Source organism: Maylandia zebra, linkage group LG11 (assembly GCF_041146795.1).
Source record: "Maylandia zebra isolate NMK-2024a linkage group LG11, Mzebra_GT3a, whole genome shotgun sequence".
Lineage (NCBI taxonomy): Eukaryota > Metazoa > Chordata > Actinopteri > Cichliformes > Cichlidae > Maylandia > Maylandia zebra.
In genome coordinates this window covers 18,290,167-18,360,559 of record NC_135177.1, presented here as the reverse complement: position 1 = coordinate 18,360,559, position 70,393 = coordinate 18,290,167, and the positions used below count along the sequence as shown (strand labels likewise).

Sequence of the window (70,393 nt, the reverse complement as noted above, 5' to 3'; positions counted from 1 at the left end):
ATCTTAGATGTTTCCTGGAGCAGACCATGATGGTATGTTATGTTGCATTTTAAAGGCTTGTTGTGATCAGAGCGGTTTGGGTGAAAGGTCAGAGTAGATGTTGAATTCCACTGGCCTTCATGAAGCTGCTGTGTTTGATCATGCTGCTCTCCAGAGTGACTCCAGATGAAAGAAGGTGGATATGTGGGGCAGGAGTGAAACACGGAGCAGGATGCAGACACATTCTCACCCTCCTTTATCTCCTCTTGCACAGATAAATTAGGTTGACCTGTGTTAACAAAAAAGATTATGATCATAAACCCAAACTCCATCATGATGGTAAGTATACTGTAATGGAAATACAAGTCCACTTAAACAGTATAGCTGCTGATGAGTTTTTTGTTTTCATTTTTGCCCATTCTCTTCCATACAGAGACACTTAACATCTAAATCCAAATCACCCAGTTTGACAAAAAATTTGCTATGCAAGGTTTTACATTAAACTTAAAGTAAGTCATAGCAACAAACAGGGTTAAATAATACTGATTAAAAAAAGTGCTCTTGCCATTAAATCAATTAGCAATTAAAAAAACTGCGTTATTAAATCTTAGCTTTGAAGGAATAATTCAGTAAATTAAGAAAAGGCTGAGAAACAAAAATAAAGAAAACTGTTCTAGAGCATTGCACATTCACACTAAAATATTTATTCAGCACTTATCAATATAATGAAACATCACGGTAAAAACACTGGAAACAAAGAGATAGTTACAAGAAGTAGAAAATGTGGTGGTATTGTTAATAGTACTTACTCAATGAAATAGAGACTTTATCATTGATGTAGGAATACTGGTTGTAGTCTTTAATTTCAATCCGGAAATAAAAAGGCCATCCGTCACTTTGTTGAAGATTTTCAATCATCAGAGAACAATTCTTCTTGCTGAGATCTCCCAGTAGTTTTGTCCGATTCAGAAACGGATCCAAAATTTGCGATGCATTGGAATGACAGATGACTTGATCATTGTCATTGTACCAAATCCCTGTGAACTCGCTGACCTTATTTTGTGGACTAGGGAAGTCATAAGAACAGGGGATCACCACACATAATCCAAGGTGACCTTTCACTGAGGATGGCACCTTTACAGTCCAAGATGAAGCTTCCATTGGAGAAACTGTAATAAAATCCACAGTAAAATTTGATGAAGTTTGCTTCATCAAAGTACAGGAATAAGACAACCAGTGAAAGAAGGAGAGATTAAATGCATGGGAAAATACAGAAAAGATCATTTAATACTCACAAAATACTGGACAAAAAAGCAAAGCCATATGAAAAAAAAAAACTGTTTAAGTCTACATCTTGTGAGAAATAAAGATTACAGATAAATTATCCATACCTTTAAAGCAAATGCACATTAGGAACAAAGACAAAGACCACCGTAATGTCATCTTTTCTTGTCACTGTTACACACTCACATTTGTTGTTACTTTCATTTCCTTCAGAAGTGTGACTTCTGAGTCTCCAGTCTGCTTTTAATACCCTCTACATACACTTTATCATGCACAAAACTTTTTTTCACCCTCATATACCATATGGTTGGGACAGTTTTGTCTTATCTTTCTTTTTTGAAGTAAATTCACAGTTGTTGTTTTTGTTGACATGACAGCTTGATCAACATGCCTTCCTTCTACTTTTGATTCCTTCTTGTGTCTCCTAAAAAAACACCAGTTTGACATGTACACACACACACACACACACACACACACACACACACACACACACACACACACACACACACACACACACACACACACACCAGCTTTAAGGCCTTTTCCGATAGCTTAAGGTATTGTCTAGATATGCAATGTAGTCTCAATTCTTTGGTTGTAAACCTTCTTTAATTGCTTATGTCTAATTCTCTGAAGTGTGTTTCTGTAGGGTACAGTCCCAATCAAAAGTAATTTGCATTCTTTGTGTATCTTGGCTCGAAAATTGTTGTCTCCTTGTTGCTTTTCCTTAGTAATGGCTTCTCAACAGCTATTTGACCATAAAGGCCTGATTCACCCAGTCTCATCTGAACAGTTGATATAGACATGTGTCTGCTACTGGAACTCTGTGTGGCATTTATCTGGGCTCTAATCTGAGATGCTGTTAACTTGCAGTTTCTGAGGCTGGTGACTTGGATGAATTTATCCTCAGCAGCAGAGGTGACTCTTGGTCTTCCTTCCTTTCTTCATGTGAGCCAGTTTCATTGTAGCACTTGATGGTTTTGCGACTGCTCTTGTGGACACTTTCAAAGTTTTAGCAATTTTCCAGACTGATTGACTTTCAGTTCTTAAAGTAATAATGGAGTGTCATTTCTCTTTACTTAGCTAATTAGTTCTTGCAATAATATGAATTCTAACAGTTGTTGAAATGGACTGTCAGCTGTGTACCAACCTCACGTCTGCACAATACAACTGATGGTCCCAACCCCATTAAGAAGGCAAGAAATTCCACAAATGAACCCAGACAAGGCACACCTGTGAGGTGAAAACCATTTCAGGTGACTACATCATGAAGCTGATCAAAAGAATTTTGATATCTTCAGTATGTATCTACAATGTAGAAAGTAGCAAAAACAAAGAAAAATCATGAACAGTGAGTTACACTTGACAGCACTTTACAGCCCTAAAGTGACCCTGACAACAGTGCAGCAACCCACTTCACTCTTAGTGTTAATGCTTTACTAATTTTAGATGAGCTCAAATAAAACATGATGTGAGAGGCTGAGTGGTAAACATAATTAAAAAAGCAGAACAAATTGATTTGAACAAATTCATATGAACATGTGAATTTTAGCTGATGTGCAAAATCTTTGCAACAAAAAGACACTAAAGATGATGTTAATTAATTTTTTTTGTTTGGTTTTACTGGTTAATGTTTGTGGATTTGCTGTTTTAGTGCATGCTATGTGAACTGAGGATTAAAACTTTAAGAGACAGCTGCTGCAGAAAACAATCACAATCCCCACAGGCTGTGATTGGCAGATATCCCATATGGAAAAGATATATATAAATCTTATAAAGTATCTGTCTTGTGTGAAACTTGTATGAAAAGCATATAAGAGTGAAAACAGATATAAGATCCCTTGAAAAATTATACAATGAAACTTGTATGTTTTGGATACTTACTAAAACAATGTATGAAAGTAATGAGAAAGTGGCCACTTTCATGAGTAAATCATGTAAGCCTTATATGATTTACTCATGAAAGTGGCCACTTTCATGAGTAATCACATATAAGTTTTTACTATTTCTTTTCCATATGGGATGATGAGATGAGATGAGATGAGATAGCCTTTATTTGTCAGTTGCAGGTCTTTTGCCCACAACCGAGATGACAGACCTTGCCGACCATACATACAATACACAAACATTACATTGGGGAGACAGCGAGGAAAAAAACATCAAAATGTGTAACACAAAAGGATAATACAGGAATGCACAGATATCAACACATCATAGTACAATAAACACAGACAAGCAACATGGGAAAGAGTTCCAGTGTGTACATCTGATCTGGGACCGCCGCAATCTTTCGACTGCGCCTCCAACTCACCCGATGTCCACATCAGAGGGGAGGTAAGCGTTGGAGGTGGCGTTGGATCCGGGGTAGGGAGGGTGATGCGTCAGTGAGTGCTTATCAGTATCAGTATATGTATGTGTGTGCGTGTCCATAGTTCAGCTGAGACAGTGTCCTTCGCCCTGCCAGGCTAAGTAAACAGTCTTCCAGCCAACCCAGGTGGCCTTGCATGGAATGGGAAGGAACAGACTCAACACAGTCGTTATCAGGGAGTTTTTGTTCGGCTCCACCCTTGAGCCCACAGCTGGCGCCGAAGGGGTAGCCGGATTATGATGGTAATTTGTCTTTTGCAACAACTCATGAGAATTTCAAAGCTGTTCTTTAACATTCCAACACTGGTCTCTCAATCTCCCGTTGGAGAACTGCAAGCTTCCCCATGATGGTGTCAAACTTACGTTCAGTGTTCTTTTGCTCAGAGAGCCGATTCTGAGAACTCATGACTGCAGTTAGTTGTTCCACGATGTAATCCAACTTTCGCTCAAAGGTGTTATTCTGAGCAGGCCTCTCCTTGATGTAACCCAATATACGCTCAGAAGTGTTATTCTGAGTATTCACGGCAGCTGTAAGCGTCTCCAAGGTCTTAACCATGCTGCTCTCCATGAGCCCGTTCTGAGAAGTCGCGCCTCGTCCCATCGTTTCAATCCCAGCGGGCAGCCTTGGGGGGGTTTGAACAGCCAGTTCTGCTTTCTTAATTCTCCGATAAGCCAGGGCCAAGCCAGCTCCGATCAGCAAGAACCCTGTTATCATGGTTCCGAATAGGTAGATATCTTCAGCGTCCTCGATCGACAGTCCCGCCAGACCCTCCATTCCTGCCACCCGTCCATCGTGTATCCGGCAGGGAAAGTCCCTCCAGGGCACTCGGGCTCTCCCAAGCCCAGACTTCTCGTTGAGAAAAGGGTGTCAAAAGGCATTCAGAGACCAGTTGATCAAATCCATAATTCTCTTTAGGTTTTAGAAACAGACTGTGAGAGTGTTATGATCCTGGGCCATGTTGGCCCAGCATTCTTGTTTTCATGTATTCTTGTATTTTGTTCTTTATTTAGGCCATGGTTCCTGGGTTGCTCTGTTAAGTTGTTCCTTATTTGATTTCCCCTTGTGACTTTTACCCCCTGTGTGCCCCTCTGTGTATCTGTGAGCCCTCGTCTCCCCTCCTCATTCAATGTTTTCCCCAGCCCGTTATGTCTGTGCTCTCTCCTCCTGTCTGAACTTCTGTGTACTTCCTGTTTTACTTTGACAGTCTCTCGTCAGTATGCGTCATGTTGTGCTTACTCCTGCCCTGTCTCGTTACGATTATCTGTGTCAGCTGTGTTCCCCGTGTGCTCCCACTTCCCTCGTTAACCCTGTCACGTTCTCCCTCATGCTTTCTGTTATTCTCCCCGTGTCTCCTAGTCTGCATTATAATTAGCTTTTCCCAGTTTAGTTTTATATTGTTTGTGATCTGTTTTCCAGCAATAAAGCTGTGCTTTTGAGTTCAAGTTCTGTCTCCGGGAGTTTGCGTTTGGGTCCAATTCCTGCCTGCCACACAGCCGAAACATGACAGACAGTGTGTTCCAGGGAAAGTAATACAAAAAAACACGAGACTAGACAAGGACATAAGAACTAAGCAGGGAAGATAAGGGAGAGAGGAGAGGAGAAAAAGTGTGTCTGCCTCCTCCGAGAGCCAAAAGGAAAATATGTTCTTAGTACTCACAGAGGACTGGTGCAAAGGGATCAGGCAGGAGGACAATGTGCAGAAGAGATGGGAAACAGCCAAATGGACATTACGCATGTTGGACTGAAGGATAGAATGGCGATTTAACGGAAGGCCAAGGTCAAGGTTAAGTTTATTTATATAGCATATTTCCAACAGCTCATGCTGCACAAGTGCTTTACAAACTGAAATGCAACTAAAATAAGTAAAATGCACAACAATGATGCAATAAAATGTAAAAGAAAGAAATAATACAATAAGACAAAAAAAACAACTAAAATAACAACAACTAAGGCTATTAAAACAAAAATATTTGGGTCAACGTGTGCAAAAAGCCATTCCATAAAAATGTGTCTCCAATAAAGATTTAAAATGTTTCAGCGTTTGTGCAGATCTAATAATTAGAGGAAGACTAATCCAGAGTCTGGGACCTGCCACAGCGAAGGCTCTGTCACCATGAGATTTAAGTTTAGGCCATGGGATGGATAATATTTGTTTTGAGCTGAACCTCATGGTTCTTTCTGGAGCATAACAGGAGCTCAGACAGGTAAGAAGGGGTTCAGCCATTTAGTGATTTAAAAACGAGTAAAATTTTAAATTGGATCCTGTTAGGAACAGAAAGCTGGTGCAGAGAGGTCAACACTGAGGTTATATACTCCTTCCATAATTACAGTTCCTCTTCTGTGTCATGGAGAGAGCAACATCTTTGCAGATGAAGACTATCTACAAAGATGAAGATCTTCTAAATTAGTGAGACGTTCTTTCCTCTGAAGCTTAAGTCGTTATCTGCTTTAGGGTGTGCATTTAAGAGTAATACCATGGAGTCAAGTACTTTTTATATTTCTCTGGCTTCGTCAGAGTAGCCACAGTATTCAGAGTTGTATGTGGTGAGTTGTTAGACTCTTAATGACATATTTGACCTCTGTGGGAGTACAGTTTAGGTAGCTGCTTTGCACTGTGTTGGCACGTGGCATTGAAGAAGATAACATTTTATCCTTAAACTTATTTAGAGCACTTTAAGAAAGAAATTAACTTTAATGAAAAATATTCCCAAGTGCCGTGTAGAACATCCATTCATTCTCTTCCACATATACAATTTAGGGCCACGTGCTGTATAATCCATTATTGTAAATTCAAATATTATTAGGAAATGATCAGACAAAAGAGGGTTTTTAGGAAAAAAAACGTTAAATGTTCTGTTACTATGCCACATGTCAGAAAAAGATTTAGTGTGATTAAAGTGGTAAGGTGGTAGGGATGGGAATTGATAAGAATTTAGTGATTCCGATTCCATTATCGAGGCATTTCCTGTCTTTATTCTGATCAGTGTTGGGGTCATTACATTACAAAGTTCTGCTTTCTCTGCTTAGAGATCAGTCACCATCTACACATTTGTGGGAACAGAACATTCTGTGATTCATCATTTTAGCAGATACATTTTCTGTTACCAACTGAGTGTACAACATTTAAATAGGTGTTTTACTAATACACCCAATCCCACTGTGGATATATACAGTTGACAATAAGATGCTGTGATCAAATATAGTTAATTTACTTTTTAAAATCAAGGTATAAGCCTGTTTTTCCGAGGGTTAACGGTCTCCGTTTACCTCCATCCATCCATCCATCTTCATCCACTTTATCCGGGGCCGGGTCGCGGGGGCAGCAGCAAAAAGGCCCAGACCTCCCTCTCCCCAGCCACCTCCTCCAGCTTATCCGGGGGAATACCAAGGCGTTCCCAGGCCAGCTGAGAGATATAATCTCTCCGTTTACCTTTCTGTAAAAATTAAAGTTCTATAGTCTTTGTCACAAATGAAACTTTTTCACAAAAGATTCACTAAAGAAGATTGGCCAAGGTCATGTCATGCATATTTCAGAGCACTCTTCTCAACACAGTGTAGAAATCTTTGTAACAAGTGGCCTCATTTTTCAAAAACTATATTAGAATACCAATGGGGGGGGGAGAAGCTTGAGCAGTGTGTGACATGGTTAACTGTCAATATCTACACTGAGTAAAAATATTAATGAAAGGTGGAGTGTTGTCAAAACGGCTGGTTAAAAAAATTTCATTTAAACATTTTCAGATATGCTAATTTGTCTGGAGCTCCTCAACTTACCTATTTTATTAGATGGGACATGATCAGAACTGCTGGGCCCTCTCTATCATTGTCACAGCTTTCCTTATTATTAACAACTTTCTCAAACTCAATCTCCTCGAGATCCGACATATACGGTGTACATTTTAGGACATCCTCAGGTCTCAGGAAAAAAGCCATCAGGTTCACAAAGGGTGGTTTGCAAGAGAAAACTCATCTTTTAGAATGCTAAATCACTAAAGATCAACTACGTGCAGTGTTTTCAGAGGAATCACATGTTACAATGGATGTCAGAGCAGTGAAATCAGAGCCAATAGCAGCTTGCCTTGCACTCTGGTCTCCCATCTGTTTACTGTCAAAGAGCAGCAACTTATCTACAATGTGCATGCCCATGCCAGCAGAAAAAAGCTGCTGGCCAGTCAGCTTGTAAAACTGAGAGAGCTGCAGACTGAAAGAAGTGCAACTTTCAGCGACAATAGCAAACTGCGGCCACAAGATGACAGCAATGTCAAGGCTACATGCACATATTAATTGACAGGTGCTTTATGACAGCATTGTCTGAGGTTAAAGGTGTTTCTACTTTACGTCTACTTTCAGGTTTATGAAATGCCAATGAGGCACCATAACTGTCCTAATATGACAGCCCAGTGATCCCAGTGCATGACATGACCAATAAATAACTTCTATCTCTACACTTTAAATTAACTGATGTTATGTGTATAAGATATACATGAGCATCTTTACCTCTGGGATTAAGAGCTGAATATTAAATGTAATATAAGAGATGAATCTTATCCCGCTGTAGTATGATAACAAAGAGATACAGTTAGACGTGTATACAGTTGGGTACAGTTGCACATGTGGGGTTTTTTTTTGGCCATCTTTGTGTCTAATTTGTGTAGATTGTAATATATATATATATATATTGCTGTGTATCCTGGTGGTGTGGATTCACTGATCCACACCACCAGGATATACAGCAATGACATCGGAATGTCGTTCGGGCTGGAGAAGTGTAGTCGGATGATAACAAAGAGAGGGAAGGTAGCCAGAACTGAGGTGATCAAACTACCAGAAGGCAACATTGCAGACATAGAGGACAGTTACAAGTACCTGGGGATCCCACAGGCGAATAGGAACCATGAAGAGGCCGCTAGGAAAGCTGCAATCAACAGGTACCTGCAGAGGGTCAGGCAAGTCCTGAGGAGTCAGCTGAACGGTAAGAACAAGATCCGGACTATCAACACCTACGCCCTGCCCGTGATCAGGTACCCTGCTGGGGTAATAGGCTGGCCAAAGGAGGAGATAGAAGCCACTGACATAAAGACAAGAAAGCTCCTTACCATGCATGGAGGGTTTCACCCCAAGTCCAGCACCCTGAGGCTGTATGCTAAGCGGAAGGAAGGGGGCCGGGGACTGGTGAGTGTCAGCACGACAATCCAGGATGAGACAACGAACATCCAAGAATACATTGGGAAGATGGCCCCAACTGACAGCGTGCTCAGTGAATACCTCAGGCAGCAGAAACCCAAGAAAGTGGAGGAAGGCGAGGAACCATCATGGAAGGACAGGCCCCTGCACGGTATGTACCACCGGCAGATAGAGGAGGTGGCTGATATCCAGAAATCCTACCAGTGGCTGGACAAAGCTGGACTGAATGACAGCACAGGAACAAGCACTAAGCACAAGATCCATTGAGGCTGGGGTCTATCACACCAGGCAAGACCCCAGGTGCAGGCTGTGTAAAGATGCCCCAGAGACAATCCAGCACATAACAGCAGGGTGCAAGATGCTAGCAGGCAGGGCATACATGGAACGCCATAACCAAGTGGCCGGCATAGTGTACAGGAACATCTGTGCCGAGTATAACCTAGAAGTCCCAAGGTCAAAATTGGAGATGCCCCCAAGGCTGATGGAGAATGACCGAGCTAAGATCCTGTGGGACTTCCAGATACAGACGGACAAAACGGTGGTGGCTAACCAACCGGACATAGTGGTGGTAGACAAACAGAAGAAGACGGCCGTAGTGATCGATGTAGTGGTTCCGAATGACAGCAATATCAGGAAGAAGGAACACGAGAAGCTCGCGAAATACCAAGGGCTCAGAGAAGAGCTCGAGAGGATGTGGAGGGTGAAGGTGACGGTGGTCCCAGTGGTAATTCAACCAGCAGATCCCGGGAACAACATCGGAGATCTCTGTCCAGAAGAGCGCAGTCCTAGGAACAGCTAAGATACTGCGCGGGACCCTTTTTCTTGACATTTTTGTAGCAACACACTACTTTCTGCAGTGCAACAGTGCTCAACTGATGCTCACGAGGTCATGGTACCACAGTGTGTTCCAACACTGCTCTTATGCAGACAGAGCAGGTTGTAAGTAATTCAAAAATGTTGGAACACCTGTAGCAATTAGTAGTACCAGCTTTCAAGGCTTCACAACCTCCATTGCTGCAGAACTGTGAGGTGATACCCACCATGAGACCCACACAAAGACAAGCAAACTTAAAATAGAAGAGCGACACAGAAAGTGAGATAGGCACTAAGGAGTGTGCTAAAGACAGAACACAGAGACCAAGACTATAATGGACAGGACATGACAACACGACTGACAAACAAAGGAAATACTGTGGACAACACACAAGGAAAACACTATGGGAACTAAACCAGAACCACTAGAGATAAACAACAAGAAAAACTAAACTAGGAAGTATGAGTCAGTCTAGAAACACCATAATGATTTGTCAAGAAGTCCATAAACATCAAGCACTGGATCAACGACCCAGGACCATGACACTGCTACAATCAGCTGGTTTCAGTCCAGGTGTGGGAGAAATAAATGGTGGAAGAAATGCAGCTTTTGAGGAGCATCATTATTGTTGAGAATATTATTGTTAGTTGTTTTTTTTTTCAAGGTAAAGAATAAGATCACAGTGCAAATGACCGTTCACTGAATGTGAAACTGATGTTTTCGGCTCTCCCCTAGCACAGGGTGAGGAGTGGAGTCATTTGGAAAGTCCTCAGAGTAGAGCCACTATTCCTCCAAATCGAAAGAAGCCAGCTGAGGTAAGGTGTTCTTGCCAGCCATGCCCTACCAGGAGGGAACCCCAGTGATAGACCCAGGACATGCAAGGGAGATTATATCTCTCAGGAGTCCTATGAATGCCTCTGTTGGGTCTGTCTAGCACAGGACCACCGCTGGAACGAGACAATTAAAAAACACAGCTAAAGCATTGAACACCAAGTAGGCAAAGTTCTTCTTGTTACTCATGCATGAGGGAGACCTGCCTGGAGCCAAGTGTCGTTCCACCACTTGACCTCCGTCAGACTTTCAGCCAGATTCCCCATAGCACTCCTTTTATTGTGGTTACATGAATATGCATAGGGTCATTAACATATAACATCTTACATAGGTATACATGTGTATGAGAATACTGTGTGTGTGTGTGTGGGGGGGGGGTGGGGGGGGGGGGTCAGAGTGTGACCCCATAAAGACTTCCCTAAACCTGCTCGTCTGGAAGTCCAGCAGTTCATCTAAACAAAAGTCACTTAGACTAAAACAGATATAGCTACGTTTATCCTACCATAAAACAATAAAACCAGGTACGACCTCTTCCCATGCTCCCAGGATGGAATGCACACCAAGCCTTTGTAGCCTGCTAAAGATCACACATCCTATCACTACACAATTAATTATACACCTCTAAGCATATATGGTTAAATATTTCTAAGCATAAATGACAATCAACAATACAAAACCTTATTTTTATCATTAACTCTGTTTTCCTGGGTCTTTTCACGTGTGTTATGAATAAATCGTCTTTTTTTCGGTAAATAAAAAATGGACCCTTAGGCCCCCTCCTTGATTCAAAGATGGTCTTTCTCTTTTCACATAAGTGGCCACCTTGACTCCGCGCTCAAACCAGCTTTCCTCCCTGCCCAGGATGTGTACATCCTCATCATTGAAAGAGTGTCCACTGGCCTGTAGGTGTGAATAGATTCCAGAGTCCTGGCCTGACGAGGTAGCTCTTCTGTGTTGTGCCATCCGCTTTGCCAGAGGCTGTTTGGTTTGCCCGATGTATAAATCGGGGAGTCACTTGGATGAGTGATGAAACGTTTCTCCCACTGAAAATGTTACACCCAGATGAACAGAATCAACTTTTGGAGATTTACTTTCCTGGATGATTGAGCATGCATCAAGAAATTGATAGTTTTGTTAATCATTTATGTGATATTGTTTTGTCAAGAGGAATCAATCAAGCAATATTAGGTTGATGTTACAGGAGAATGTACTATCTCTCCTAACACTGAAAGCAACAATATGCAATATCTATAGAACTCAATGAGAATGAAAATGTGCAGTTATAGTTTTTGTTGTGTCTTATGAAGGATCATGACAGTACCTTAACCTTCATGTTGTGTTCCAGTCAAATTGGAGAACTTTAAAAGTTTTATCAATGAAAAATGTTGTTAATTTGATCAGATTAACATGAGATTCATGAAATTCTCTTTTCTCGCTGTACACAGATCTCCACTGCCCTTAGTTTTGACTGAATTCGCAGATTCACAAATTAAACTTGAGCAGTTGTCATGGCCCCTCTGTTCTTGCTGGCTTGACCTGCCATTTCTGTTTCTGTTTCCTTGAACCTACTGATAATCACACTCACCTGCAGCTGATGAACTCATCCCTGGGCACTATTTAACAAAGTGGCTGATCTTCAGTTGTTGTTGGAACATTGATTGACAATAGTTAATGAAACCTTTGCTTTAGCAAAAGGTGATCTTATCATGTCTTGTCTTGGTAAAGAAAACTAACTTCTGTCTCCTTGTGTGCCCATGAAAACTGTGGAATTTTGGAGAGAACTCTTAGTTTTTGTAAATATTTCTGAGGGGACTGTGGAGAGCACGTGTGAAAGAAGCCGGCACGATCATTATGGAGGGAATCACGTTTTGCTGGACTGTTTTCACTTTGGTTTTACACTGTAAATAAACTCACGGTCCCTGTTGTGGAAGTCATGGTTTTGGGTCCTGTTTTTCCACCAGTCAGCAAAACTGATGAAGAAATCCAGTCATTAATGGACCCAGCAGATTCCTGTCCTGTTCCAGCAACTAGTTAGCGGGTTCTCCTCGGGAGTTTGGAGGACCTGACTTGGAGGAGCACAGCCCAGGGAGAAGCGAGCCTACAAATGCCGAAGCGCAGCCCATGCAGCTTGGTGGGCTTGCCTCTGACCCTCAGTAAGGAGAAGGTGGCTGATGGTCAGTGAGTATTTATGGTGGCAGAAAGGGGCACGTCATTACCACCTGTCCCTTGTGGCCAGAAGATTTTGCTTACCAGTAATTGTAGAGATACTAGCGGGCAAAATAAATGAAGCTTCCCTACCACAACCTAGGTGCCTGGTCGAACTCACCTTTAACACTCACACTCACTTTTGTCATGCCCTGATTGCTCTGGAGCTGAACAAAGGTTCCTTGATCAATCATTAGCAAAAGAGCCCAGCATTCTTCTAATCACCTTGGCTGAATCATTGCAAGTCTCTGCTCTGAATGACACGAGTCACCTGTACAAAACTCATAGAATCGGTCTGGGTGGACTCTTTCGTGTCACAAAAACTGCCTGTGGTCAGCTGCCTCCTGTGTCTCGCCAAGTGCTCCATCTGTGCTGCTAGCACATATGTTACCTTTGTTTAATATTTACATTTGTTTGATCTGAAACATCTAAGTGTGGAAAACTCACAAAAAATAGGAAATCGGGAAGGGAGCAAAGATGTTTTCGAACCGCTGTAAATTATGAGTTTGATTTAAAAAAGATGTAACATTTTAAACACATTTTAAATACTTTTTCTGTTTGTTTTTTTGTTGTTTTATTTTTTTAAGCAGAATGACTGTACCTCAAGTTATAGTCAATACAGGGTTTCCTGTATTTAGTTGATGCCTAAAGATATTAGACACCAAGAATACCAATCACACTCATACACTACAGTGTGCTTTTCTGCATTCTGTGTTGAAGTTGGTACACAATCCCAGAAAGACAAATTGCTTTAATTTCACAACCACTAAACACTCCCTATTTAAAAAGAGAGTGGAAATGAGACAGACAGACAAATAGACAGAATCGACTACATACTCTCTTCCCTTTGCGGGGAGACTGATGATAAAACACTTAATGAACAACTGGAATAACATATGTGATATAAGATGAAAATAGCATAAGGATTTTTTTTAACATTTTCCTTGACTTCCATCTGAAGACACAAACATGGACTGCAGCTGGTCTTTCACAGATGTTACACATTGGCGTATACTGATTCATCCAAGTCGGTCTGCATAGAAAAATAAGTTTAATTCATTCCATTGTTTGATGCAGGCACATAACAAATGAAGAAAACCTAACTCACCCCTACGTTGCCATATACATGAAAATTGGTGTAAATGTCATTGCAATGGGCATCCTCATAGTTCTCTTTCCTGCAGAAACAATAAAGAAAAGCACACAAGATTTTTTTCTTATCTACATGAAAATGAAGTTCAGTCACTCCTTCTTAGGTTACATTTAATCAAAAGTTTTGTTTGTTTGCTAATTAAGGTGAAGAATGTATACCTCCTTGCTGGGGCATAATGAGGGATCTCTACAGGTCTCTCTGACTTCATTGTGCTCAGGTCAGATGGTGGTGTCTCTCCTGATCTCCGCGTGCTAGCAGAAATATGTTTGGGTGTTTTTGTTTGAGTTTTTTGGCATTACCTTTAATGATATTACAATAATTTGTTTAATGACTCACCATTTTTTAACTCCGACAGCAGTAGCTATCAAAATAATGAGCAAAATGACACCTGTTCCAGAGGCAATAAAGATATATTGCATGTTGTCTGAAGAAAGAAAATCATACTGTGTTTTTTGTCATGGAAATGTTGAATAAAAAGAATTTATGTTCTATTTTTGACATTTTTACTTACCATTAACAGGTAAAGAGAGTGTGAGGTTAGCATTTCCCAGCGTGTTGTTTGCCAGACAGTGAACAAACCTAAAGGACCTAAAGTCTGTCTGCAGAGTCCCAGTAGTAACAGAGCCATTTGTCTCTACTGTGGTGCTTGGCAGGACTCTGTCACCAAGAACAAAATGGACCATGCTGGGGGGCCTGGACTGTACAATGCAATCACACTTTACTATGCCGTTATATGAGGAGCACTTAGAGTAAGTCTCAATGTCAGGGCCATCTGTAAGAACAGCAAATGTAATTAGAAACATATATCCATGCATTCATCTTTTGTTGTTATATTTGTTCTATTATTTACTTACATAACACATTGAGCTTCAGGGTGCTTGACTTGACTCGTCCTTCTTCATTAACAGCAGTGCAGTACACGGGCTCTGAGTGTCTGGAGACATTTGACATTGTGTAGGTTTGCCCCTTATTCAGCAGAACACCAGTTTCACTGTGCCACTCATAGCTGCTGACAGGGTTTGCATCACTGGAGCACTTCAGGTGTGCAGTCTCTCCCTCATTCACATCTGACTGGTACTCGACCTTCACATTCACTGGAGCATCTGCATAGAAACATTTAACCCTTACTCTGCAGCATTTTGTATCATTTTACACAGTGAGGTAAAAGCTGAGTTTCATTAAGCATTTTGACATAATGGTAGTACTAGAGTAAATTTTCAAGCAGTTGCCAAAGTCAGCAAGGTTCTGATTGGACAAATATATCGACGATAGGCTGAGCCCATCGGCGATAGGCAATTTATTTATTTATTTGCCAATGAGTAAGTTTGCTAAGAATGATGGAGCTAATAGAAGCAGTCAACAGAAAGAAACAGCGCTGTTTTAACAGTGAGCAAATGCACCCTCCTCAGAGTGCGCCGAAATGCTTGTTGATGGAGCTGCAGAAGCTGGTGACAGCCAAGTATACTCAGCCGGATGGTGGACACGTACATGCTCATGCAGGTTAGTCGTGTTTAAGTACTTTGCTCACACTATATGTCTGCACAAGTGGCACACCACTTTGGTTACATCCTTAGGTTTACCCCCTTCATGTGGTTTAAAGCCTTTATATATTTCTTTGTGCTGTAAGCGTTAACGTGCCATCATCATGATAAAAGCGAATAACAATTAACCCATCCAGATGGGTTTAGTGCATTAAAAATTTTAACCTCGTTAATCGTGATGACCGCTTTAACGCTCTAAATTTTTTGGGAAATTAGTTTGTCCATGCTTGAACTTCTTTTATGTTGTAAACGCGCAAATCAGTCCGTGCATGATTACATGGCTCCACCCATCAAAAATGGGTGACTCGCCCATTGTCGATTATTGGACTGACGATTGTCGGTTGGAAAATTTTTACATATCGCCCAACCCTACCATGAACTAACAAAATATCCAAGTAGTCCATCTAATATTTGATATATTTCGGTCAATGGAGACCAGACAGACTGCTAAACTAACATCACCATTGACTAAGAAACGCTAAAGAAAAAAAGAATAAAATTACGACTTAAAAAAAAAATATGAGTCAATTTAATGATTATAAAGTCATAACTGATAAACGGAGACACAGACAGAATTTGCTCTTCTTTCTGTCACATGTCCATCCAGTGAAAATACCAGACATCTTATTGCTGACTGTGGTTGGAATCTATATGAGTCATGATGACTGCGAATCCTGTGACTCTGACTGAAGCTAGATGCAGAAGCTGCTAAATGAAACATCAAAAAGTACTGCACAAATTTTAGTTTTTAAAATGCTTGAGGAATTTGTCTTTTATCATCAACACATATTTAGAAATGCACACTTACATTTTACTTTAAGGGTCTTGGATGTTTCTTGGTGCTTTCCTCCGTGGTATGTTACCCTGCATTGTAACAGTTTGTTGTGATCAGTGCGGTTTGAGCGAAACATTAAAATTGATGTTGCCTTCCACTGGCCATCATGAAGCTTCTGTGCTTGAAAATGCTGCTCTCCAGAGTGACTCCAGTGAAAAGCTGGTGGATATGTGGGGCAGGAGTGAAACACAGAGCAGGATGCAGACACAGGTTGACCCTCCTTTATGTCCTCATGCGCAGAAAAATCAATGGCATTTGGTTCACCTGTGTTAACAAGAAAGATCATGAATAATCAAATTTTCTGAGAGAACACTTAATGTACTCGGCAGTTGATACTGTATTTTATAAAGCTTTGACTTATGAACTTGCCTTCCTTATATTAATTAAATTTGTTGATACTGTATTTTTCAGACCATAATGTGAACCGGATTATAAGATGCACTGTCGATGAACGGGTCTGTTTTCATACATAATTACATATTACATTACATTAAGCAAATGTTAAACTTAATTGTTACACCTGGTAAAGCAGCAACGCAGATCATTTTATTAAAGATGAAACAATTCTTTAACTCAGGTATTAACTCTCAGTGATGCCGCAGTGATTGTTTGACTTTGGGACCTGAAGCAGAGTTTGGACCTAGATTACACCGCGAGGCTCCTGAGTATGGTAGCTGTAATTCTCTGACAACCCATCATGCTTCGTACTAAAGCACTTTTTGACAGATTTTTGAGCGTACCACATGAAATCAGTTCGAGGTCAGTAAGCACAACCAAAATTCACACATAAGGTGCACCGGATTATAAGGCGCACTCTTGATTTTTGAGAAAATTCAAGGATTTTAAGTGTGACTTATAGTGCAGAAAATACGTTAAACATGAATAAAGTGTTGAAAATCACCACCAGAGTCTAGTGAGGTTATTAATGCATAACACAGATATATTACTAACACATATTACAAGGAAGTATGGGGGGAAAGAATAGGAAGAAAGATATTTCCTGTTTTGTTTGAGTTGCTGTTCATGAAAAAAAGAATCAGCTCTGGTTGGAAAATATAACAGGAAAAGAGTGGTGGCTTCATTTGGAATTATTTAATCTTTCCATGTCTGCATGTTTCCAAACCGATGCAAGATGTACTTTCAGTCTGATTTCAAGCTTGAGAATGTAGGAAAACAAAGAACTGGATGCAACATCACACATAAACTGAAAGATAAAATGAATTAGCCTGATTTAATAGCACAAATGATGAACATGAAAACAGAAATATTAAAGAAAAAAAAACCTCTAAACCAAATCAATTTGTATTAACCGCAAAACCTGTCTTTCAGGGTTCTAAGTAATTAGTTACATTGGGCTTTCAGAAGCAAAATGTGAGGAAAAAAGCCACAGACACTGAACACACTGCTGGATAATATTAATAATAAAGTGCTATTATAGGTTGATTTGCTGGTTCATAAATGCATTGTCAGAGCTTAGGTTTGAATCAGTTAGGTAACAAAGCAAAAGTGTATCTGTTATTAGTACAAATGAATCAGCTCAGACCAAAAAACTAGCAACAACACTGAATAAACAGACAATACTAAGCTTGGAAAATGCGATTTTATTATTGGCAATATTAATGAACATTTTACTTACGAATCATTGAAATGGAGACTTTCTTATTTAAGTAGGAAAAACTGTTATAGCCTCCAAGTTCAATCCTGAAGTGAAAAGGCCCTCCATCATTTTGTTGAAGATTTTCAATCATCAGAGAACAGTTACTCTTGCTGACGTCTCCAAGAAGTTTTGTTCGTCTCCTATACTGCTCCAGCATTTTAGACTCAGTTGGATGATAGATGACTTGATTCCCATCATTGGTCCAAATCCCTGTGAATGTTTGGACCTTTGCATTTGGGTAGTTATAAGAGCAAGGGATCACCACACATGACCCAAGGAGACCTTTTACTGAGGATGGGACAGCAATAGTCCAAGATGACGCTTCTGTTTGAGTAACTGTAATAAAATGCACAAAGTGTGAAGAAATGAAGCACAGAAACAGGTTGATCAACAAGAGACAGGAATCTTAAATGTATGAAACAAAATGCTGATTCCCTAAAAACTGCCTGGACAACAAAAGATGCATTATAAGACACAACTGACTGTTCAGTTCTGTAACTGGCAAATAAGTAAGTAAACATTACCTCTATTCATACACATTGTGCAAAATGTATCATACCTTTGACGCAAATGCATATGAAAAACAAAAGCCACTGCCAAACATCCATCTCTTCTTCTTATTTCCACATCTAAATAAAATAACAAATGTGTGTATGTGTGGGTGCTTTTATTTCCTCTATGGACAAGTGATGTCAAGTTTCCGTTCTGCTTTTAATACTCACTTGATCCACTTTGCCACAATTTCTGTGAATTTACAAAGTGTAGAATGGGGAAGCAGGTCATATGTATCAATATTTATCCTTTTTGAATGATTTGCCAAGATTTTATCAAAGGGGTGTTAAGAAGATTTATAAGATTATAAAATAACACATTTTATTTTTCACAAGTTGAATTTCAGATTTCATATGTAACGTAATAATAATAATAATGATAATAATAATAATAATGATGTACGAGGTATTTGTCGTCTCTTTAAGCGTATGTTGTATCTTGCCTCGCATCTTCCATTGAGCACAAATATCTGTGCTTATTCTAGCCTGGCTCTGCCAGATGTCCTTTGCTCTTTATTGCAGTGATATTAATAGAGGTCAACTACAACTCATTCATCTCTTAGTGCTTCTACAGAGCTTGTAAAAGTTCATCTTGAGTTGAATAAAAGAGAACACATTTGAAATGAAAGGAAAAAAGCAGTTATGCTGTAGTATATGTGAGTGAGGTCATTCATTTAGTATTTTAAAAAAGTTTAGCTTTTTAGATGCACAACCTAGTCTTCAATGGGAGGCTGATTGTACCTCAGCACATTCACATTTTAGTTATAAACTATTATGACACCTCCCCTAATATGTGTAGAAGTTCTAGTGAAACAATATGAGATCTATGTTGTAGAGTGACAGACTATCTCATACTACATCTAGTATCCATTCAAATAACATCAAAATTAGCACATGGATCCAAAGTAATAAAAATGCTCAGTTATATCAACAACTGCATCAATGAGGAGTTTAGTTAACAAAGAGGAAAGACATTTTCATGTTTTTTTCTAATTTGAGAAGAATGACTGTACCTTTTACTTATTCGCCTCATTGTCTTAAGTTGTACCTGGAGATTGTTGGTGCAGAGCTGTCACCACAGGATTTCATTTACTTAGTTGATACCTTTCGGCATTTACATGACATGTTGTCTTGTACGATTTATGCTTAAGCTCTTACTATCTCACAACTTCACAACCTACTTCATTACTAAGACACCAAACTAATGCAATAAAAAAAAGATTTGTTTAAATTGTTACACAATGTCAAAAAAATAAACTATTTTAAATTTTCACAAAAAGGGACCCAGTCTTTTTTAAATTGGTATTGTTTCCCCTTTATGAGCTCATACTTCAGCAAAAAGGTCTCCATCCTGTCCAGCTCATACAAATGCATCAGTATTATCTTCAGACAACAATGAAATAATTTTAATAAAAAAATCGTCCTTGTGTCATGTCTCCGTATTTATATAAATAATGAGCCAACATTTTCCTCATGACACCATTGGTGGACCTACCCTACCCTACCTACCTACATACATCCTGCTCGCCTGTTAGCTGTTTAACAGCTGCTGCTGATTCAGGAAACATGCCCACGTTACCTGGTGATAGTCACAGTTTAAGATAAGATAAGATAAGATGACCTTTATTAGTCCCACTCGTGGGAAATTTGTTTTGTTACAGCAAAAGTGCAAAGTTATGTAGCAGAAATTAGAAAACACTGGAATGCAATAAAATAAAATACTATATACAATAGAATAAAATAGAATAGAATAATATATACAATAGAATAAAATAGAAATACAAATGCTATATACAACTGAGTAAGAAAATACAAAAATACAACTTCGTCAGAAGAAGAATTGTACAAGAATTGCACATATAGCAGTCTTATTGCACGTGTAAGGGTTTGATCAGCTGCAAAAATCTTTGTTGTGGAGTCTGACAGCAGTGGGGAGGAAAGACCTGTGAAATCTCTCCATCCGGTGTGGGATGGTGCCGCAGTCTCCCACTGAAGGAGTTGCTCAGTGCTGTCAGAGTCTCTTGCATGGGGTGGGAGATGTTGTCCAACAGGGATGACAGCTTAGCCGCCATTCTACTGTCACTCACCACCTCCATTGGGTCCAGAGGGCATCCTAGAACAGAGCTGGCCCTTCAGATCAGCCTGTTCAGTCTCGTTCTGTCCCCAGCAGAGATGCTGCCGCCCCAGCAGACTACACCATAGAAGATGGCTGAGGCCACCACAGAGTCATAGAAGAGCTTCAGGAGTGGGCCCTCTACTCCAAACGACCTGAGTCTCCACAGCAGGTACAGCCTGCTCTGCCCTTTCCTGTAGAGGGCATCTGAATTATGAGTCCAGTCCAGTTTGTTGTTCAGATGAACACCAAGGTACCTGTAGCTGTCCACAGCCTCAATGTCCATACCTTGGATGTTCAGTGGTTGCAGTGGAGGATGCTTGTGCCTGCGGAAGTCTACCACCAGCTCCTTGGTTTTACTGGCATTGATCTGGAGGTAGTTCAGCTGGCACCAGTCCACAAAGTCCTGAGTCAGTCCTCTGTACTCCTTGTCGTCTCCATCAGTGATGAGGCCGACTATTGCAGAGTCATCAGAGAACTTTTGCAGGAAGCACTGGGTGGAGTTGTGGGAGAAGTCTGCAGTGTAGATGGTGGAGAGGAACGGAGCCAGATCCGTTCCCTGTGGGGCCCCCGTACTGCAGACGACCCTGTCCGACACACAGCCCTGAGTCCTCACATACTGTGGTCGGTTGGTGAGGTAGTCCAAAATCCAGCTAGTGAGGTGATGGTCCACTCCAGAGTTCTCCAGCTTGTCCTTCAGAACCGAGGGAAAAATAGTGTTGAAGGCACTGGAGAAATCAAAGAACATGATTCTCACAGTGCTCTCAGGAGTCTCCAGGTGAGCGAGGGAATGATGTAGGAGGTGGATGATGGCATCATCCACTCCAATGCCAGGTTGGTAGGCAAACTGAAGTGGGTCCAGTGATGAGCTCACCAGGCGCCGAAGCTGAGCCAGGACCAACCGCTCCAGGGTCTTCATCAGGTGGGATGTCAGAGCCATCGGCCTGTAGCTGTTGAGGTCCTTGGGGCGTGAAGTCTTTGGCACTGGTACAACACAGGTGGTTTTCCAGAGCTGTGGGACTCTTCCCAACCTCAGGCTCAGGTTGAAGAGGTGCTCTATCACTCCATCACCGTGGGCAGCTGCAGCTCCATGTAACGTAATGTCGGCGCAATACTGTGCACAAGACAAAAAAATGTAGTTTGTTTCCTGGGTGCAAAGGTGCTTGAGCTTGTGTTTCCTTTTTAGTTACTGGCCGGGGACACAGAAGAAGTATGTTGCTCTCCTGAACAGGTAATTCAGCAAAAGGGTAGTTGTGAGCGAGATCAATCTCCTCCATACTTAAGCTGTGTGTTCCTGTAACACTCCAGAGAACATCGTCACGATTTACCAATAAGTCCTGCATCCTGACTGTGTCCCCTTTCTGGCTTCCCCAGGACAGTTTCTTGGGAATGCTGAAGCCAGTGGTTGCTGAATTACCCATGATACCAAGGAGAAAATTTGTAAATTAAAAAGAAACCCTGCATCAATCAAGTGAAGAATATTAAATTAAGTGTAATTTATATAGCGCCAAATCACAACAAAAGTCACCTCAAGATGCTTTTTCTCTTTGTTGCAATTACTAAACTATTTTTTATAAACTATTATTTTTTTAGCTGTTGTTACATCTGTTATTAATTATTTTTTTTAAAATTATCATTATTTTTATACATATACATGAATGAAATGAAATAAGTTTTCAGTGATATTTAATGATGAGTAGTTTGATTTCCACAGCAAAGGGAAAAAAATTGATTTCCACAGCAAAGGAACAAGAAGGTGAAACATCTTTAATACTACTAATCACTCACCACTTGTTCACGTTGTACATCATCTTTGTTGATGTATTTGATCACCACCTACAGGCCAGTCAGTAGTATTTTGGTTATTACAGGCAATGGTAAGAGAGATATATCATTAAGATTTGTACTCACTGGTAAATCATCTGTTTTTCTTCTCCCAGCATAAACAGAACCAAAGCCTCCTTCCCCGAGCATTTCAAGCGCTTCGTATTTGGCCTCAAAGAAGGCTAAACACAGACAGAGAGAGAAACATATTTTTGCATATGAACTTCGGATAATGTGGGATAAATGGAACAAATATCTTATTGTTTTCTCATGTGTAGCACAACGTAGGAAATAGTAAAATTAGAAATGTTTCCACTACTAGAAATATTCAATTTGGTTTGTTTAGCTGAAGCAGGTAACTGGAAAGAGTGTAGAAGGAAGCTCAACGGGTCAAGTATTAGCATTTCAGAGTATTTACTTTGTTGCTGTAAGAAGTAGGGTAGGGCAGGGCAATATGGCCAAATATATTTATCACGATATATATTTGAAAATTTGCGATAACGATATAACTGACGATATAATTGGTGCGAGACAAAATACTTTACAACTCCACAACTTTATTAGTGCAAAAAAACCCCATCAATTTATTTTCACTCAAACAAGCAGCTGTTTTTTATGTGCATTAAAGCTATATAAAAATTTAATAGTGCAAATGCAAATTCCTTTCCACCATGTGTGTATGAAAACAAAGGCACCGCGCATGTGCGTTTATTCTATCGCGATATTTCATTTTCTAATCATTAACTAATATTGTATTGGTATTACTGTAAACGGAATAATATGACATGCTACTTTTGATTAGGGCTCATTTACTTTAAATCTGTTATTGTTAACAAAACATTTCTTAAACAAAAGAGAAAATTGCACATCCTCTCACAATATTTCGACTCCTCAGTACATAGCTGCATCATGGAGTTTAGCCATTTTCATACAATTGTGTCTGAGTCAGTATGTTAGGGCTTGCTGATGTTAAACAGAGCGGCGATTATATCGTATGCATTGTTTAGTATTTTGTATCAGAGTGATTAAAAAGTTTCCATCAGCTACTAAAGAGCTGGAAGTTAAACCCAGCTCCACAACACTGTTGGTGTGTCCCACTGTGGAGGAGACTGACATTACAACTAGGAAATGACTGCATAGCACCACTTACTGAACTAACACACCGAGTTCTGAAAATGACTGCTGTTTGCATGACGTTGCTATAATTACCATTAGTGAAAGACATTGGAAAAAGGCTTAAAACTCAATGAAGAATTTGCAAACCTAAAAGCAACAAAACAAACTTAAGATACCTTTAATCCTAAATCCACAGCCTAACCATACAGTTCGGTCCTGTATAGTCATCTACCACTGATCTTACTTAGTTTACCTCTGTTTCTGTTGAATGGGAGGGACATGTTCCCACTGTTGTAAATGGGAGCTGATTGACTGCTGCATCCTGGCGAGGGCTCACAGTCATCTTCCCTGGTTGCCTGTCTAGATGTTTCTGTTCCTGGCAGCTGCTTAGTTCTGTGCTCCTCATGTGATTCTCTGATACTGGTGCCGCTCTCTTGTTTTTTAGCTGGTGTCTCTCTCGAGGTGCTGGCCTTTCTTTTCACACCCTTTATTGGCACAGTGTCTACTGCTGACTGAGCAGGTCCACGGCCACTCCTCAGCCTTTTTCTAGGTGACTCTAATGCAGTGCTGGCTTTCCCCTTTTTTTCCAAGCTACATGTGGCTTTAGTGGTGCTGCCACAACTCTCTATAAATCAGATAATCCCAGTTATTATCAAGCTGATGACAGCATGCAGTTTGATTTTGATTGAACCAAGAAGTCTGTGTGATGTTCAGTGCCACTGAGTTTTAATGTTCACCATTTTACAAATTTGAAAATACTTAACTAATTAATGCAGCTAAAGTTTAGAGAAGGTTTGGTGGTTTAGTTTAAGGTCTGTGTCAAAGTCAGACTTTCTACAATATATCCAGCTGGTTGAAAGTAACTATGTACATTTACTCTAAGACTGCACTGAAGTCCAGTTACTTTATGTCTTTACTCAAGTATTTCTATTTTGTCCACATTTTGCTTCATAACTATATGACAAAGTTATGACATTATATTTGTAATATAACAACACTCAAAAGTACAGAGAGGTGTTTTTGTCCTTTAACTTAGTCTACACAACCAGGCTTTAAAGTCACAATAACATCATACTGCGAATAGCAAAAAAGTAAAGACTCCAGCAGAAAATTAAGAATACAGTTGATCCGTTTCCAATAACAACCAGTTGTATTTTCAATACAAAGAAGAAAAATGCACTTTTCTGCACGAAAACCAAGAAAAATTATGCTAACTGTAACTAAATAAAAAAATACTTAAAATAAAATAATTTGCATTTGAAAAACTTGTACGTGTACAAATACACTAAATTACAGACATAAAACTCAGTTTGAAGCTGTCTGCAGTGGAGGAAAATCAGAGGACGACTTACCTGAGCTTCTGTCAGAGGGCACGAGATTTACACTGTTTATTGTCTCAGAGACCATCTTCTTGGTAAATTTGCGCAGTCACACTTTGAGAAAATGCTTGACTTTGAATATACCAATGCTAAGTTGAGCTTTTCTGACGTTGCTGTGCTGAAGTGAGTGAACTGTGTGTTCTGAGTTGTTAAAGATGATGACTCGGGTTCCATTCCGTGAGTTCACAAATACACAAGATTGAACAATACAAAGGAAGAAAACAAACACTTATTTAAAACATTTTTATTAAAAGGTCTTAAGGAGTCAAAAGATGAATGATAAACATACTGGGTTGGGTTCTTTTCCACATTTAACACTGTAAATCCCTCAGTACACAGTAACTGTATGAAATGGCCACAAACAGAAATACATGCATATACCAGTATGAAGAGTTTACACACTTTTATGAAATGAAATTTCTATTCTCTATTCTTCTTTCACAAATAAAAAGAAATCTACATTTTAAAGTTTCCACAGATGTAGTTTTTGGAAGATGGGGTCAACAGAAATACTGTTCAACTGAATATCAACATTTCACATGGCAAATATTTTCTGTGAGCAACAGCTGCGCATTTACACATCCAGATGTGTTAGCTTTCATTTGGTGTTTTGATTCTGTCTATTTGATGGGTGTAATATCAGTTAGCGCTTCTGTTACCTCCGCTTTGGTCTCCTCTGGTCTCAGAATAAATAAATGCAACACAGAGTTGACAACAACATCGATTTTGCTTCTACAAGAACACCTTTCTAAATACAAATCTGCTAATCTTAAAACTTTGACCAAACCAGAGTTTACCAAGTCTTCTTCGACAACTCAGGCCTTAAAAAAGAGGAATAACCAGGCTGAATGTCTTTCCTTAGGAAAAGAATAAACCAAAAGTCACTTTTAGAAAGTGTAGCATCTTGAAACATAATTGCTGTTAAGTGATAAAATATTTTTCTCCTCTTTTTCTTTTTCACACAGTTTTAAGATAATCAAACAAATTTTGAAACCCTGGAAAATACCAAACTTAGTTTTTAAATTATGATTTCATTGATTAAGTGGAAAAAATGTTATCCAAGCCTACTTGGTCCAGAGTGAAAAGGCTGTTGCCATCTGTTTAAATCATGAATTATTGCAATTAACTACATTTCTTTTGTGAAGTTGACTAAATTTCATAAGCCACACCCAGTCCTAAATACTGCCAGATCTGTTAAATCAAGAAATCTCATAAAAAATGACTAAATAAAATAAAAAGCCATTGTCTTCACAGTGGCTTCTACCTGCTCGGAGCTCTCCTCTCTCTATGGCTCACACTTCCTGATGTTTGCAAAAAGATTTTTCTTTTAGACCAGTTGTGCTTCAGATGTCAGTTTGTGCATTTATGTGTTAATGATTTTGTTTACTGTTTTATTCAAAAAAGAAATCCAGAAAATGCTTTGTGATTGTTTTCTTGCCACTGTCTTTTTTGCTTAAGTTTTAATGTTGACATACATTGTCAACCTGAACATCCTGAACAACACGAAATGAGAGAAAACAAAATGAAGTGTATTTGCAGAATTTCTTTTTCTTCTTAGAAGGAATCTGTAATGCTATAGTTTTAAAATTTTTATAATAGAAAACAGTGGTTCTGCTGTTTTCCCTCTTTTTCTTAAAGCATAAAGCGTACATAATAGCAAAACACTCAAATTACACATAAACATATGTGAGGAGAAAAGGTCTTTAAGTATATACCTTAAATATAACCACTGATCACCATTGATCATGAGTTAATCACTGAGTTGTTCCAAGTATGACCTAACGCCTTGTAGTTGGGAGGCTTTTCTTTCATTATAGTCTTTCAGCACCATCTTCTGGTGAGTTTGTTCAAATATTCCTGGCTGTAGTCACCAGTAAGTCCTGTTCAAAGTAATACTTCTTTGGTGCAGTGGTGCTATTTTTTCACATATTTACCGACAAAGAAAATTTTTGATAAGCAATGAAGCAGCAGCTGAAGCCTGTGTGCAAATAAATGTTTAATGCTCAAAAATAGGCACTAAAAACAGGAAGTTATGAATCTGGTCTATAAAGATATCTGGCATAAATTACACTTTGACACAAGACTGCACATCCATTCAAGTATAAAAACACAAAGTATAAATAAAATCAAAGAATGCAGGTTTAGTGCAAATGATGTAAAAACAGTCACACAGACAACAGACAATATGGACTGGAATACACATACACACAGAACTACTGTGAAAAAAGATCAAAATGAGCCCCAGAAAGACAGCTTGGAAACATGCAAACAACATCAAAACATAAAGCACACAAAGACTCCAGAGATGGAGGGAAGCATGAAAAACTAAGATAGTAAAAAAAAACCTAAAAAATTAAACAGACAGAAGAATTCACTGCACGGACAAAAGTAGATACTGGACACTGACTCTGACAGTGAATTATGAATAATTCAAAATGCTGCATGGTACAGTGGCTAGCATTGTTGCCTCACTGCAAGAAGGTCGTGGGTTTGAATCCAGTCTGGCCTTTTCTTGTATGTTCTCCCTGTGTTTTCATGAGTTATGTCAGGGTACTTCCTCCCACAGTTCAAATCCAAGTATCATGTTAGATTAACTGATGGTTCTAAACTTGACCGTAGGTGTGAATGTGAGTATTAATGGTTTGCTGTCAATCTGTCCCTTTGACCAACTGAGCTACTGCTCGGAGTGTACCCTGCCTCTTGCTCCATATCAGACCTATTTACATTTAAGTTTATTATAAAAAGATAATCAAAGACAAAATATCTTATAAAAGTATATTTTGTCAATACTAGTTTTGGTGATGGATTCTTAGATGCATAACAAATATTCATTTGTTTTATCAGCTGAGCAGAGAAATCTCAAAATAGACTCACCATTAGACCATAAACCAAGAGGCCAAACCAGAAGTACATGGAAGTCAGAATGCATGTCCTTTCACTTCTGCAAGGAGGCTTACATTTTAGTTACAAACTGTTAATATAATACCTCTGTTACATAATACCTCCAGTACCATGTGTTTAACTGTCACACAAGGATGGAACTGTAAGCAACAACAAAGTGCAAAGTTGTTTATATGCACGGTTTTCACAAAAGAAGACATGAATTACATTTGTTTAAAAAGGAAAACACATTTTAAATACAGTTTTTAATCTGTAAAGAGAATGGCTGAAACTTGTTGTTTCTGCAGAGCAAAGGACTTCCTTTACATAATCAATGCCTGTATGTCACCATATGCAGGCATCTTGTTGTTACTTCTTCTCACAAGTTGAGAGAGAAAGGCACTCTTTAGTAGAGACGCTACCAAGAAGCATATTTGCACTCGCACTTCAGGGGCTGTGTGTTACCACCTTATTAATCAGAACTGAGTATCTTCTTGTTGTTCTGTTGTGTTGCTTGAATTGTTCACTGTAAAACCACATATTTCTGGATCCTCCGTTCCAACAAAAGCAGGGTTGAGTATTTCACATGTGTATGAATACACTTTGTTGCTCTCCTGAACAGGTAATTCAGCATAAGGGTAATTGTGAGCAAGATCAATCTCCTCCATACTTAAGCTGTGTGTTCCTGTAACACTCCAGAGATCATCGTCACGATTTACCAATAAGTCCTGCATCCTGACTGTGTCCTCTTTCTGGCTTCCCCAGGACAGTTTCTTGGGAATGCTGAAGCCAGTGGTTGCTGAATTACCCATGATACCAAGGTGAAAATCTGTAAATTAAAAAGAAAAAAACAACAACAAGCCTACTAGTAAATAAATACATGTATGAATGTATGAGTGAAGAATTTGCAGAACAGAGTTTTGTTTTTGTTTTACCTGGTCACTAAAACAGCTGCTGGATCTTTCTACTGAAGCAACGAATGCGGAATGATGGCTGATCTGGTCTATTTTAAAAGGTCTGACCGTGTCTGTTATTGATTGAACATTTAAGAGTCATCAAACAGTAACAATTGAAGTTTATCTCATTGTAATTAACATAAACCAATCAATCAATCAATTACTGGAAAATGCAATCACCATTTTAAAGGTTTTTGAAATCTTGATGAAAATAACCAAAACAAACAGTTTTTAGTTGTGAGGTTTAAGTTTACGTATTCTCCAGAAAGTTTATTTCATTTTGATGTTGTCATATGTCATAAAGTTCAATAAAATAGGCACATTTATCACCTGACATTGAACTTTGCAAAAAAGAAAACATTTATTACACTATGGGCCAATATGTACTTCATTTTAAGTGACATATGAATGAATCACTGCATTGACCCTTTTCCTTTGATTAATTTTTTTAAACACCACTTGTTCTTCATTAAATCAAATTAAAATTAGATTATTTTTTAATGAGTTTTATTATAAAAAATGACAAAGTAAGAATAGAAGTTAACATGTTTTAGTCCAATACCTGTCTGAAGATATAATTTTCACCTAGCAACTGAACCGTGGTGGACTTAACTGTGGGATCCTTCCACAAGTTTCTTTTATGATTTCTTATGGGCAAACATAGGAGGATGGGAGGGGCGACAAGGACTAGTTTTAAGTTTGAATAGGGTCAGTGTCACTGAGCATGAGGTGATAACCTGGACCCACCCTACAGAGGTTGCATAGTTCAACTTCTCCAGGATGACTGACACACACACACACACACACACACACAGTGAGTACTGAAGGAGGCCAGTTTATTTAAGAATCTTTGTTCTTACTGTCTGTGGTAACTTATGTTTAAAATAAGCTTTCTTTGTCACAACCAATTGGTTCCAATCAACTGTGATAAATAAAAATATCGTCTGTACATATACAGACCCTCGAATTGAACATCCTGAGCAGGTGGTTAGGATTGTGGAAGAAAAAATAAGTTAGTCTGATTTATATGCCTTATAATTAAAATGAAGATTTTTAATTTAACATCTACTTTAAATACATATCTTGAAAGGAGTGACACAGACTTTTAAAACAATTGGCTTCTGGCTAAACCTCAACAAACATGTTTGCATTGAGGGTAAAAAGCGGAGTCATTTCAACCATGCCAACAATCAGCGTACTCTTTCTTATTATTGATTTTTTTTCTTGTTGATTTTTTTTGTAGCTCCTTAGACCTGAGGACAGCACACATTTCTTGGTTTTTATCTCGATGGTTGTTGCTGATTAATGAATAAACAGACCAGACCAGGGTGATCAGATCACAACGCACTGCCATGAGAAGTGGGATAATGAGATGAGAGATAAACATCCAGTCTAGTCCCACATAAAGTGGGAGATGTGGTCACCCATATCTGTTAGGCTGTTTGTAAGCATTGATACTATTTATTTGTAATGCATATTTAATTAACTCACAATGTAGCTAATATAAGATTTAAAACTGACACGCTTTCCTGAGTATTTTCTCCAGTTAAAACATTAACAGCTACTATGTATTGAATGTCATTTTTTATGAAGAGGATTAGAACACCTTGTGCTGTTGTTCAATAACTAATCACAAAAACAATAACGATAAAACAGCTAATAAACATATTTAGTAACTTGACAACTTTGTAATTACTGCAAAACTTTAATAGTAATTTTTCAAAGCACATTATTTGATCAGACAAACAAAAGTACAAAACAGAAATTCTCTTAATTACAATATTTTACAAGGAAATGTGAATGACAGATGACAGGAAAACTGATATAATATGTATGTGGTATAAGATGAATATAGCACTAGGATCTTTTTTTTCCTTGACTCCGACCTGACCGCAGCTGGTCTTCCACATATATTACACGTTGGCGTATACTGATTCATCCCAGTCAGTCTGCACAGAAAAGACTGCTTAATTCACTCCAGTCTTTGACGCATGATTAGATTAAATTTTAAAAAATACAAAACTTTACCTACCTCTGTGTTCCCATACACACTGTCATTGCCGTAAATGTCATTGCAATGGACATCCTCATAGTTCTCCTTCCTGTACAAAGAATGCAAAAAGGAAACAAGTTTGGCTTTTTCCTCTACACACAAATTATATCAAATATTCATCATTCATGTTTAATAAAGAATAATGTTTTTTTTTTTTGTTGTTTTTTTTTTTTACTGATTTGAAGAATTAAAACCTTTTTGTTTGGGCATAACGAGGGGGCTCCGCAGGTCTGTCTGACCTCGTGGTGCTTAAGTCAGATTTTGGCGTGCCGTCTGATTGCCCCCTGCTGAAATTTAAAACATCAGGAGAAAAACTAAGACTTTCCAAAACCTCTAAAATACAACATTAGCATAACATCGCAACAATTAGAAGCAGATAAATATTGCTTTATTTTATGATCATATTTAAAACAGGTATTGACATTTTACATGACTTGAACTTATACCTGTTAATGTTTTAGAGTGTGTAACTTGTCCTTAACAACTTACCATTTTTTAACAACTCCCACTCCAATGGCTATCAGAATTATCAGAACAATCACACCTGCTCCAGAGGCTATGAAAATATTCTGCATGTTGTCTGTTCAAAAAGAAAACACATTGAATATTTTTTGTTTTGCCATGTAAATATAGAGTGATTATAATCTATGCTGTTTTCTTGAGATTCAAAGTTTTTTTTCTTACCATTAACAGGTAAAAAGAGTGTGAGATTAGAATTTCCCAACGTGTTGTTTGCCAGGCAGTGCACAAACTTGAAGGACCCAAAGTCTGTCTGCAGAGTCCCAGTAGTAACAGAGCCATTTTTCTCTACCTTGGTGCTTGGCAGGACTCTGTCACCAAGAACAAAATGGACCGTGCTGGGAGGCCTGGATTGTACGATGCAATCACACTTTACTATGCCGTTATATGAGGAGCACTTAGAATAAGTCTCAGTGTCAGGGGCATCTGTTAAGACAGCAGATATAATTAGGATCTAGCAGATAACCATACATTTATTATATACAGTGGGGCAAAAAAGTATTTAGTCAGCCACCAATTGTGCAAGTTCCCCCACCTAAAATGATGACAGAGGTCAGTAATTTGCACCAGAGGTACACTTCAACTGTGAGAGACAGAATGTGAAAAAAAAATCCATGAATCCACATGGTAGGATTTGTAAAGAATTTATTCGTAAATCAGGGTGGAAAATAAGTATTTGGTCAATAACAAAAATACAACTCAATACTTTGTAACATAACCTTTGTTGGCAATAACAGAGGTCAAACGTTTACTATAGGTCTTTACCAGGTTTGCACACACAGTAGCTGGTATTTTGGCCCATTCCTCCATGCAGATCTTCTCGAGAGCAGTGATGTTTTGGGGCTGTCGCCGAGCAACACGGACTTTCAACTCCCGCCACAGATTTTCTATGGGGTTGAGGTCTGGAGACTGGCTAGGCCACTCCAGGACTTTCAAATGCTTCTTACGGAGCCACTCCTTTGTTGCCCGGGCGGTGTGTTTTGGATCATTGTCATGTTGGAAGACCCAGCCTCGTTTCATTTTCAAAGTTCTCACTGATGGAAGGAGGTTTTGGCTCAAAATCTCACGATACATGGCCCCATTCATTCTGTCCTTAACACGGATCAGTCGTCCTGTCCCCTTGGCAGAAAAACAGCCCCATAGCATGATGTTTCCACCCCCATGCTTCACAATAGGTATGGTGTTCTTGGGATGCGACTCAGTATTCTTCTTCCTCCAAACACGACGAGTTGAGTTTATACCAAAAAGTTCTACTTTGGTTTCATCTGACCACATGACATTCTCCCAATCCTCTGCTGTATCATCCATGTGCTCTCTGGCAAACTTCAGACGGGCCTGGACATGCACTGGCTTCAGCCAGCGGAAAACGTCTGGCACTGCGGGATTTGATTCCCTGCCGTTGTAGTGTGTTACTGATGGTGACCTTTGTTACTTTGGTCCCAGCTCTCTGCAGGTCATTCACCAGGTCCCCCCGTGTGGTTCTGGGATCTTTGCTCACCGTTCTCATGATCATTTTGAACCCACGGGATGAGATCTTGCGTGGAGCCCCAGATCGAGGGAGATTATCAGTGGTCTTGTATGTCTTCCATTTTCTGATGATTGCTCCCACAGTTGATTTTTTTCACACCAAGCTGCTTGCCTATTGTAGATTCACTCTTCCCAGTCTGGTGCAGGTCTACAATACTTTTCCTGGTGTCCTTCGAAAGCTCTTTGGTCTTGGCCATGGCGGAGTTTGGAGTCTGACTGTTTGAGGCTGTGGACAGGTGTCTTTTATACAGATGATGAGTTCAAACAGGTGCCATTCATACAGGTAACGAGTGGGGGACAGAAAAGCTTCTTACAGAAGATGTTACAGGTCTGTGAGAGCCAGAGATTTTCCTTGTTTGAGGTGACCAAATACTTATTTTCCACCCTAATTTACGAATAAATTCTTTACAAATCCTACCATGTGGATTCATGGATTTTTTTTTCACATTCTGTCTCTCACAGTTGAAGTGTACCTCTGGTGCAAATTACTGACCTCTGTCATCATTTTAAGTGGGGGAACTTGCACAATCGGTGGCTGACTAAATACTTTTTTGCCCCACTGTATGTTTGAATGAAAAGAAAAATCTCTTCTGTTGTTATATTTCTTGTATTGTTTACTTACATAACACATTGAGCTGCACGGTGCTTGATTTGACTCGTCCTTCTTCATTAACAGCAGTGCAGTACACGGCCTCTGAGTTTCTGGAGACATTTGACATTGTGTAGGTTTGCCCCTTATTCAGCAGAGCACCAGATTCACTGTGCCACTCATAGCTGCTGACAGGGTTTGCATCACTGGAGCACTTCAGGTGTGCAGTCTCTCCCTCATTAACATCTGACTGGTACTCGACCTTCACATTCACTGGAGCATCTGCACAGAAACATTTAACCCTTAATGTTACTGTGCAGCATTTTAGTTTATTTTTCATACAATCAGGTCAAAGTTGAGCTTGTTTCAATATTTTGATGTGGTGTAGCAATAAAAGAAAACTTCAGAAACCAAAGAGATAAACATAAATGTTATGACAAAATATCAAAGCCAATGTTACATATCAACCAGAAACATTTTATGATTTTTTTCTGTTCAGATTTTTTAAAAAACATTTAATTTTCAGTCTCTTTGGTTTCATTATTAAATTTTTTTGCCCCGATAAAAAAACAACAACTAAAACTTTATATAAAACTGTGTCCCATCTTTTAGAAAGTTCTCACTAAATTACAGCATTTACAATATTTAAGGGATTCTTTTTTAATAATAATGGATTGGATTTATATAGCGCTTTTCAAGGCACCCAAAGCGCTTTACAATGCCACTATTCATCCACTCTCACACACTGATGGAGGCAAGCTACAGTTGTAGCCACAGCTGCCCTGGGGCAGACTGACAGAAGCGAGGCTCCCATATCACACCATCGGCCCCTCTGGCCAACACCAGTAGGCGGTAGGTTAAGGTGTCTTGCCCAAGGACACAAAGACCAGGACAGAGAGCCCAGGGATTGAACCGGCGACCTTCCGGTTACAGATGCGCTTCCCAACCCCCTGAGCGGTCGCCCCGTTTTTAACATCAACATGTTGTTAAAGCTGCACACTTACATTTTACTTTAATTGTCTTGGATGGTTCCCGCTGCTTTCCTCCGTGGTATGTAACTCTGCATCGTAAAGGTTTGTTGTTATCAGTGCGGTCTGAGCGAAAGGTCAGAGTAGATGTTGCTTTCCACTGGCCATTTTGAAGATTCTGTGTCTGAAAATGTTGCTCTCCAGAGTGACTCCAGTGGAAATCAGGTGGATTTGTGGGGCAGGAGTGAGACACAGAGCAGAATGCAGATACAGTTTGACCCTCCTTTACCTCTTCTTGCACAAAGAAATCAGTGGGATTTGGTTCACCTGTTTTAACGAGAACACATGAACATCATATAACTGCTGTAATGCAACACATGGCACTTGACGCATGTGGCAGTTGATGTCATGTTTTATAATGACTGGGCTTGTCTTTATTGATAAAACATGAATAAGAGTCCATTGAGGTGACCAACACAAAAAACATTAGCTTTTTCACAAAATCTAAGAGGGTAAAATGTGGGAAAAAAACATAAAAAAGATATTTCCTGCCTCATTTAGGTTGTTGTCTACGGAGCCCCGCAGGGGACATGGGAGAGAAAAAAATTAAGACGGACTTTTGCGAGATCTCGCAAAACAAACTCGGGATCTCGCAAAACTTTTAGCCGCATTCTTCGGACGCCGGCTCGAAGCCGACCGGGAGGTCGAGGCACAATGTGCCGGGAAAGCGGTGTTCCTCCCGGCTGTAGTGGGTCTCAACCTCCCGTTAGCTCGAAGCTAAGAATGCGGCTAAAACTTTTGCAAGATCTCGCAAAAGTTTTGCGAGATCCCGAGTTTGTTTTGCGAGATCTCGCAAAACTTTTGCGAGATCCCGAGATAGTTTTGCGAGATCTCGCAAAAGTCCGTCTTAATTTTTTTTTCTCCCATGTCCCCTGCGGGGCTCCGTAGTTGTCCACAGGAAAAAATAAATAATTAATTTATTTTGCTTAAAAATATAAGATTTAAAAAAAGTAGGGGCTTCATTTGGCATGATTTTCTTACTGTGTCTGCACTTTTCCCAACCAAATTATAATTTTTGTAAAAAAACAACAACAACAACTTGTTAACTGTGTGGTAACATCACACATCTGCTTAAAGAAATTTGATTAAGCCTATTTTAATACCAAAAATGAAGAACCTGAAAACATTTAAAATTAATTTATATTAATTGAGCACATATCTTTCTGAAAATAAAAAAAAGCCTAGAAATAAAGAAAGGCTTATGAGACCTACAAAATGTCATTTTTTACAGTATTAACTAAAATTTTACTTACCGATCATTGAAATAGAGACTTTGTTATTAGAGTAGGAAAACTTGTTTGGACCTTCTAGTTCAATCCTGAAAAAGAAAGGTCCGCCATCACTTTGCTGAAGATTTTCAATCATCAGAGAACAGTTTTTCTTGCTGAGGTCTCCCAGAAGTTTTGTTCGTCCCCTATACTTCTCCATAGTGTTAGACTCAGTTGGATGATAGATGACTTGGTCATCAATCCTCCAAATCCCTGTGAATGTATGGGCCGCTATATCTGGGTAGTTATAAGAGCAGGGGATCACCACACACGAGCCAAGGAGACCTTCCACTGAGGATGGCACATCAACTGTCCAGGATGATTCCGTTTGAGTGGCTGCAATAAATTGCGCAATAAAATGGAGTGAAGTGAGGCGCAGAAACAGGACAATCGATAAGAGAAAGAACGCTTAAATGCATGAAACAAAATGCACATTCCCCTGAATTAGTTCTAGAATTTCTGAAAATAACTTCATACAAAACGCAGAACATATCATACCTTTGAAGCAAATGCACATGAAAAACACAAGCTGCTGTAAAGCATCCATCTCGTCTTCTAAAAAAGTAAAGACTGTGTGGGTGCTTTCATTTCCTCCAGGGGAGAAGTGAAAGGTTTGGTTTCCTTCCTGCTTGTATTAGCCATTGCGTTCGCTTTACCCCAAAGTCCCATGCATGTATTATGGGGAAAGCTTGTTTTATTAATTTATCAATGGACTCTTCACTGGATTGATTATAAGTAGTTTCAACACATCTACAGAGCTATTTGTTAGTATAAGCTCAGTTTTCCCTTTGAGCGAACTTTGAACGACCCCCCCCCCCCCCCACACACACACACACACACACACACACAAAAAACTCACCAGTTGACCTAAAAAACAATAGACCACAAAGTATGAGACCAAAAAAGCAGCAAATGAGAGGCTTTACATAGCTGTTTAGTAGGCATGCTTACATTTTACAGACCATGAATGATATATGCAGTACAATGTATAGAAGCATCAGTAAAGCAATGTGTGTCAAATACTAACAGCAAATTACCAAAGCATCAAATTAAAACAGTACACTGTGTCGTGTGTTTAACTGGTTCTTACACAATCCCAGAAAGAAATAAAATTGTTTTGCTTTCATTTCACAAAAAAGGGTTAGTTTTAAATCGGCATGTTAGTCTCATTTCCTCTTCACACTTTGAGAGACGAGACAACTCATATACTTGTACCAGCAGCACCAAGGCTCCTTTTGTTTACTCATCACAACTAGGTTTCTTTTTTTTATATATATATATTTTTTTAATAAGCAACCTATATGAACACAAATAAACCAAAATAAACAAATAATCAAAAATAAACAAACGGGTGTACCATCTAGTGTGTATACACACACACACACACACACACACACACACGCACACACACACACACATCCTTAAGCATACGTACACATAACTACATACATATGTATTCGCCTATACCCTCATACATACTGACATGAACATATATACACATAACAATTCAGAAATATGGCATACATAATTACAGAGATTCAAACAAGATCGGGTCTCCTTGACAAAATGTAATGTTTCCATTTAACCCAAATATCACTAAATATGTCAAATTGGAGTCTATTAATGAAGGTAATTCTTTCCATTTTAAACATCCCATATACAATCTCATACCAGTCATTTAGTGATGGGATTTTCACACTAAGCCATTTCTTGGTAATAGTCTTACGGGCAGCCAGACTCAGAATACCATACAACAGCTTGGACGTACATTCACCGAGTATAAATATCCAAACAAAAGTTCATCCCAATTAAAGGGAAGTTGCATACTAAAAATGATCTGTAACTCAGAATGAATCGATACCCAAAAAATGTTGATCAATGGGCAAGACCAAAACAGGTGGAAGTGTTTTATTCCTTGGGCCCCACAGTTTCTCCAGCAGCTAGAGTGATTAGAATAATGTTTACTTTGTGCAGGAGTAATAAAAAATCTACATAGACTCTTCCAACCAAAACATCTCCATATATTAGAACTAGAAATTCTCCACTGAAAAGCACACTGCTGATACCAAATGTCATTTGAAATTGCTGTATTTGTTTCGCTTTCCCATTTTTTTTTAATGTAGGTAGTATTCCGCTTCTTAACCTCTTGCATACCCTTATACAGTCTAGAAATCACCTTGAGGCCGGGATCTGCCTGGTAAGCCTTGACAAATATACTCAAAACAGGTAAAGAGAAAAGATCTGTTCTCTTAGGTATAAAGTTATGTAGGTGATGCCTAATTTGAAGAAACCTAAAAAAATCTGTTTTGCTTAACTGGTATTGATCTTTTACTGATTGGAAGTCCCTAAGAATTCCCTTATCGTAAAACATACAATATGCCATTAAGCCTTGTCCTGCCCATTTTTTATATCTTACATCTAACTTATTGGGTAAAAAATCAAAATCAAAAGCGCACCATCTTAAAATCCTAACCTCTTCATTCCAATCATTCTTATTAAGAAATTGTAACCAAAGTTTTAAAGGCAGGTTAATCCATTGGTTTCCTTGATTAATTTGTTTTTTAATGAGTGTCACATCCCCTAAGCTTGCCTGAATTGGAAAATCTCTTAAGGCCACTGTTTCTATTTCTATTTCTTTCCATCTCGCTTGGTAGTCTACATTACACCAACACACTAATATCCTCAATTGAGCTGAAATATAATAATCTTTCAAACATGGGAACCCCAACCCCCCTTTGTCTTTAGCCAACTGAATAGTTGATACTTAATCCATGGTTTTTTCCCCTGCCATATGAACCTAGAGATTATTTTGTCCCATTCCTGAAATTGTTTATCAGTTATTTCAACTGGGAGTGTTTGGAACAGATAAAGCATCCTGGGCAAGATATTCATTTTAACTGTATCAATACGTGATTCAAAATTTTAAAATGGTAATAAATTCCATCTTTTAATATCCTCATTTATTTTATAACACAAAGGATTAAAGTTTGCATTATATATCTTAGAGAGATCTTTAGTAATATTTACTCCAAGATACTTCATCTGCTCCGACTCCCAGTTCAAATTGACTTTAGACTTAATTTCCTGATTTGGCTTATAATTGAAAGTTAATATCTGAGTCTTCGATATATTTAGTTTATAACCTAATAGTGAGCTATAGGTCTCCAGAAGAACAACAGCTTGGGGAAAGTGATGTTTGGATTTGTCAAGTAAATCAAAATATCATCAGCAAACAAGGAAATCTTATGCTCTCGACCCATGATCTTGATTCCAGTAATATTATTGCTTTGTATAACACTTTGACTCAGGGCCTCTATGAAAAGAGCAAAAAGTGAGGGACTTAAAGGGCTCATCACAACTAGGTTTCTTCTTGTGGAGCTGTTAGCGTTAAATGAATTGGCCGCATAGTCATTTATGGATCCTCCTTTAGAAAAAAGTATTTCACACATGTATGGATACACCTTGTTGCCACAAGAAGAGAAGGAAAGCTAAGAGTGTGGAATGTGTAATATGTATAATGTTATGTGCAATGTGTTATGATTGGCAGATGGACAGAAGGAGGTTAAATATACTGTGTGTGCAGGACACTAGTTGGAAGTGAAGCAAGGGCAGAAGTATTGGATGTTGATTTGATAGGTAGAGAAATAGAGTAGCAGTTCTGTTGATTGTATGCGAATACAGATGTTGCTGGAAATCAAAGATATGATATTGAATGCTGTCAGAGAGTATGACCCACGACTTGGATGTCAGTTTGAAGACAGGTGAATTACTAATTAAGTTAAAAGAAGTGACTGCCCTTGTACATATACTAGTATTCTGTGTCCACTCTCCTCTGCTCTTCTCCCTCCACACCAGGGGTGTCGAACTCATTTTATATGTCGGGCCCATACAGCCCACTTTGAGCTGAAGTAGGACGGGCCAGTAAAACTCCAGTGTAAAGAAGTTACACATTTAACAGTTGTTCTAAATGATTTTAAAAAAGCTGCAGTAAGAAAAAGTTCTGTTAGCTCTGTTTGTTTGTTTTTTTAAAACTGCAATTGTAAAAAACTCAAATTTCTAAAGGGAAAAAACAAACAACACTGTGGTGTGAATAAGGCACGATGGGACCACAGATCCATGTTTTGAGCCATCTTTATTTAACATTTGCATCACACCACCACAACCCCACACCAACCCCTGAGTCCCTGTGTTTTAACACAGCGGGTGTGATTGCGGATGCCGCAGACCACACCCCACCACAGACACAAAATGTTCTGTCTTTCACAAAGTTACATAGGTTTCATTGCTTTTGCAATTTCCCATATGGAAAAGATTTATATAAATCTTATAAAGTTTGTATCTGTCTTGTGTGAAACTTGTATGAAAAGCATACAAGAGTGAAAACAGATATAAGATCCCTTGAAAATTTTTATAAATGAAACTTGTATGTTTTGGATACTTACTAAAACAAAATATGAAAGTAATGAGAAAGTGGCCACTTTCAATGAGTAAATCATATAAGCCTTATATGATTAGGCCACATCTTATGCAAGTCTTTTATAAGATTTTACTATTTCTTTTCCATATGGGTTCCCATAATTTGTGAAAGGTAAAATTGTTGAATGTAATGTAGCAGTTGAATGAATAGCAGAATTGCAATACCGACCTTCTTGTCTGAGGTCACTTATTGAAAAAAAGAAAAAAAAAGGCAGCTGACAGCACTGTAAGCAACGATAGACTGGCATGTAAAAAGCAACTGATTATGGCAGAAAATATCAATTTTTGATGGCAAACTGATCTAGAAATGAGAAATAGAGCTGTGCACGAAGTGTGAATTTATCATGGAGGAAGCAAGACTGCCAAAGTAAGAGGGAAATCATGACAGTGTTTTTCAAACGTGGAGTATAGCTTTGGTCTTCTTTGGTTACTTTGATGACATGGTTATCTATGTTTCTTTATTCGCTCTCTGTCTCTGTGTTGTGTTTCTCATTTTATTTTGGCAGTCTTTGTCTCACATGCATTGTGTTCAGTATCACTTCCCCTGTCTCTTTTTGTCATGTTATCATTTGTTCATCACGTCTTCCCACCTGTTGCCAATCACCTCATTATCCTGTGTGTGTGTATTTAAGTCATCAGTTTCCCTCTGCTTTTTGTCATGTCATCCACTCTTGCTGTCTCTCCCTGGTTTATCACAAGTTCCTAGTTTCAGTTCCCAGTTCTTAGTTTTTGTACATTTATACTTACAATGATTTTGTTGGAAGTCCAATCATAGCCTTGTGCTGGCCAGTTGCAGACACACTGGTGGTCCTTTGCTGGCACATGTGTGGATTACCGCTGGCAAACCTGGTCTGGGCCACCAAAGGGCCATCATTCTTTGCGGTATGTGGGCCATGTGCAAGTTGTGAGCAGCCACGGACCAGTTGCAGACACACTGCTGGCCCTGTTCTGGCCCAGAACAGTTTCAGCTCTGGCCCCAGATGTCAGCCTAATGTGTACCCTAATTAAGCCATGTAATAACAACATGTGCATAATAGTGCAAAAGTAACATGAGAAAACTCTGTTCAGACAGTGAATGGACTGATTCTTATATAGCATTTTTCAACTTTCCCAGATTACTCAAAGTGCTCTATACAACATGTCACATTCACCCAACCACACACTTTCTCTTAACTGAGTGCTTCCTAACTACATTCACGACATTCAGACTGGAGAAGCCAGGAATCGAACCACTAACCTTCCAATCAATAGATGAACTGCTCTACCGCCTAAGCTACAGCCACCTGCTGTAGGTGGTGACCAGCTTCCAGGGAGGTATGCAAACTACCAGGTAATTAGAGTGGTGATCTGAGAGACTACAAAGGTCACAAGAGAACAAGATAAGTTTAACATGGAACTAAGCACAAGAAGCAAAAGACCTGCTACAAACGTGTGGTTAGTTGACCACCTGGTGAAGAAGAAATGTTGCCACTGGTCTTGAATACTGCCTGTATATTGGCCTGGATCTCCAACAGGTGATTATAGCAGGTGTTAGACACAGTAAGCACAGAGAGAGACTTATTCACACTTACCCAACTGTGTCCCACTGTATCCCACTGGGAGGTTTGGGAGAGGCAAAATGGGTGGAAATTAAATGTGTGCATGGGGATATTTGCAAGTATTCTGTAGTGCCACTGCAAGTAAAGTTCAAGAGAAAATTATAGACTTACAGCTGTAATTAGCTCTTGCCTTACATACCAATTAATCCTGGGAATGGATTTGCCTGGGTTTAATATGTTACAGGTTTTTCTGATTGCTTAAGCACATTTTTTGTAACTTTTGGCTAATTTTGCAAAACTCTTCACACAAATAAGAAAACCTGTCACCCAATAATCAAAACATTGTAGTTCTCTTGCAAAAGCAAACACAGCTAGATTAACTCTTCACACCTTCGTAAAAATGGTGTTTCCGTATCAAACAGTACACACAAGCCATCATCTACTAAGCACACAATGCGCCAACTGCACACCGATGGTATGAATACAAAACACATCTGGCTTTTGCTTTCTCTGTGCACAAGGTAGGCTATGTCAGTTTGAGCTCATACTTCTGTCATAGATCCATAAGCATAGAGGGATCCAAACTTCAAGTACTGGTGTTTATTCAAACACATCAAAACAAACACAAGTGTTTATTTCCAAGTATAGGATTATTTGCAATCGCCATAATGACTATATGGGTTACTTGGTCTGCAGTGAACATGCTTCCTCTGCCCCCAGCATCTGGTCATCTAGCAATTCTGTAAAGTAACAATTTCAGTATTTTTACATCAATGGTATTGGTGTGTTTCTCATTGGCATATGGCAGTGCTACAAATCTTTGTGCGAAGTGACTGTACTAACCGATTCTCATTTCAAGATGTCCTTATGGTACTTGCTACAGTGTAGCGGCTCGAGTTAGGCTGGACCCGTTGGCCAGCTACCCTCAGGGTCATTCCACGGTTGATTACATGGTCCACTATTGTAGCTCTGATGTCATCAGCAATTCTATTTCTTACTCTTCCTACCCTTCCTCTCCCCCCTCCTCATCTTCCTCTCCCCCCTCCTCGTCTTCCTCTTGCTCCTCCTTGTCCTTGTCGTCCTCTTCATCCTACTTCTTCACCTCCACGTCCTCTTCCTCGGCCTCCTCTACTTCTCACTCTTTCTGCTCCCTCCATTGTACTCCGCACACACAGCTTACCTGTATTATAGTGCTTAGGCTGATTGCAAAGTGAACTAATTATCTAAAAAAGTTTTCACATGTGAAAGTGTGCCAGACAGTTGGCAAATTAGTGTTAATGATAGCCATACATGTGTATACTTTTGCTAGGAGTGTGTTGGAAATTTGGTAATTGAGTGTTGTGCAGTGAATTGTGCCTACAGTTTTGCAAAGTGTGTGTTACAAAATTGCAAACTGAGTGCAAAGCAGTTTTTGTGCTTTTAGTTTTGCAAACTCAGTGAGTGGTTTTGCTATAAGTCTTAATAGTTTTAGAGATTGTGCTATAGGAATCACAGTTAGGGTTTAAGCATTCAGAAAAAACTGTAATGGGGTAATGTTTAGGGGTGCACTCTTGACTGGCATGTACATGGAGTGTCTGCGCTGTGCTTAGTGGTGATGTGACATCAGCAGACACTGACTCCGGGAAGAAGGAAATTCCATTGGTTCCGGTTACTCGCTCCATGAAAGATATTCCACTGTAGTGGACGATACTTTACGCCAGGGGTGTCAAACTCATTTTACATTGTGAAAAACAGAGGTTTTATTAGAGAAGTATTTTGCAACTTGACATAATTTAGGAAAAGATGTAAAATCTTTGGTATTGAATAGCAGAAATTAGGCTTGTCAGAGGTTGTTTTTTGGGGGGAAAAAAACAATGGCCGACAACACTGTGCACAACAGTAATACACATGCGAATAAGGCAGTAAATATAGATTTTTTTTTAATGGGAAACTGGTCTTGAAGCGCACCGAGAGAGAGAGAGAGAGAGAGAGAGAGAGAGAGAGAGAGCTGTGGTTTTCAGATGTGAAGCATCGTTTCGGTCTTTTTATGCTGCTGGTTCAGCTAATTTTAGTTGGGGAGAAACGAAACCTTGAGTTTCATCTCTGAGAGACAACACCAGCATTTTCATCTCTGTGGCATGTGAAGCATAGTTTTGTTTTTCTTTTGCTGCTGGTTCAGTAAATTTTGGTTGGGGAGATGTCAGCTTTAATTGTTTATTGCTTAATTACTTCATGTAGTATGAATGGCCATAAAGGATGTTTTTATCAGTAGAAAAAGCTGTAAAACGTATGAGAATACAATTAAAAGTTCGAAAATTATGCAAGTGCTTGTTTGTGGTGATGAAACAAGTTACAAATGGCTTCAAGTGCACGTTCAGGCCTGCGAGACTCCTTTAGACACTCAGACACTGAGCCATGGCTTTGCAGACATTCCTGCATTTCTGCCATTCAAAGGCACTTTGTATATAGTTACTTTTATGCAATATTCAATACTAAATACTTTATTTCATAAAGGCGTTATTTGAAAAAATATCTTTTGCCCTCCACAACAGAAAAAACCTAGTCTGCCTTTGCATATGATTGGCCGCATGCTGTGCCCATCAAAATAAAGTCCCACCCCTGTCTACCCAGCTTCTCAGCAGGACTGAAGATTCAGCTCCAACATAAACGATTAATAGTTGAATTGAAGACATGTGAAATTAGCTCAAGGGCTGGATGGGCCATACGTCTCACACCCCTGCTTTACACAAATGACTGCACCTCAACAGACCCATTCATCCATTGTCTGTCAAAATAGTCAAGTATGTGTGTCATGATGATCATCTGACTCATCAAGGATTGCAATGAGTCAGCAGACTGATGTAGGGTTGACCATCTGGCTCTGTGGTGCAGTTAAAACCAAGCCTAGTATGCTCAAAACTGTAGTGATGACAGTGGACTGTGGCCCTTCTCCATTATCCCGCCTCACTGTACTCAACAGCATTGTGTCTGCTGTGGAAACCTTCAGGTTTTTGTGATCTACACTCTTCCTGTCTGTCTTTTTTCCCATGTAGTAGTGAAAGCTTATCTTATCTTATCTTTTGACTAAAAATACAAACTTCAGAAAAACCCATTACAAGTATTGCAAAAGCACATTTAAGTGAAAACACACATTTTTTTATTCAGTGATTGTATATGATTACTCTGTGCACAGAACTCTCAACCCATGTGTTGCCCCAGCATTACTATCGACCACATGAGGCAGGTCACCACCCCAGCCACAAACTGAGGGCTCAGAATTGGTGACACTCTGCATGATAAGAGAGACATAGTGTTGGACCAAAAGTGACTCTATGGCCTACAAACTATGTCTAGATAGTACTGTAAGACAATTAAATGTTGTCACTTAAGAAATAGAGTATTTAACAAGTTCACCCTTTGACCTTCATCACCTCTAATGATCAATTATTCAAAATGTGTCCGCCTACAAGATTTGTTTTTGGATAAAGTTCAGTGTTATTGTCTGTGCCTTTTCATGTTTTCAGTTTGTAAGAAATAATTTTAATGGTGCAGATTCACTCTTGTGGAGTCTTTATAATCACATACAATTATTTTTTCTGGATATTCCTGATTTTTTCATTTGACTTTCTCCCAACCAATGTTACTAATTTCCTTTACTATTCTCATGCATGTCATCAAAAGGTTGTATGTTTTGTAATTAAAGAAAGGACTTTACCTTTGTCCTTATGTTAAGTAAATGTGCTCAGAGGAGTGACAAAGAAAAACAGTAGTGACTGAGAATTTTAAGAGTTGGCTTTGTTTCTTGTTAAAATAGAGTTGGGTCAGGGTTTTATTTATCAGTCATGCTGATCAGTTCCTTATTTTATTTATTTTTTCTTCAATAAAGCACATACATCTTGATCGATGACCAGAAGGAAAGGTTTGTTTGAGTGAGACAAAGTGGAACATGTTACTAATGATGAAGGCAACTTTACAAACGTTAAAAAATGAAACAAACAAACTATACAAATGTTTGCTTAGGTTTGTTCTGTCAACTAACCAAAGACAATTTTTAAAAAAAATCCCTGTGACAATGTTCTTACATGTTAAAATGGTTCGTGCACGATGACAAAAATAGAATCTTTTTTACTTCTGCTTCTTTTTCACACAAAAAACCCCCAGGCATCATCCATTTCAAATTTGTAAATTAGTCTCATTTCCTCTTTGTGAGCTCGGAGAAAAAACCACCATTGATGAGAGATACTATGACCAACACTTCATATACTTGTACTAGCATCACAGGGCCTGTTTGCCGTTACTTCATCATAATCCAATATCTTCTTGTTAACCTGTTTTGCTGATAGTATGGTTCACTGTGAATTTAGTGAATTTGTGGATCTTCCTTCCAAACAAAGGCAAGGTTAAGTGTTTCACATGTATTTGTTGCTCACTTGGAAATGTAGTTCATTGCAAGGGAATCTGTGAGTGAGTCTTATGTCTTCAACTTCTGTTCCCTGAAGGAGATAAATGCAGTGTTGGACATCATATCCCCCACATGTCCTGGCTGAAATTATGTCAACTCACATCCTTTAAGGCAGATGACCTCTAGTGTTGGGTGTATCAGATTCCCAAATAATAAGTTACTGTAACTGCATCACATTTAACAGTAATGCAGTAATGTAACGCATTAATGTACTAAATTCAGTAATTATATTAAGATTATACTTATGTTGTTACTTGCATTACAAAGTTTCTTCAGTTATCTGTATTCTGAGTGTATTGAAAGGAACTTTTGAGCACAACTTTTGAGGAGTGGCGATAAACATATTTTTAGTTTTATTGTACAAAAGTTGGATTTAAATCAGGGGAACACGGAGGATGGTCCAAAAAAAGTGATCTTGTTCTGGAAGAAGTCCCTTGTCGTGCAGGCGTTGTGTATTGTAACATTGTCCTGTTGAAAAACCCAGTTGTTGCCACACAAACGAGGGCCCTCAGTCACGAGGAATGCTCCCTGCAACATCTGGACATAGCCAGGGACTGTTTGACGCCCCTGCACCTCCTGAATCTCCATTGTTCTACTGAAGGAAAAAAGCACCCCAGTGCCAACTGCAGTGCAAGTACACCCTGGGGCTGCAGTTGGCACCAGTAAAGGCCTTAATTTGTGTCAAGAATAGTCCAGTGTCTTAACGGACAGACAGTTGGATCAGAACTGTACAAGAAACATTGTATGACCTAATTGAAACTGGAATTTATCTTGGTGTGCTGGGACTACTGTCTAAAGTTTATATTGTGAACTTATAATTAAATAACAATGCCTTTCAGGTAATTTTACTGGGTAACAGAAAAGTAATGTAACAAGTAGTCTAACAAATTATTTTGTGTAGCAAATAATTACCCAACATGCCAGATTACTTTTAAGAAAAGTAACAAATAATGTGTAATACATTCCTTATTTGAGAAACAACCCCAACGCTGATGACCTCCACATCATAGTCACCACGGTCATCCCTCAGTTAATAGCCAATCTTCTAACTGTGTGGGCCATCCCTCTCCACCGGGGAATAGAAATTACAGACATAACAATTTGGTACTTTGGTCAGTTCACTTGGGCAAACACATATAGTAGCTGTACTTTTCTAATCACACCCTCAGTCTGTAATGCAAAGTCTTAATCACTAAATATGGTGACATGTTTTTAGTTATCAGTATCGATTATAGCAATTGCCTTGTCCTAATTTACATAGGAAAATGACCTGGTAGTTTATCATAACCAAAAAAATGTTAGCCATATTGAATGTTTTAGGACTCTCATTACAGTCACAGGTGGTAAATATTGAATTTGTTTGTTTTGTTTGTCTGTGAAGGTTCTCAGTCATCCAGGTCATCGTAGTCAAAGGAGGTTGCAAAGAAAAGCATCTGGACTTCTTTAAGTTACTTGAAGACGTTTCACCTCTCATCCGAGAAGCTTCTTCAGTTCTAAGGTCAAATGGTGGAGAGTCCCAGATATAAACCTAGTGGGAGTATCCCCCCACAGAGGGACAAAAGGACCCCCTGACATTCCTCTAATCGCCTGAGCCAAGGTGTGAAACAGGGTGTGGGTCCCAATCAGCCAGAGTTTCGGGTGAGCTCATTGTGAAACCTGGCCCCACCTTATCATGCGAATTCCCGAGGTCAGAGTGTGGGGAGGGATCTCAAAACTGGATTATAGATGGCAGACAGTTGGTGTCGTAATAATGTACACAAGGGGAGGGAACTTTGTTTTGTTTGTTTTGTCAACTGACCAGAGAAACCTCAAAAAAGACTCACCAGTCTTCAGCTGTCAATAAAGTAATATTAGACAACCCAATGAAAGCAATAAAAGGAAAATAGGAAGAGAGTACAAATTTTAAATCTTAATTTTAATCTATAACAACAAAGACTGGACCTCATATTGTATGTGACCATTGTTTGTGCAGAGCACTGGATTTCTTTTACTTACTTGCCAGCATGCAGTCAAATGACATGACTTGTTGCATGATTTCTTTTCACACTTCTTTTCACACTCAAAACCCCCTGAACCAGTATATTTTAAATAGATCAATTCTAAATAGGACTGGTCTCATTTCCTCTTCATAAATTCAGAGAGACAACTGCCTTCTGAAGAGAGATTGAACAAAGAAGCCTTCACAAAGCTGTACTAGCACCACATGGACTATTTGCTGTTACCCCTTCACTCATCACAACTGGATATCATCCTGTTGATCTGTTCTGTTGAATTCAAGCTGAATTCAGTTTGATAACTGTCATGGTCCCTGTGCCTGCCCAGCCGGCCTCACAAGGCTACACTTGTGTTTTTGCTTTTTCTCTCTCTCCCCTACCTCTCTGCCTGGGCGGAGCTCACAGCTGGCTCCCACCCTTGGCTCACACAGCTGTTGGCGATCAGCTGATGGCGATCAGCTGATTACCGATCTACTATTTGAGGCTGGGTCACAGATCCTCTCATCGCTGGATGATTGAGCTACTGACGTTAGTCTTTCTATTGGTCTTATACCTTTACGCCCTACCTTCGTGATTTGTGAGTGATTTCTCCCTTCCCTATTCCAGTTTATCTTCCCGGACCTGTGACCTCCCTGCGGTACGGACGTGTGTGAGTCGGATGTAAGGACGTGAGCGAGCGTGAGAGAGAGAGAGAGAGAGAGCCTTCCCTTAATCCCCTGGAACCCTGGACTTTCCCCCGTCACTGTATATAGTATTGCACTGGTGTGTAAATAAATCGTGTTCTGATACGTCAACCTGCTCTGCGCTTGAGTCCCTGCTTTCAGTTTGTGACAATAACTCTTCTCCACACAGAAGGCATTACAGTTTTACTCAATCGCTTTGGCTCAGTTCTAACAGCAGAAAATTAATTCTCACTGGTCTTAATGAAGCTCTCAAATCACTAACATATTTCCTCACCCACATCAGACATTCTCATAGAAACAGCTACGATTTCGCTGCTACATATATTTTCCATTGTCTTGCATTTCTCACTTGCAGCTGACAACTCATTAAAAAAATTTGCACTTTTGTCAGTCACAGTTCAGATTGGTCACTTTTCTGAATACTGTCCAGCATTACTTTGGTGTTTTCAATCACATTACTTCAAACTTTTTGTTCAAATATCTATGAAAGAGGAAGCACAGTAGCACTCTATCAGGGGTTTTCTTGCAACAAATAGAAAATTGAGTCTTGTGTCACAGCTTCCCATCCAAATTTGCCTTTCAAGCACATCCCAAGGCCTCTTCAATGAGATCTGGTGACTGGAGACCTGATGAGTTGTGGTGTATCTAATCTAACAGGTGTATCTAATAAAGTTGTTGCTGAATATAGATGGAAATCCAGAGGCCAAAATGTCTAATTTTGTCATGCCCCCTAGGGTAGTTGAAAATGGATTAATGGATGGATGGAGATAAAAATGCAGTGTAATCCCACATTAAATTTGGACATGTGGTTACCCATATCTGTGAAGGTGTTAATGTTAATGCTGATGCAACATATTCATGTAGCACACACAAAGAACTCACAACATTCCTAACATACATTTTATGGATTATATTTCCACATATATTTCTATACTCTTAAAACATTAAGAGTTACGTGTTCTGTCATTCTCATAAAGACAAAAGGCACATCTTCTGTTGTTACTGTCTAATTAATAACAAAGTCAATAATAATCAAACACTTATAAAAACATATTCACTGGTCAACAAATATTGAAATGGTAAATTTTCAAAGCATATCACATCAAAGCAAAGCACAAATTGGCCTTTCCTACATATACTGTCTATGTTTTGAAATAAATTTGAATTAAAGAAAATAGAAAAACTGGAATATAATACTTAAGTTCGACATGATAAAAATACACGGGAAAAAAGGCCATGTTGGATTTATTTGATTCCATAGTGGACATTGGTTGCACACAAATGTTTTGCTTTGGCAGAAACTTAAACACATGAGTTAAATCAACACAACGTATTCATATTCAATAAACCTGTGCATTTTGTGTTCAGAAAATGCGATTGAAGCATGTTTAGATGAAGTAAGTTGAGCTCTTGGAATATTTTTATCCTTCTCAATTTTGTCATTTTATTTCAACACTATTCAATAACCTTTACCCCAGTACTTGGTCACTTAAATACTACATGTTGTCTTCATTTTACATAATGTTCAACAAAGTCTAATCTGGTTTGCACCAGATTGTGGATTTGAACTCAGGACCTTCTTACTGTGAGGCCACAGTAGTAATAACCATGCCACCAATCCAGGCTTATCAAAAGTAGGAAAGCAATGATTTCAAGGCTTGATGCAGAATTGTCTTCACATTTTTATCCCTGACAGGTTAAACCACATTAAAAAAGTGTGTGTGTAGTTGTCTGCCTCTTATAACTTCAGTGATTTTGAAATCTCATGTGATCTTGTTAATTTTATGTGTCCAGCAACTAACCACTCTTACTAGATTGTATCATGCCATCTCAACAAAAACAAATTAAGTTGAATTTTGTACAGATCCTACATGATTTAATTTCGTTCAATATAGAAACATGAAACGTTTGTGTTCAAATTACAGTTTTTTTCAATCGCTAACAAGCGCCTACCCATACTTCAGATACTTTTTCTAAACTCTTAACACAGACTCACACCTACAAAACACAATTGGCCAAATGGATAATTTTCTTCTCAAAAATACATTTTGTTAAATATATACTAACTCTTCATTTCAAAATAGAACACATCTTTCTCTGCACACACTAACTGTACAAAAACACTATAAATCTGACTCAAAATGAAATTAGTCTGTCAAAGAATAACACTTGTTTTCACTTCACAAGGTACATGCAGTCAATCAAAGTACACCAGGTTTCAAAATACTGGCTATTATTGACATTACAAAAACTGCATAGACTTTTATGTTTCAGTTTTACAGGTATTTGCATGCGAAACATGCAATCCACCATTTTGACACCAGAAATGTCTTGGTTGGTAACTGTATGTCCACATGTACAGTAATGTTCACATTCAAAAGCATTCCAGTAAAAAGCAAACAAGTTTATGTTTCTTTACTGTTTACTACAGGAGGTACAGTAGAAACACAGTATGATAGGACAGAGAAAGTTTTACAGTATTGCTTACAGTGAACAAAATATCCATGAAACACACAAGAGCATTCTGAACAAAAAAACAACAGCAAAAAGCCAAGATCAAAAGGGGGGGAGGGGGAGGGGGGCTAAAAAAAGGCAAAAACTTTGCATCTAATCTCTGCGATCTTCAGGGTTAGGCCACATTTTTTTCATCAACATCACATCTGATGTTATCCAAGTCGATGCACCTGGGATAGAACCGCCTGGTATGTCGGATCCACCCTTGGCAATCGTCAACTGTGATGTCCCTGGAGCCAGCATCCATGGCTTCGAGGAGGGACATCTGGTCATGTGGCTGATGGTCATAAACCTTCCACCTCCATGCAGAAAAGAACTCCTCTATGGGGTTGAGGAAAGGTGAATAGGGTGGAAGGAAGAGACTTACCAGTCTTGGGTGGACTTCAAACCATGTTGTTATTGCTTGCGAGTGATGGAAAGCCACATTGTCCCAGGTAATTACAAAGGTCCTCATGTTTTCACCCTCCTGACCCTGCTCTGGAACCAGGCGCTGGTGGAGATCATTGAGAAAGGCAAGCAAGCGCTCTGTATTATAGGGTCCAACCTGACATCTGTGAAGGAGTAATCCTGCATTTGCAATTGCTGCACACATGGTAATGTTTGCCCCTCTCTGTCCTGGCACATCAACTGTGGCCCTTTTTCCAATTACATTTCGTCCACGTCGACGCCTTTTGGCCAGATTGAATCCTGCCTCATCGATGTATATGAATTTATGAGGGGCCTGGTTGGCCTCCAATTCCATAACTCTCTGAAACAAAGTTTATGTAAGTCATGTTATTACTGTATACCATACTGTACTGTAACCTAGTATTGTGTAGGTTACCTACTTGCAAAGTGCAAAGCTTATAGAACTGGACATTGGATTGAATATACACTATACCTGGACATATTGTCGTCGTAGCTCCTTGACCCTCTCACTGTTCCTCTCAAAGGGAACAGCGTAGAGCTGCTTCATCCGCACTCTGTGTTTGGACAATGTCCGCGTAATGGTTGTGAGGCTGATTCTATCAATATTGTCAAATATCTCATGGTCCGCCACAATTCTAGTTTGAATTTCACGCAGTTTTATTGCATTATTTGCAGTAACCATTTCTACAATGGCAAGCTCCTGATCATTACTGAGGAGCTTTCCTCTTCCCCCAGAGGGTGGAAGACATTGCATTCTTTAGAAAGACAAAAAATTCAACATATGCATTACTGTATGACCATATTGACATGTCAAGTGAGAATAGAAACAATCCATGTAAAATGCAATACTTACCTGTTGGTTTGTTGAAAGATGCGTATAATGGAGGCAACCGTTGACCGCCTCAAATTGGGCTGCACTCTTTCACCAGCCTCTCTTAGTGAAAGACCATGGTTGATTACATGGTCAATGATAGTGGCACGGATTTCATCACTGACTACTGTTCTTGCAGCCCTTGGAATGCCACCACCACGCATTCTTACACCTCTACCTTGCCCTCTCCTTGGGCCTGCTCTTCTCCCTGGGCCCCTTGCTCTTACTCTTCCTCGACCAGACATTACAGTGTTTGTCTTTTTTTTGTTTCCAAAAACATCACTCCTCAAGGTCTTGCCTTATAAACCCCACTGAGTCTAAGCCAGAATGGAAGAAGCTGTCGTTGGCCCAATTTACCCAACATAAATCAGCTGTGTGTCAATTATTCAATTGTTTGTTTATTATCAGCTGATATATATTTTTGATATTGATATTGTTTTTGTACTGATATCATTGCAGAAGCAGAGGTTTTTATACTGTATCTACGGTTTGGAATATTGTTTTTGCTATTGTGGGATGTTGTGTGTTAACATTCGTAAATACTACAAAAACAGTCCATAATTTTGTTGGGAGGTATAGCTTGTCTGTTAAGAAAATGTAAGCATTGTGGAAATGTGTTCACTGACTGCATATTGGGTGAACACGACATGAAATGTAAGAATGGTATGGCCACAACAGACCGATGCTGTGCTAATTGTGTTTAGAGTTTTGCAAATGTGACAACTGTTTGGACAAACGCTTGTTAGCGACTGGAAAAAACTGTAAAAGGTAAACTTTTTGTAACGTAACAACCACCTAATTCACTTCTTTTGGTTTACCAAAAAAATAAAGGCGGCTGCTTGACTTGACTGAGATGGATTCCTTCCTCAAACCACGATCCAAAGCATGCAAAACTGAAATCCCGTGCAGTGTCGCGAAATTTAACATTGCTATATTATTGACTTACTTCACTCGAACATGATATGAACAATTTAATCTACCCTCTCTGCATATTATGTAGTTTCTACACTATATAGTTACACTTAATTTTAAAGCATGAGGCAATTGTGTTAAATACACGCAAGATGCTTACATAAATCCAAGAGCTGGCCAATACCTTTTTTTCAGTGCACGTACTTTCTATCCCTTATGAGAATGTTTTAATTTAGTCTTTCTAAATAGCATATGACATCATGTCTATGTAGATTCTCAGTCATCCAGGTCATAGTAGTCTAAGTCGCTTGCAGAGTAAGTGACTGAAAGTCCACTTGCTTCCTTTCCAAGTTCCTTATATAGTTTAACCCTGTCATGCATGACATGGTTAAAGAGGGTTATGACAACCTCAATCGGGATCTTCGAATTAAGTATGTTTATTTATCTTTAGGCATAGAAAGATGAATAAAAATATTTAAGACAAAAATCCTGATTGAGGTTGTCATCATTCATGCATGACAGGGTTAAATAACAAGAATTACAATGAAACATGTCATTCATCTACAGTAACATTAAACAACCAGTGGGTGTCAGGTTTGGAGTGACACATTAGTGTCCAATAGTGATTTATGTGCAAGTATACCATCAACACTGACACAAATACAAGGAAACAGCCTTTGAATAGCTGTCCACTGTAGTGACCACTATGCGTGAAAGGGATACGACACTGAATCTCATCTTTATATATATTTTTTAAAAATTACAGTGTTTGAATGATTTTTTTATCATCAGCATGTATTTATAATTAAATACTTACATTTTATTTTAATGATCTTGTATGTTTCCCGCTGCTTTCCACCGTGGTATGTAACACTGCATTGTAAAGGTTTGTTATGATCAGAGCGGTTTGAGCGAAAGGTCAGAGTAGATGTTGAATTCCACTGGCCTTCATGAAGCTTCTGTGGTTGATCACGTTGCGCTCCAGAGTGACTCCAGTGGAAATCAGGTGGATATGTGGGGCAGGAGTGAGACACAGAGCAGGAAGCAGACACATTTTCACCCTCCTTTACCTCTCCTTTCATAGATAAACTGATGGGGTTTGGTTGATCTGTGTTAACAAGGTAAATCAGGAACATTATAATCACTTTAATGGGGACCACTTAATGTACTGTGAAACTGATGTTATATTTTATAAAGCTTTGAATTCTGGACATTCCTTTTTATGTTAATGATATGTATATAATTTCTTTATTTTTTAAATCATCCTTCTGAGCTTTCCAACACCCAACACTAGCAAATAAATATGGGGTGAAATAATAGGAAGTTTTTTTTTTTTACTTTAATCCACAAAAAATGAATCAGATTTGGTTAAAAATAAATAAATAAAAAATAAAATGAAAATGATGGGAACTTCACTTGGTACAATTTTGTCTTTTCATGTCTCCACGAGTTTTCCTGCTTTTTGAGCTTTAGGATGAAAAAATACACAATTACATAAACATGTCTGTATTAACTGAAAACCTTCGTTTTAAACTTACATAGTTATACACTTATGAATTGAGTCATAGAAACCAACACTGCTACATGATATTTGATATTAAAGTGATCTTGTAGGTTGAGTTGTCGTTTTGCACAAATGCGTTATTATTATTGACCTCTTATGACCTGGCGTTAACATATGTGGACATCACTTTTTTTGTCTAGTCCGCAATCTTATATTTTGCTCTCAAGGGCCAGATATCCTGTTCTCACAAACTACATCAGGTAAAACGATAATTCTTTGTTTTTAAATTTATCAGGTCCCAATCAGCCCAAATAGCAAAGAAAAAATAAAAATGCATGCCATGAAAGAGTTCAGGTCTTAGGAGGTTAAAGTGTTATTGAACTGTGCACACTATTTATTTATTTGTTCGTCTCCTATATTTCTCCAGAATTTTAGATTCAGTTGGATGATAGATGACACGCTCTCTTTCCGTGGTCTTCCAAATCCCTGTGAATATGTTGACTTTTTGGTCTTCTCCAGCTGGGTAGTCATAAGAGCATGGGATGACCACACATGAGCCACGGAGACCTTTAACTGAGGATGGCACATCAGCGGTCCTAGATGAGGCTTTTGTTTGAGTAACTGTAACAAATTATGCAACAAACAATGATTAAATGAAGTACAGAAACAGGACAATCAAGCAGAGAAGGAAAGTGTAAATGCATAAAACAAAATACAAATTCCTCACAAAAATTGCTTGAAAAATAAACAACATCGTAAGATTTTAAAAAGTAGACTTTTAGATTGAAGAGTTTTTGTGTTGTACAGCTTATCACTAAATATATACATTGTACAAACAGCATCATACCTTTGAAGCAAACGCATATGAAAAACAAAATCTACTCTAAAGGATTAATCTCTTCTTCTCTTTGCCGCATCTAAAAGAAAGTGACACAGATATGTTAGCGTGCTATTATTTCTTTGGGATGAGAAGTGACTTGTTAGTTTGCATTCAGCTTTATTATGTCTCAATATTGTTTCATATATGGTACAATGGGGAAGTCAATATGTATCAAAATGCATATATTTTCACCCATACCATTGTTTTATAAAAGGGGAGTTATCAGATTAACAGAAGAACAGATTAGAGGTCTGAAACAAGATAAAAATATAAATAAATACATAATTATTTTTGGTTCAATTCCACCATCAGGCCGGGGTCTTTCTGTGTGGAGTTTGCATGTTCTCCCTGTGTTTGCGTGGGTTCCCTCCAGGTACTCTGGCTTCATCCCACCATCCAAAGACATGCAACCTGTGGGGATAGGTTAATTTGATAATCCAAATTGCCACTAAGTGTGAATGTGCGAATGGTTGTCTGTACCTGTGTGTTGGCCATGCGACAGAAGGGCGACCTGTCCAGTGGGTACCCCGCCTCTCGCCCTATGACAGCTGGGATAGGCTCAGTGCTTTAAGTGGCCCAAAAGAGGTGCCGGTACTCTATTTTTTTTCTGCCTCCCCTGAGGTAACAACAACTATATTGAATGGGTTTTATATACAACAGTCAACAGACAACTTTATACAAAATAATAAATCATTTTATTAGTTTGTGGATTTGCTTGAGCTAGAAAGAGCTACTGAACATAAATAAAATGTGCAAAAAGGTATTGAAATTTTTTTTTAACAAAATGTACATAAAATAAATTATAAACTAATTTGTATTTTGCTCTCTCTTGAGTCCCTGCTGGTATCAGCAGCAGCACTTGTAAAGTGTACCTGCAGAGCTTGGTAGTTCTCCCATACATGCTTTCACTGTTCTCTCACTTGAAGCAACCCAACGCACTGATAAAACACGGCCTATCACAAGGAGACGTTGTCCAACATTGTGAGCACTCTCTGTTAACTCCCTTTGGTTTTTTGGTGATGCATGGTAGAGGGAGTAAAGCTGATCTAAGAGTATTTTAAAGTGGTTGATTCCTCCTACCTCCTTCAAAACATCACAAACTGCCAGTTCCAGTCTGTGATTGGAACAATGCCAGACAAACAGGTAAGGGAATTTGGAACAAAGCTGCACAGCAACTCCTGTCTGTGAAGGTTCTCACAAACTTAACAATGTGGTGTATGCTGTACAGTGCAGCGAGGAATGCTCAGACCTCTACATTGGAGAGACCAAACAGCCACTTCACAAGCGCATGGCACAACACAGAAGAGCCACCTCCACAGGACAAGACTCAGCAGTCCATCTGCATCTTAAGGATAAAGGACACTCTTTCGAGGATGCCAATGTTCACATTTTGGACAGAGAGGACAGATGGTTTGAAAGAGGAGTGAAAGAAGCCATCTATGTCCACTGTGAGCGACCATCTTTGAACAGAGGCGGGGGTTTACGACACCAACTCTCTGCCATCTATAATCCAGTTTTGAGATCCCTTCCCAGACGCCTTAACGTCCACTCACATCCTGGGCCATCTGACCTCAGGAATTTGCATGATAAGGTGGGGCCAGGTTTCACAATGAACACACCCGAAACTCTGGCTGATTGGGACCCACACCCAGTCTCACACCTTGGCTCAGGCGATTAGAGGATCATCAGGGGGTCCTTTTGTCCCTCTGTGGGGGGATACTCCCACTAGGTTTATATCTGGGACTCTCCACCATTTGACCTTAGAACTGAAGAAGCTTCTCGGATGAGAGGTGAAACATCTTCAAGCAACTTAAAGAAGTCCAGACGCTTTTCTTTGCAACCTCCTTTGGCAGCAACTCCTGCTTTCCTCCCAAGCATCACTGAGGCTCCATCACAAGCAAATGCCAACAAATGTTCCTGTAGGTAGTGAGGGTCAAAGCCATTATTATGAAGACATCCTAACAGTGCTTCAGTGATGTCCTTTGCTGTGGTCCCCTGCAGCTCAATCAGTTCAAAAAATATTGTGTCTGGATTTTCACTGGAAATAGCTGACCGCAGGCACACGACAAGCACAGACTTTCCACTTATTGTAGTGGATTCATCAATGAGCACACACAATTTTCTTTCATTCATCACTATGTCATTGACTACCTTCTTTTTCATTTCAGCTGCAATGTGATCCAGTATATTTGCACATGAGTTATTAGAGTGCAAAACTCTGCCCATCTTGACACCATTTAAGACTTGCAACTGGACATCTATTGGCATGTCTGTAAAGGGACGCCCATGCTTGCCAATCTTATAAGCTGTTCTAAACACATTGCAAGTTGAAGCGTAGTCAGCCTTTCTCATATCTTCAATGTGTTTTTGCATTGTATTTTGTGTTGCCTTCTCTTTTATTTCAACTGCTTTCTTGTGATAAATTGAGTCTCTGTGCTCTTTTATTTTTTTTCGTAGTGAGTTTTGTTGTGCAGCCTTGTCCCTTCCAAAAGACGAGATTAAGCACCCACTCCACTCCTGCGACACTCTCTGCCCTTGCTGCATGTCCACGCGAGCACAAACTTGACTACACACACTACAACCCAACTTTTGATTTCTGCTGATCAGCCACTTGTAATTTGTGGAGAAATACCGGACTTGTGCTTGGGACCAACATTCTGGCCACTCATGCTCGCAACGCGGCTGTTGTCATCGGTAGAAATGGTGTCATTCTCGTCCTCGTCGTCGCAAAAAGTGCCGTCGTCCGCGGCTGCGGCACTAGTGCAGCTTTCATTAGCTTGCGTGTGACCTGCAGCGATATCATTCTGGCTTGGTGGGGGGTCAGCCAGCGAGTCCTCTGATTCTGACCATGTTCTTTTACTACTCAGAGTCTGAAGCCAGGAGAGCATATTAAGTGTTCATTGTTTTTGTATTTTAGCCGAGCAGCTGTTTGCGCGTTTTACACACCCTCTCCGGACCACGTTGAGTTGTTGACATGACAACGGCAAAAGCGACGCATGCGCTTTTCACTTGTAAAACACATTGGTGTATGGGTAATGTAGTCTCTGCTCTCGGTGGGACGAATTAGGAAGCGTGCTTGTGAAGGGCGCTCTGAAAAGCGGCAGCGCAGCCAAACGATTATAACAGATGTGCAAATGAGAGTACCGGTACGCTAAAAGCACGTTCTGGGCGCATGGAGAGGTGGCGGTACTCTCAAGAGCTATATTTAGAAGTGGCGGTACTGAGTACCGGCGCGTACCGGCCCACTTAAAGCACTGATCCGAGGTGTTCCCTAACATCAGCTGTTAGGGAGCATTTTGACACAGTATCTCACAATGATAACATACATCTTTAATCAATCACAGATAGGCTTATTCAGGACATCATATGGGTATTCTGCAATTTGGTACATCTTTATGTTTATATATCGACTGGCATGTAGCCCATACGTAATATCACAGCAGGGCTGCTGTACATTGAATAACCAGCAGGTGTCAGTACTTCCAAATGAGCTGTTGAATGGGTCTTCATGTGATCTGGATTTTGGCAAAGCACAAAGGCAGATAACACGGCAAAAAAGGCAAAATGTCATGAGAATTGGACATATTCTTGGAAATGCTAACTAAAGAAATACACAGGAAACCACCAAACAGACAGGACAGACACCTATAGGGAGGTTGCAAAAAAGAAAGAAGGAAACTAAGGACTTAAATAATCATTAGTTAATCGGGAAGATAGAACACACCAGGCAACACAGTTGAATTAGATCATAATAACAAGACTAGGGCAACAGAATTGAAACACAATGCACGCAGGACAAGAGACTACCGAAAGAAGACAGGACACAAACAGAGATAGACCCAGATTCCAGATACATAAACTTAAACACAGAGGGAAGGAGTAAACACAGACATGTGAATAACAGGAAGACCAGACAACCATAGAGACAGGGCACAGAGTAGATACGGAGACATGACCAGGGCCAATGATGAAGATAACTAAATATTGCAAACTAAGGAGAGATCAGGATATAAAAAGATTATAGTTTCATGTTTAGTTTGTAGTCTGTAAACTAGACACAAACCAAAGGTAAGTCAACACCGAAACAAAGACTGACACTTCACAGACCCAGAGAAACCATACAGGGGATATGACAGACTGGAGAAACTGAAGGTAAACAAGCACAAAGATGCTGAAAACAGGACATGGAGAGAAGGACAGACTGGTCACAAAAAGAAGAACCAACATATAACAAGAAATCAAGAGCTATAACTATCAAACTCAGAGGCACTCAAACATAATATACTCAGGAACAAGAACATAAATACTTTCTGAATTTCAAGACAATTTATGATAAGTCCATAAAAAACTCAAAATACTGAGTGAAAGGCAGCAGCTGAGTATAAACAATGAAATACAATCAATTACAAAGAAGGGACAATGGCAGCAAATAAACTGAGGGGAATAAGATATGACCAGAGATTACAGAATAAATCAAGAATTGAAGTTAACCTTTACCTGGATTACTTAAGAACTTTATAAGTCACAGAATCAACAGTTTCCAAGAAGTTTGGTTTCTTAATTGCAGTTTGAGTGTGATTTAGAGAGTGGCTAGTAAAGATTAAAAAAACAAACAGAATGCAAAAAGTCATAGTTTGCGCATAATAATCATTAATAAATAGAACGCATCAAAAAACAGGCGCAGATTTTTACAGTCTTAGTTTCTGTTCTGGCAGGGGCTGTCTCTGGTGGTGCCCACATGGATGGCAACAACAGCATCTGATACACACACTGGATGGGAAAACCTGTTACACCACGCTGCTATGACACCCAGCCTAACGGAGGGTGGAGGCTGCTGGATATCATTGGAGCATTTTGTGGAGGGGCTTCCGGGAGGATTGGCAGACTGGGTCAGATGTCACTGGCCAGCGAATCCAAGGGCCAGATAGAATTGTAATCAGCCAGTGGGCACTATGTCTGCCACCCCTGCTCTACGCCTTTGACCAATTGATAAAAAATCATGGTCAAGCGGCCTGCCCTTCTGTATTTTGTAAAGATTATAAGTAGTTGTAAGTTGATACATTTTTATAAGTTAACAGTTATATTGTAACTGATTATTGTCACCGTCCCTCTGTCCTTGCTGGCTGAACCTGCCATTTCTGTTTGTTTCCCTACATCCTAGAGCTCCCTGTCTCTCTCTCCCTTTTATGTGTGTTTCTGTGTTTGCCTGTGTCCTAGGTTTTGTACAGCGCTGGGGTCTGAGAGGTTCCCTCTCTGGAGACAGCCACACCTGCTGATGATCATACTCACCTGTTGCTGATGAACCGATCACAAGCGGTTGTTGATCAATGGTCATGACAATTTGCATATTAATGTTTGTGTTATTGAGTTATTGTGCAAACGTACTATTTATAACAGGAGTCTCAAACTGCAGTCCTCGAGGGCCGGTAGGGCTGCTCAATTAATCGAATTTTAATCACGATTACGATCTGGGCTTTCAACGATCATTAAAAATGACTGAGCCGATTATTAGCACCTCCCTCATGCTTTACTCTCGCGCTGCTCCGTGTGGCAAATCGAGCGCACCTCTCTGCATTTCGAACACGCTTCACAACAATTAAGAGAACCCGAGGGAAGCTCAGAAAGCTAAGCAGAAGTTATTTGGAGAGGAGAGTGCCGTTGATTGAAAAGAGAGGTAAAAAAAAACAAAAAAAAAAACTTCGGTGGTGTGGAAACATTATGGGTTCGCGGAGTCAGACGTGGATCAAGTAGACACAGTGTGTAAACTTTGCTACAGTGTCGTAGCTGCACCACAGAGTAACACTGCAAAGTTCACTAAACATAGATGTTTACATTTTTCATTTATTTCTTATATTCCAAACATTTGCACTGTTATCAGTATTTGCACACTATTTTATATTATTTTTTATCAATCAATCAAAGCTTTATTCGTCACATGCAGGTTGCCCTGCAGTGAAATGGGACCCCCCGACCTTACACATATGTAAGTGTGTGTGTGTGCGTGTCCATAGTTCAGCTGAGACAGTGTCCTTCGGCCTATCAGGCTAAGTAAACAGTCCTCCAGCCAATCCAGGTGTAAAGTCATTATTCAATACATTGTTATTGTTAACCCTTTAAAGCTGGTCAGAGCACACTGTAAAAAAAAAAAAAATTGTTGCGAAAACTTAAAAACTCAAGGCAACCCACTGCATTTACATTTTTAGGTTCTGATGGATAACATATAATTTCAAGTTTAGGAGAAAAGTTGCTTCAACTAATGTTTTTGTGTTTACAAGATTAATAACTGTGCTTTTTCTTAACTCATATTTTATTGTTTTTTATTGTGTATTTCCTTAAGTTTACACAAGGTATTAGTTTTAATTTTGGCAACATATTTCCTAAAGTTTACAAAATATATTTTTTATTGTTTTAACAATGTAATTCCTAAAGTTTACACAACATACTTTTTTTGTTTTGCCAATCAATTTCCTAAAGTCTAGAAAAAGTATCCTTTATAGTTTTCATAAGGTGCTCCCTGTTGTATTAATGAATGAATGTTGATTTTCAAATAACTTTATTGTGTTCAAACACAACTGCACCACTGACAATGTTTTGAGATGAGCCATTTTTAACATACCGACAACATTCAGCCACAAATAAAGTCCTTTTCCAAAAAAAAAAAAAAAAAAAAAAAGGCAAATTTTTGTAATAAATGTTACTCATCCCATTTTAAAGGTGTGGTATTGTCAGTCAGAATATCAAACCTATCTTGATTGATAGTCACTAACAAACAGATCAAAACATAAGATGGCAGGATGTGAACTCTTCTATCTGGTTTCCATACAGCAAACAAATGTGTACTTGAGTTCTTTTGGAAACTCCATGTTGAGCCCATAAAGTAGGCCAAACAGGTAGGCAAAGGCAGTGGGAAGGTCTGTCAGATCATCAAGAATAATGTCCTCTTCCAAAACAATGGCAGTGTTGACCCCTGTGGACTGCGAGTTGGGTCCCACGCAGTCCTCCAGAACAGTGAGGATGCCCACCGTAACACCGCGGGTTGCCCTCTCAACTGGATCTGTATCCTATGCAAAATTAACAACAGTACATATAAGTGTCTTGTAACACAGTAAGGGGAATTGTTGAAAAGAATATATCAATGGACCAATAGGCTCGACTATAGGAGCACAGGGGTGTGTTCAAATGAGACACAGAGACAAGAATGTAACTCAAAAGAACCGGCCAACTTTAGTGACATAAACCATAAGGTTGACAAGCACAGGTTAAAGACACTTTACAATGGTAGAAAGGAAACTTACAAAAATTAAAAGAAAAGTAAAACACAAACTACTAAAGCAATGACTTGGCCAAGTGTTATTTTTGGTTTTCAATGTTCGGGTTTCAATGCTCGGGTGCACCCTAGTAACCTGACTCCTTAACTCTTATAGAACAGATTACACAAATCCAATGTACATTCAAATGAAAATCTCACACTCTTTTCACATGTGGAGAATGTTCTACACAACAGCTCATTATTTAAAGTCCCAAATAAAAAATGTCCAAGGGGTAAAGTCCAAAAAATTCCCAGGGTGTGAAAGAAAATAGGGATGAGAGAATGTCAGTCAGTGGTCTTATGTATAACCAGCTGTGCGTGAAAGTGTGAGTGATACAGTCCTACCACACCGCAAGGTGCAGCAGATCATCAAGTGGAAAAGAAGCGAATCTCAGTCTCTCTAAGTCCAGGTGGGAAGGCTCGCCATCTATTTCACCGGAGGAATCCACCTCAGGAACAATTCAGCATACAAAAAAAACCTGACCTGTCAACAGACAGGGTCAGAAGAGCAATTCAAATATTAATTATGCTGTTCTAGCTATAATTCACAACTTAGGATTTTGTTTAAATCACATTCAACATAAATTTGCAATAAAAATACTCAATTTTGCAAAAATAAAACATTTCTCTTACACAAACTATGCATTAAACCAAGTAAAGTCAGTGCATATGCATATATGTCGCATATGCGACAATTATTAATCAAACAATTGAGATTAATTCAGTTTCTCAACAATAAAATGTGAAACAGACGTGAACTAACTGAGACATACAACATGTGCTCACCGATCTCAGCGCATCACGGCCGAAGACAATGGCATAGTGTCTCTCGGTCGGAAAATGCAGGGCTCTAAATAACGTAACAGGACATGTTTTCTCTTTAATAACCGTAATACGACATGAAGGAAAAATAAACATAAGTTGCGCTTCAAGTGTTACCTTACTTCTGGAAGCAGATTGAGATGAACTTCCAGGCAGTTGATAGCAACCAGAGCTAACAAAGGCTAACAGTTTAGCTCCACGCGGTACTTTTTAAAGTCACCAGAAAAATGCAGCATTTGCCTGCTTACTCACTGTGGCTACTTTTAACATGAAAGGTAGCTGATAACCAGTGAACTTATGTGCAACACAGTTGGTTGCAACTTATATCTAATACTTTTTTCCAGCTCAAAAGCTTCAGTCTCTCTTTTCTCCTGCCAGCGCGCGACTACCTCCACACATAGCAGCAAACACAGAGCACGTAGGTGGGACATACAGCGGCAGACTGCTCTCCCATTGGTCAAAACATACTGGGACCTGTGCATTTCGATTGGTTGGGCAGGCTGTCCATCTCTCCTCATATCAGTCCTTAAAGTGGTACCCTCATTGTATGCGGGTTACACCGTAAACCAAAACTGAAGATTGAGAAGATTTGCATACTCACCAGACATGTTAAGAAGAGTTTGGTCTCGTCGTCGCGAACAAATATCGGTAACCCTTCCAAACTGATGGTTCGTCAATGCTGGACTATGTTTGAGACCTAAAACACAGAAATCAAATAAGACTCAGTCTCATTTATAAACCTACCATTTTGTTTTAAAAACACATTAAGTGTTGTTGCTAAAAATACAGCCTTAAGAAATAAGATGTTAAAATTAGTTATTCCAGATAATTGCTCATGGTTTTGTCAGGGTTTTTTTTTAAGTAATTTTGATGCAAAACCAATGTAGCACACTTATGAATACATTTATAACAAAAAGTGGCACGAGAGTTGAACTGTCCGTCATGACCTGCCATCTGCCAAACACACAGCACTGCTTGTTATCTTATAATCCCATTCAGGAGGACACTTTTTTTGAAAACTAACAATTTTTATATCAATTTGGGAACTTCGGGTTCATGCACAAGTTTTGCAAACAAAGTTATATGGTACTATTTACCTAAAAATGCAGGCAAGGCCTCAGGCGTTTTTTATATAACCATCCATCCATCCATCCATCTTCATCCGCTTATCCGAGGTCGGGTCGCGGGGGTAGCAGCCTAAGCAAAGAGGTCCAGACCTCCCTCTCCCCAGCCACCTCCTCCAGCTTGTCCGGGGGAATACCAAGGCGTTCCCAGGCCAGCCGAGAGATATAATCTCTCCAGCGTGTCCTGGGTCTGCCCCGGGGCCTCCTCCCGGTGGGACATGCCTGGAACACCTCGCCCAGGAGGCGCCCAGGGGGCATCCTTGCCAGATGCCCGAACCACCTCAGCTGGCTCCTTTCGATGTGGAGCAGCAGCTGCTCTACTCTAAGCCCCTCCCGGATGGCCGAACTTCTCACCCTATCTCTAAGGGAGAGGCCAGCCACCCTTCGGAGGAAGCTCATTTCCGCCGCTTTTATATAACCATTTAAATCTATTTACAGAACAATCAGGTGTTCTGCATCAAATAAGAAGGCACACAAATTATTTGTGCCAGTCCAAAAAAATAGTTTGTGTTCGGTATAAGACAGAAGAGAACAGCACAGGCCTAAACCCTGCAGGTCTGACAACAGGAGGTGTATCAGTCCGGTTTTCCATGTGGGAACAGCGTTTACACTGGAATCTGCTTTTGATGGCTTTTTTGGAGCAAATGTGACATTCAGCAGTATAACTGACACACAATACAAAACAATAACTACACTACACATTAACTCTAGCCTCTAAACACGCTAAACGTCACTAATGTCTCACATATGAAAACGCACGCTCTCTTTCTTTTGCTCGCCCACTTTCCGTCGCGGGTGTCACTCCTAAAACTACCCCTTCTCCCTAAACAACCAAGTGCCGCATGTTGCCATATCTTTTTTTTTTGATTGGCTGACATGGTAAATTCTAACACCAATAGGGAAGGGGTGTTTTTTTGTTTTGTTTTTTTTTTACTCACAAGTGAAGAGTGTTTGGTAGCGCGGGCCGTAGAAAACGTCGTTTTTGCCGTTCTTCCCGCTATAAATACCACTGTTTTGTTCAAAAAACCCAAACAAACAAAAAAAAACAAAAACATTGTGTGTATTTTTTATCATAACTCTGGTTTTACGTGGCCTATCGACACAATTCAAAAACTGGTGTATAGTCTTTCAGGATCTTACAAAGCTTCAAACGACACATCGACTTTTAAATTAGTCGTCGATGATTTTGATAGTCGATGTAATCGTGACTAGTCGACTAATCGTGGCAGTCCTACCTGTTTATCCTGCATTACCTGTAGAGTAAATTCAGTATTTTACAGAAAATTTTACAAGATAAAAAACATAATGTCAATTAATCAATTTATTGATAAGCACATTTAAAACAACACAGGTTGACCAAAGTGCTAGTTAAAAATTTTTTAAAAAAATTACAGGCCCGATATCTGATTTAAAAACATGAGGATTTACATGCAACCTTTAAATTTCCAGTTTATCAAATCCCACGGAGCAGTTCTTACCTTCAGGGAAACAAAGGCTACATTCACACTGCTGGTCTCAATGCTGAATTCTACGGAAGCGTAGAGCTGCCACCCAGGCAAAAGAAAAATACAAGTGTATCACGTTATAAGGTGAAAGGTTTATTGTTCTAACAAGATACTTTTCCTGTTTGTACAATATACTATCATGTTTGTACAATATACTTTTCACGTTTGAACAACATAATATCACGTTATTACAATATACATAATTATCACGTTCGTACAATATAGGATCACGTTCGTACAATATAGGATCACGTCAATATAGGATCACGTTCGTACAATATAGGATCACGTTCGTACAATATAGGATCACGTCAATATAGGATCACGTTCGTACAATATAGGATCACGTTCGTACAATATAGGATCACGTCAATATAGGATCACGTTCGTACAATATAGGATCACGTCAATATAGGATCACGTTCGTACAATATAGGATCACGTTCGTACAATATAAATATTATATTGTACGAACGTGATAATTATGTATATTGTAATAACGTGATATTATGTTGTTCAAACGTGAAAAGTATATTGTACAAACATGATAGTATATTGTACAAACAGGAAAAGTATCTTGTTAGAACAATAAACCTTTCACCTTATAACGTGATACACTTGTATTTTTCTTTTGCCTGGGTGGCAGCTCTACGCTTCCGTAGAATTCCGATTTTTTGATCAAATCCGATTTTTTTTGTCTGCTTGTGACAGCAAACGCGCTCTTGTGTGAACCCTCAAAGTAGGGCTGGGTATCGTCACTGATTTCTAGAATCGATTCAATTCCGATTCACAAGGCCCCGAATCGATTCGATCCACGATTCGATTTAATTCGATTTAAATCTGGGAAATTTTGACAGTCAGAAATATTATAATTCAGATCAGTACATTTACATATTTTTGTATCAATAAAAAGGAAGCTGACACACGCAAGACTTTATCACAGGTGTGAGCATCACAGCAGAGGCCTTTGTGTCAAAGTAGCTGAGGATAAAACACAGAAAAACATGAAGGTGATTTTCCTGGCCTGGGATTTTATAAAAATATTCTGCAGTACATCAAAAACGAAAGAAAACCATTAATCAACATATGAACATCACCTCTGAAGTTACAGCGGTTTTATTAGAGACACAGCGTTTTGCATTTTGAATAATTTTAAAAAGTTTAAATTTGTTCAGTATTGAACAGCAGAAATTAGGTTTTCTTTTCGGAAGAATGTAAAAGGGAAAAAACAGCGGCCGACAGCCTGTAAACAACAGTAGATTTGTGTGTAACAAGCAAGCGAATAATGAAGAAAGGGAAACTGTTCTTGAAGTACAGAGAGAGAGCTGTGCATCGCAGTGGAAGCAAAACAGTAAAAGTCTGAGTGAATTCATGACGATGTTTATGTGAAGCGTTTGGATCTTCTTTTGCTGCTGGTTCGGTCAATATTGTTTGGAGAGAGATCAAACTAACAGCTTTAGAATCGGCGCATAAAGGGCGTGCACACAAAGCGCAGACCCGCCGACAGATCAGAGTCAGCGAGCTGTCGGCTTTCAGCCCCGACTGTGAGAAAAGCGACATCTAACTGATTCTGATCCGCGGGTCCCGCTGTGTGTTTAAGTCTTTGTGCAGAATCCCTGTTCCTGCTCTCATTTACTGTCTTAACTGTTTGGTGGTTCTTGAAATTTTGTGAGATTTCACCTGAGATTCTGGCATTTTGGGCAAAATAAATTTATATTAAAAAATCGATTCAGGATTTTAATGAATCGATTTTACGTTATCCAAGCCAGAATCGATTTTAATCGATGAATTGATTATAAGAACCCACCCCTACCTCAAAGCGGCCCACCTTCGCAAAAGAAGACGTCACACACAACGCGTTCTGTTTAGACTCAGTCCAAACAGTATTGTTTGACTGATGGCCCTTAATATAAAGACTTGTTTCGGACTTTATGTTTCCTAATTTAGCTTTAAGTTGTAAAGTAATTTTGTTATTTACATATGGCCTAATAATTATCCTTATTGCTGTTTTAGAGAGGTGCAGTGCTTCAAAGGATAGATTTCTGTCAGAATCTGCAGATTATACAGTAGGGCCTGCAAATAAAATGTTCACGTTTCTCCAATACTGTCTTCCCAAAAGTTTCACTAACATCCACAATGAATGGCCAGGAAGCGGTCACGGTGTCTTCAGCCGGCGCTGATAATTGGTGTCTGTCTTGTGTCAGTGACGTAAAAGACGGATTTAATGCGACATGACCATTCAAACAGCAGTCGCTTTCTAAAACATCAGATTGGACCTCTCTAAGATGGCGCCGAGTATGGCAGCCTCATCGCGAGCTCCCCCAAGCAACAGCTGTTTTCTGTGCTTAATTTTACTTTTCCTTTATTTTTTCACGACTAGCACATGTCTCCTTGTGTACGACCGACAAACCTTACTGGACATAAAAGACGGACTTTCTTATAACTTTCCGGAGTTCAAGTTTTGCAACACGGACCCTCCGTTCGCAGACCCCCCATTCATCTCACCTGAGACGCCTTTGTTCTCTGGCCCTGGAGGCCGCAAACGCCGACGCAGAGGGAGAAGATCTGGCGTTCTGGTTCGACTGAGACGGCACACTAACAGACCACCGTTACCCAGTTTATTACTGGCTAATGTGCAGTCTCTGGAGAACAAGCTGTGCGAGCTTCGGGCACGGATCTCATTCCAGCGAGAGATGCGGGACTGCTGCGTGATCTGCCTCACAGAAACCTGGCTATCGGACAAGGTACCGGACTCCGCAATACAACTACCGGGGTTCTCTGTGCACCGCACGGACAGGTCACAGGATCTTACTGGGAAAAGCAGAGGCGGTGGTGTATGTTTCATGATCAACAACAGCTGGTGTGATTATGCGAACGTGCACCCGGTAAAATCCTTCTGCTCACCGGACCTGGAGTACCTGATGATTAAGTGCCGGCCATTCTGGCTACCGAGGGAATTTACAGCAGTGATTATTACGGCTGTTTACATTCCCCCACAAGCCGACACTGACCGAGCACTCAGGGAACTGTACAGCGCGATCAGCAGTGAGGAAACTGTACACCCAGAGGCAGCGTTTATCACAGCCGGAGACTTTAATAAGGGAAACCTGAAGAAAGTCTCACCCGAACTCCACCAACACATCCATTTTAACACTCGTGGAGACCGGCTACTTGACCACTGCTACACCTCTTTCCGGGATGCGAACAAAGCCCTCCCCCGCGCCCCATTCGGCCAATCAGATCACCGCTCCATCCTGCTCCTGCCCGCCTACAGGCAGAAGATGAAACAGGAAGCTCCAACCCGGAGGGCGGTGCACTGTTGGACGGACCAATCGGAGTCTACGCTGCGGGACTGTTTTGATCACGCGGACTGGGAAATGTTTCACGTGGCTGCTAGGGACATTGATGAGTACACAGACTCAGTCTGCGGATTCATCAGGAAATGCGTGGAAGATGTCGTCCCATCCAGAACAGTTAAATCCTTCCCAAATCAAAAACCCTGGATTAACGGAGATGTTCGCACGGCACGGAACACCGCCTTTGCCTCCGCGAACACATCGGACTACAAACACGCACATTACCAACTTCGGAAGACGATCAAAGCAGCCAAACGTGAGTACAGGGACAGGGTGGAACAACAGTTTGACAACCCTCAGAGTACAGTGGGGCAAAAAAGTATTTAGTCAGCCACCGATTGTGCAAGTTCCCCCCCCTGTGAGAGACAGAATGTGAAAAAAAAAATCCATGAATTCACATGG

The 70,393-nt window shown here is 39.5% G+C and overlaps 2 protein-coding genes across 2 annotated transcripts; both read right to left on the bottom strand.

Moving 5' to 3' along the window:
• Positions 1-13,398: 13,398 nt before the first annotated feature.
• On the bottom strand, positions 13,399-18,527 carry LOC143421064 (sialic acid-binding Ig-like lectin 14). The gene is made up of 9 exons (XM_076889911.1): positions 18,411-18,527; positions 17,831-18,187; positions 16,168-16,458; positions 14,673-14,921; positions 14,330-14,590; positions 14,155-14,242; positions 13,977-14,069; positions 13,774-13,843; positions 13,399-13,698 (listed from the first exon to the last, which is right to left on the bottom strand). The coding sequence occupies exons 1-9, from the start codon at positions 18,457-18,459 to the stop codon at positions 13,663-13,665; spliced, it is 1,494 nt and encodes a 497-aa protein (XP_076746026.1). The 5' UTR covers positions 18,460-18,527; the 3' UTR covers positions 13,399-13,662.
• Positions 18,528-30,376: 11,849 nt separating this feature from the next.
• Positions 30,377-36,271, bottom strand: LOC101485679 (sialic acid-binding Ig-like lectin 14). The gene is made up of 9 exons (XM_004541574.5): positions 36,153-36,271; positions 35,640-35,990; positions 34,363-34,653; positions 33,392-33,640; positions 31,408-31,668; positions 31,213-31,303; positions 30,918-31,010; positions 30,703-30,772; positions 30,377-30,619 (listed from the first exon to the last, which is right to left on the bottom strand). Exons 1-9 carry the CDS (start codon positions 36,199-36,201, stop codon positions 30,584-30,586), a joined length of 1,491 nt encoding a protein of 496 aa, XP_004541631.4. The 5' UTR covers positions 36,202-36,271; the 3' UTR covers positions 30,377-30,583.
• Between the last annotated feature and the right edge of the window lie 34,122 nt (positions 36,272-70,393).

What these genes read in the sequence shown, in the direction of transcription:
- LOC143421064 (XM_076889911.1), bottom strand. Translation starts at nt 18,459, where the DNA reads ATGGATGTTTGGCAGTGGCTTTTGTTTTTCATATGCATTTGCGTCAAA. An exon ending in CATATGCATTTGCGTCAAAG is followed by an intron (nt 18,188 to 18,410) that starts GTATGATACATT and finishes ATTTTATTACAG; the next exon opens with TTACTCAAACAGAAGCGTCA. An exon ending in ACTCTCTTTACCTGTTAATG is followed by an intron (nt 14,243 to 14,329) that starts GTAAGTAAAAAT and finishes TTCTTTCTTCAG; the next exon opens with ACAACATGCAATATATCTTT.
- LOC101485679 (XM_004541574.5), bottom strand. Translation starts at nt 36,201, where the DNA reads ATGGATGCTTTACAGCAGCTTGTGTTTTTCATGTGCATTTGCTTCAAA. An exon ending in CATGTGCATTTGCTTCAAAG is followed by an intron (nt 35,991 to 36,152) that starts GTATGATATGTT and finishes AATTTATTGCAG; the next exon opens with CCACTCAAACGGAATCATCC. An exon ending in CGTGCAGCTCAATGTGTTAT is followed by an intron (nt 31,669 to 33,391) that starts GTAAGTAAACAA and finishes CTGTCTTAACAG; the next exon opens with ATGCCCCTGACACTGAGACT.